Below are 72,089 nucleotides of genomic sequence, written 5' to 3'. Positions count from 1 at the left end.
CTTTAATCCTATTATACTTTCCATTTCTCAGATTTAATAATTTCCATTGTCCTATCTTTAAGTTGCTGATTATTTATTTCACCTGCTCATTTCAGCCTTTGAATCTCTCTAGTGAACTTTTTATGAGTTTCCTATCTCTCTATTGATATTTCCATTGTGTTCATCATTTTCTTCTCCACATTTTCTTTTAGTTCTTTGAGTATCTTTAAGGCACTTGTTTTAAAGTCTTTGCCCAGTAGATCCATCAAAAGGTCTTTTTTAGATATAGTTTCTGTTGATTTTTTTTCCCTTTGGATGGACCATATTTTTTGTCTTATTTATTTATTTATTTTATTTTTTATTTGTTTGCCTTCTGATTTTTTTTGTTGTTGAAAACCATATATATGAATCAAATAATATGGTAACTCTGAAAATCAGATTCTTCCTCCTCCTCAGAGTTTAATGAATGCTTTGCTTTGTTTTTGTTGTAGTCAGTCTCTGTGCTGAGCATCAGCCTGAGGTTTTGAGGTCTTCTCAGATGTTTGCTGAGGCTTTCCCTGGGCATGCGACATGACTGCTAGTTTCCTCTGTATGTTGATGTCCTAGTATTCAATGTCTGGCTGGCTTCCAAAAGAGAAAAATGAAGGGAGAATAGAAAGGATGCCAATCTTTTAAATTGTTGAGAAATTGCTTCAGCCATACAACAATGGAGGCTAGGGGTGAGACAACAGTGTCTGAACTATCTCTGTGTCTGAACCTCTGTGATCAGAAGCAATCACTTACAGCACATATTCCTGATATTTGGAGAACAGATTTCTTTTTTTCCATCCTGGCTCCCACATGTGTGTGCAACCTACTTCACGAACACATGCACGACTGCCTGCCCCGGGGTTGATGAGTGAGGGATGGGTGACTACCGCATTCAGAGCCAAAATTGCCTGAAACTAACCAAAATTTGCTGTCCAAGAATTGTCCTGGATGTTGAAAGCCTTCAGTAGACTCCAGAGTTCCAAAATAGTTGCACTGGACAGATGGTGCCTATGCAGTTGTTGTCTAGGTGGAGAAACAGATTACTGGTGCTTTCTACTCATCCATCTTCCCAGAATTCTGTATCCAAAGTTACCTTTATATGCATTGCAAAATGTTAATTAAGTGCATGTAACATACATTCTTTATATTATAAAACCCACAAAACGACATTATTTTGAAAGAATAGTGTAGGTAGTTAATGCTTGGTAGTAAATGGGTCATTTGTGCATTTTTGTGCAGCTAAATTATTATACAGCATTAGTCTAGCACACTATTGTCATAGACAGTTCCAAATAATATGCTGTGGGTGAGAATGTTTGCATTCCCTAATGCCATTCCATATTATAAACCAGGTGGGTTCTCCCACATTGTTTCAGATAAATAGCTATTGTTAAAAAATAAATTCATGCTTCCATACATCCTAGGACACCTTGTACAAAATTGTAGATTATAATTGCACAAAACTGTGAATAAACACCTGCAGCTATTCAAAACAAGGTGTCCCTTGGGATCTTCCAAGCAAATTTTTGAATGCCATATAGCTCATATTTTAAATTAGCTCATCCCAAACATACCCATTAAATTCGGCAAAAATCTGTTAAACTTTTATTATTTTCCTTTCTTTTTGCACAAAGAAGAAAAACAGAATACTTTCTATTCACACCAGTATAGAAAGTATACCTATTGCAGTGTGGAACTCAGGTGGCTCAGTGCTAAGCATATATGTAACACAGAAACAAAAAAGCATAGTCAAATAAATGATTTATAAGGACATGAAATACAATGAATGACACTAGAAAAAATTAATGTGAAAAAAATACCACAGTACAAACTAAAATACTATATAAACTATCTGAAAACACCACCAACTTCTATTTACTTGATGAGCAGTGGTTATACACAAGATAGTTACTTCTTTTTGGAAAAAGACATTTTCAGTGATTTGTCTAGTTTTACTGCTTATTATTTACAGGAAACTAAATGTTTAGTGCTATGTAGGATAAGATTCTATAGCATTCTACTGTCTTGCAAAATAATCTTGGCAAATATAATTTCATATGTTTATCCAAATAATCTTTTGATATGATTATTATTATTTTACATACAAGGAAACTGATCACTTGCCAATTTGTTGACTTTCTCAAGGTCAGAGCTAGAGAGAAGCAGATCCAAGATTTCCAGCTACATCTATTTGATTCCAAGCCCTGGATACTTGACACCACCAGCCTAAATATATAAACAAAATGTGGTTCTCGTTTTCAATAAAATTACAAATTAGCACTTACGGCATGAAGAAAAAAATACATAATTGTAAAGAACCAATGATACTGTTAACATTTAGTATTGGCTGTGAGATAAAGGGCTAAAGTTAGATGTCAGCATCTTTGGCCACAACTCCGAAATGAATAACCATCACCACCACCAACTTCTTCTTTGGCTGCAAATAATCATGCAGTATGCAAGCATCTTTGATATTCCCAGTTACAATTTCAACTCCCTGTGAATCTGTAAACATACAGGAGTGTAAAGAAAAATGTCTCTCCCTGAAGAATTGGAACTTTTTGCAGATAACCAAGACTGCTGTGGCCAGTGCTTTTAGGCCTTTTCTCCATGGGAAACTCTGTCACTTTACTTCAGTCTCTCATGCTTTTTTTTTTTTTTTTTTTTTAAAGCTAACATATCTCTGTTGCAAGTCAGCATGGTTTGTCCAGCAGCTGTCACTTTGCAGCAATCAATGGCCACATTTTATTGCTTTGGGTTGTATTTCCTTGTAACCATTATCTCTAAATTCAACCTCCAGAAAAATCTTTGAGGTCCCTTGACAGAACAATATGTTGCTGAAATTAACCGAAGAAGAGCAAAATAAAATTTGAACCTTTCTATATTTCCCAGTTATGGGACATTTAAAAGTATGTGGCAAAAGTAAATTAAAAGAATCATAGACTAGGGCCTGGCACGGAGGCTCACGCCTGTAATCCCAGCACTTTGAAAGGCCGAGGTGGGCGGATCACGAGTTCAGGAGATAAAGACCATCCTGACTAACATGGTGAAACCCCGTCTCTACTAAAAATACAAAAAAAACCCAGGTGTGGTGGCGGGCGCCTGTAGTCCCAGCTACTCGGGAGGCTGAGGCAGGAGAATGGCGTGAACCCAGGAGGCGGAGCTTGCCGTGAGCTGAGGTCACGCCACTGCACTCCAACCTGGGCAATAGAGCAAGACTCCGTCTCAAAAAAAAAAAAAAAATCATAGAGTAACATTGACATATAGCAAATATATGCTACCATAATTTATGGGGCTCATTTTATCAATAAATGTATATGGTCATATAAATTATATAATATGTAAGTTATTGCATCATTTTTATTAAAATAATGTGGGGCATTAATTTGGGGAACGTTCATTAAGAGAATATGTAAATGTTCAATTAATCATTTTCAAAAATAACGTAAGATAAATAATATGCCAGTTTTATACTTTTTTTTAATCAAAAAAAGATGAGCCAGCCATTTCTTAGAGGAGTTGTTTCCCCGAGTTGGAACTAACAGGTATCTGTCACTTGCTTATTTCATTTGACAGGGTCCAGAGCCTCAGCAACTGCTTTTCAAGATCAGAAATTCAGCTTCATCTGTGACCTCAGAGTGAATAAATTGCTTAGGCACTGGCTTGCACAAACAAATATCTATACATATATCTATGTCTATGTCTATGTCTATGTCTATGTCTATGTGTGTGTCCTCTCTATCTTGATCTTTATCCATAAATCATAACATCACATTTCGTATTACAAGAGATATATAACTTTTATGGATGCCCACAGATACCCACGCCAACATGTAAGTGAGGCTCCTACCTTGTAGCAAAGAGCCTGAGTGGCCACATCATAATCAGAAGATCATTTAGTGGGTATAAAAGCAGTAATAGGAGTACTATGGATTTGATAAACAATTTAGGCCATGGAGAAGCTTAATAAATCACTCTGTCTGCTGAGTATGAAATTTCCTTCTGTTTTTCAGAATTCTCATATCTCCCCTGTATCATGCTATGTAAACACAATGAAATTTTGGCAACAGGCTCCACTTCTAGACTTTACAAAGACATTCTTCTGTATAAAGGCATTATTTTCTACAGGCATTTTAATATTAATGAATCAGTTATAGATTTTTTTTTACATGAATCGGCTCACATATGCCTCCCTAGGATGTTTATTCTGTTAACTTAAAAATAATTAAAAGGGTCAGAATCTAACTGAAAGAGCGTATTTATTTATTCATTTATTTATTGAGACAGAGTCTCACCCTGTCACCAGGCTGGAGTGCAGTAGGATGACCTTTTATTTATATTTATTTAGTTATTTGGACAGAGTCTGTCTCTGTTGCCCAGGTTGGGGTGCAATGGCTTGATCAAAGCTTACTACAGCCTTGACCTCCTGGGCTCAAGTGATCATCCCACTTCAGACTACCTGAGTATCTGGGGCTACACTTGCAAGCCACCATGCCCAGCTAGATTTTTTTAACAGAGACAAGGTCTCACTGTGTTTCCCAGTCTCGTCTTGAACTCTTGAGCTCAAGTGATCCTCCGGCCTCAGCCTCCTAAAGTGCTTGGGTTATAGGTGTAGGCCACCATACCCAGCCCTTAAAGAGTTTATTTAAGTGTAAAGATTGAGGACAGCCACCCGGGAAGTACAGATTTTAAAGAATGGAAGTCGCCGGGCGCGGTGGCTCAAGCCTGTAATCCCAGCACTTTGGGAGGCCGAGACGGGCGGATCACAAGGTCAGGAGATCAAGACCATCCTGGCTAACATGGTGAAACCCCGTCTCTACTAAAAATACAAAAAAACTAGCCGGGCGAGGTGGCGGGCACCTGTAGTCCCAGCTACTCGGGAGGCTGAGGCAGGAGAATGGCGTAAACCCGGGAGGCGGAGCTTGCAGTGAGCTGAGATCCGGCCACTGCACTCCAGCCTGGGCGACAGAGCGAGACTCCGTCTCAAAAAAAAAAAAAAAAAAAGAATGGAAGTCAGCATTTTCCAAGCATAGATGTTTGAGATTGTTTATATAGACAAAGCTTAGGAAAATTTAATAAATTTTTAATTTTTTACTGTAAGCCTCAATGCATAGTCATAATGGTCTGGTTAGGTGAGGTGGTCTTTTTTGGGGGGGAAATCCATATTTAGTTTTTTATGTTGCAGATGTGATAGTTACGGGGTCTTGGGCATCCTCACATCTGAGCTTGGTAAATGGCAATAAAAAGGAAGTTACTTTACAAGAAAGTTCAGTGATTGGAAATGGCACAGTTCTGATATCTGGTGTCTCCTGGTCATTTATAGAATAAAAACAATGAGGAAGAGAGTTAATCTCTAATTTTAGAAGCAGAAGCTGTAAAAATGTTACATGGCTCAATCTAAAGGGCTTAACTTCTCCCTTGACATAATACACTTAAAGAGTCTTAAACTTTATTCTCCTTTGCAATTTCCCTCCCTTTTCTTGATTTCCTCTGCCACACATTTATACCTACACCATCGTGCTTTGATGCATCCTAGTTCTATATCCCAAGGTCCTTTTCATTTACATTTCCATTTTTTTCTATTGAACAAGTATAAATTATACTAGAGAAATGAGGCCATATTTGGAATTCAGATGGCTTAGGGATATTATGTCTAAGTTTATCATAGTTTTACATGTTACCTCTGGATTGAAAAGAGAGAAATAACATCATATTACATCATGCATGACATTTTTTCAGAGACAGGACTGCAGGAGGCGTTAGCTATTTGATAAAAGGTTTGCAAGAATTAACTGAGATTTTACTTTTTCTCTCTATGCCCTTTCACAGTGTGACTCTGCAGCTGTTTCTGAAATAGGTGTAATCTATTTTCCATACCCTTGGATTTGGTTTGGCCTTGTGGCTTGCTTTGGCAGAAATGACACTGTGGCAGTTCCAAGCCAGACCTCAAAAGGCCTTTCACAGTTTTGCTCTCACTTTAAAAAATTGACTCGGTTGCCATTAGAAAAATTGTGGGTAAACCCGTTGGATGACTGAAGACCTGTGGCCCTCATTTCACCAACTGCCAGCCAGCCAGCTCCCAAAACAGAGCTGTGTTGCTGACTGCCTCCTGAACAGATGAATGAATGAGCTCAGTTGAGGCCAAGAGAACCATACAGCTGAACCTAGCCAAAACTGCTGACTCACAGAATCTCTAGTTAAGTAAATAGTTGTTGTTTTAAGCCCCTAAATTTTGTATGGTTTGCTACTGTCATGAGCTGAATTGTGTCCGCTCCTCATTCGTATGTTGAAATCCTAACTTCTGGTATCTAGAATTACATTAACTGGTGATAAAGTAATTGCACATATAATTAGGTAAGGTTAGATGAGGTCACACTGTACTACGATGGGCTCTTAATTTAATCTGACTTGTGTCCTTATAAAGAAAGAGAATTGGCTGGGCGTGGTGGCTCATGCCTATAATCTCAGCTCTTTGGGAGGTCAAGGAGGGTGGATCACCTGTGGTCAGGAGTTCGAGACCAGCCTGGCCAACATGGCAAAACCTTGTCTCTACTAAAAATATAAAAATTAGCTGGGCGTGGTGACAGGTACCTGTAATCCCAGCTACCAGGGAGGCTGAGGCAGGAGAACCGCTTGAACCCAGGAGGCGGAGGTTGCAGTGAGCGGAGATTGTGCCACTGCACTCCAGCCTGGACAACAAGAGCTAAACTCCATCTCAAAATAAAATAACAATAATATATATAGTTTTTGAAAGTGAGAAATCAGATACACACATGCACACAAGGAGAATACCATGTATAGATTCAGTGCCATGCTTCTATAGGCCAAGGAACACTGTAGGTTGGCAGCAGACCAGCAGAAGCTAGGAGAAAGGCATGAAATCGATTCCCTGTCACAGGAACCAAACCTGACAACACCTTGTTCTTGGGCTTGTAGCCTCTGGAACTGTGAGACCATGATTTTATGTTTTTTAAGCTATCCAGTTTGTGCTTCTCTGTTGTGATGTCCCAGCAAACTAACACAGTTATGTAAGAAAGGCTAATTCAAGCCACATACTCATTTATAAGGAAATACACAACACAGCCTTCACCCTCAAGGCGTTTAAATGTATTTTGAAATACATCTAAATATACATATTTGTATTAGCTCTTTATCACGCTGCTACAAAGAACTGCCCGAGACTGGGTAATGTATAAAGGGAGGAGGTTTAATTGATTCTCGGTTCTGCATTGCTGGGGAGGCCTCAGGAAACTTACAATCATGATGGAAGGCAAAGGAGAAGCAGGACCTTCTTCACAGGGCGGCAGGGCAGAGTGAGTGCGAGAGAGACGACCAAGTATAAAGGGTCACCGGAGAACCTCCCATCTGTCTGCGCACTGGGAGGAACGCGCACTGGGGGGAAGCCTCGGGAAGTTTGCAGTGCTTGCAGCGGGGATAACCTCTCCTGTTCCGGGATGGAACCTGGAATTCAATATGCAAGGTGGGAAGCCTATACCAGCAGGACTCTTGCTCTGCCAAGGGTCCCTGTTTCCCCCTTTTCCCCCCTTTTTGCCCGATAAATTCTATTTCTCTCACCCTTTGAAGTGTCTGCGTGCCTAATATTTCATGGTCGTGTGACAAGGACCCCATTTTCAGCTGAACTAATGAGAAAGTCCTACAACATAAGCAGGGGAAATGCCAGACAGTTATGAAACCCTCAGATCTCCTGAGATTCACTCACTATCACAAGAACAGCATGGGGTAAACCGCCCCCATGATCCAATTACCTCCATCCTTGGTCCCACCCTTGACAAGTGGTAATTATGGAGATGACAATTCAAGATGAGATTTCGGGTGGGGACACAACCAAACCATATCAGTACTATTCAGAAAATTAAAAATATGTGCTATCTTGTAGTGTTGGTAGTGAATAATGAGGGCCATGTATTTTGCTATTATTTAGGGAAGGAAGAATTGACTGTGTAGTTACAAGTCTTCATGTGAGAAATATGCTTGTGTGCCTGTATCTTAAGGAATAAAGAGATAATGAAAAATGGAAGAGAGTAGAAGAGATGGTAGAAACAAAAGTCCAGGAGCTCAAATGAAGACATGTTTATGGAAAAATGCTTGAGCCAAATCAATTATTTGAAAATGGATTATATTGGGGAATTGAAGAAAATAAACATGCAGTTTGTAGGTATTATAGACTAGAAAGGCTCAAGATCTCATAAAGCTTAGTCACACCATTTAAACGTTATTTTATAAGTACTGAAAAAATTATGAATGGAAACTTTACACAAATAAACTTTAATTTGCAGATAAAATGTATGGGAGTGATAAACATTAGTGAAGAAAAACCACTTAGAAACTTCTCACCCCATTCTTGCTGATGAAATTCTGGAGAATGCTGGTAACTTATGGAAAAAATGGCTGGCATTAACAAATATTTGTAGGGCTTGATAAGTTATAACGGACTTTTAGCTTTGGATAGGTGGTTTAATTTTGCCACCATTAGTTTTAAAAAATGGGACAGTTGGAAAGAGTCCTGGTTTTCTGGAAAAAAATTTGAAGTTTAGATTTTAATTACTCTGAAGTTAAAGTGTTTGCAGAACATATAAATGAAAATAATCAGCCTTGGCCAGGCACGGTGGCTCAAGCCTGTAATCCCAGCACTTTGGGAGGCCGAGACGGGTAGATCACGAGGTGAGGAGATCGAGACCATCCTGGCTAACATGGTGAAACCCCGTCTCTACTAAAAAATACAAAAAAACTAGCTGGGAGAGGTGGCGGGCGCCTGTAGTCCCAGCTACTTGGGAGGCTGAGGCAGGAGAATGGCGTGAACCCGAGAGGCAGAGCTTGCAGTGAGCCAAGATCGCGGCACTGCACTCCAGCCTGGGCAACAGAGCGAGACTCCGTCTCAAAAAATAAATAAATAAATAAATAAATAAATAAATAAATAAATAAATAAAATAAAATAAAATAAAATAATCAGCCTTTAGTGAGCCATAGCTAACAGCAGAGGTCATAATTGACTGTGCATAGTTACAAATCTTTTAATTCAACTGCCTCTGTTTCCTCTAGGTCATTAAATTTCAGTTAGGTTAAATAGAAAAGTGCTAGAGAGGAGTCCATACTGAAACCAGCAACGAATTTAGGTAACCTCTGCTCACATGTGCATGTCCAAGCAAGATGGTGCCCAAAGCAGCCAGGCACATTCTCTTGTGTTAGAAACGAGTGGCCCTATTAGCACTGTTCACAGAATTCTAAACACTTCACAATGAACAGGTATATGATTTCATAACCCGAAGAATGATGCATGTAGTTGCCAATCAGGAAAGTAGATTTGTCAAAAATAAGCATTTGCCTCTTAGTGGGGAAAATACTAGAAATAACTATTTATTTTGCATGTCTCTCAAAACTGGCAGTCACACATATTTGCTATTTTACTTCAGTTTTACTCAGGCTGAAGGATGACTTCCTTTCTTTTAAAAATATCTTCCCAAGCTCTGCCATGTTAATTTGAATATAGGATGAGCAGTGGTATCCTAAATGACTCATTCCCATACAGTTAAAAAATTTACCTAACTGTGTTAGTGTCACGTAGTAGCATACATTCCTGGCAGGATCTCACATTTACATCATCTAATACATCTAGAAAACAGTTGGGGTGCCCTGCACTTAGAATCTTGCTGTACACCTTTTTTCAATAGTAATGAATAATGAACAAAAAGACACATAGCACAGCTGGAGAACCCAGTCATCTTGTTCAAATAAACTAGCTTATTAAAAAGAGAAAATTCATGAATACTATACATGATAATGTATAATGTATTTTTATACATTCTAGTCAGGTGTGATGGCTCATGCTTGTAATCCCAGCTACTCAGGAGACTAAGTCAGGGGGATTCCTTGAGCCCAGGAGCTCAAGACCACCCTGGACAACATAGTGAGATCTCATTCAAAAAAAAAAAAATGGCAACAACAACAGCAAAAAGAAAACTATTCTGGGAATTTCAACTGGTGTAATTTTCTCAGAAACAAAATCTGAAGCTCCAAGAGAATTAGAGATTTTTAAGGAAATACAAGAGCAGAAAACAGTATAGAGTGAGTAAAAAAGGTGGAATATTGATGGAGAAGACAGATAAATAGATGTTTTGAGAACAGCATTTGCTTCCAAAGATTATGGTAGGCAGATTCGGAATAATTCCTGTATTATAAACGTTAAGATAAAGAGGTTCATACTATTACGTTTTCTAGGTTCACAATTCTCATACGTTAGAACTTAGAAGTATTCCAAGCACGCGCATCAATGCTCTTTCCAAACTCATTGTGGAGAAATCCATACACATACCATGTATATAACACAATAACATAAAACCACGTTAGTTAGGCATGTAATTGTGCTGGCCTCCTGGAATTCTTTCTATAATTTCAAAGCCCAAAAAGCAAACCATTGAACTGAATCAGAAGTTGAATAAATATCCCATATGTGTTTGTTATACATAATGGATGCTTTCTGTTTTTAACATTTAATGTATAAAGATAAATTTTCAAATGCTCCAGAATATTATCAACCCATGTCATTTGTTATCACTGGTGCTGAATTCTTTATCATGATTCACACACACTGCGTGCTCTCAAGGAAAAGCGTTTCATAGCAGATCATTTATCCTGTACTTTTAGTATATACAAATCTCTAAAGGAAGGCTGAATTTATGGTTAACAAGCTATGCATAAGGATTTTTAATTGTAACCATTACTATTCTGAATAAAGAGGAAATAAAAATTGAACTGTAGAAATCAAAACAACTATAGATTTTGGTTTAAATCAGTTATATTCATCACAGTACCCAAAATAGTATTAAAAATATTCTGATGGATATTCATAAACATGCTTTTAAAACAACTGGTTTTCTCTAGGATTTATAAGAGCTTATGGAAATATAATCATCAACTGTTGCATCTCTCTGTTGAAAAGGCATATTTTCTTACCAGTTTCTTTCACTGGCTTATAATAACAAGAGTTTAGATGTGACCTCTCTCTAGTGATAATATGGACAAGTATTGGAGAACCAATAGGATATGGAAAAAAAAAGAAAAAGTTGATGATCACACAAACTTTGTAATTTTGGCAACAAACATCTAATCATGAGTATCTTTTATCTGTCATATTCCATCTCTGACAAGAGTATTTCTAATTGAGGAAGCAGAGATTACATCTGAATGTTTAAAAATACAACAGTGGCTGGGCATGATGGCTCATGCCTATAATCCCAGAACTTTGGGAAGCTGAGGTGGGAAGTCACTTGGGACTAGGAGTTTGAGACCAGTCTGGGCAACACAGTAAGATATCATGTCTACAAAAACAACAACAAAAATCACAAACAGAAACTGATTTTGTGTGCTATATTTTTATTGATATGAAGGGAAGGAAATGATGGTATTCATACTTTCAAAGAATACCTGTGCCTATCCATATGTTTAAATATTTTATATTTGTGATACCTAAGTTTAAATACCTTATAAGTGTATCTGTATTATTCTTAAGGATTTAAACTTATGAATACATGTATCCATGATATTAAATGTACTCATAAGTTTAACTACCATATGGTAAGTGATATACAGAAGTATTATTGAGTCTATAATAAGTTTGAGAAATAAACAGTTCAATTTCGATTGAGCCAAGCCACTGAAAATCAACCGATTTTTCTTTGTAATGAGTTTAATATTTGTATTCCCCTAGAAACACGTTTTATAAATGTAGATGCAGATCAAGACAGCAAGAACCTGTGGTTTAATATTTATATTATTTTTGCATTATTGTTTTGTATCAACATCTCTTTGCCAAAGTCATGCAGAGCCTGGGGTCATTAAGCTTTCCATTTACAAAATTAAAGAAAAATATGGAAAATATCTTCAGTTTCCATGTGACTTTGGCAAAAGAAAGCTGGATAATGTGTGATGTTTTGTGCCAGTAACATTTTAGAGCTGGACCATTAAACATCTTTCATAAAAAATCACGAAACACTGATCTCTAGCTTTTCTTTCTGTACTGTAGCTTTCAGAGCTTGACTTTCAGAGATGCCAAGTTGGATGTCAAAACATACAGCTGAATGTTCCTCTACTACAAGTCTCCAGCATGTGTAGAAATTTGGCTGAATTAGAAAACTAAATATGCCTACAGTTAGACATCTTGAATCCTTTTGTTCTGAGCTTCTGGCACTTAATTTTGATGGCTCTGACATGTGCCAATTTCTAGTCAGGACTGTAGAAATTTACATTTGTCAACATTCTGCAATGCTATTTCTTACCCATTTTATTCATTAGCTTTTTGTTGTTTCACTCGTTTTTCTAAACCTGCAGGTGCCAGAAGGACATACGGATAGTTCCATGGGATATAATCATTTCTTCTTTTATGACTAAACATATTTGTTTTAGAATCCAAATAACACCTAGCTGCTATTTTTTTTTTAACTTACTGAGAAAGACTATCATTTGTCAAAGTTCAAACTTTGAAGCAAACCTTCTAATTTTTAGTTAGTATTCTTTGGCAAAAAAAAAAAAAAAAAAAAAAAAGAAAGAAAGATTTCAAGATGATAGTAAGAAATAAATTACCATAACATTTAAATTTATAATACAAACATTTATTAAAGGAATTTCAATGTTTCTTTAAATAAAGGAAAGATAATTTAACAATTTAGTTAGCCTTAAATAACATTATTTTATATTTTCTAACTTTTTATATGTATGTATGTTCTCAATTTTCTTGTAAGTTCCTTGAGAACAAGCATTTAAAAAAAATTATTATATAGTACTAGACACAATGTGGCCACATAACACTCAAAACGTATTTGTCACTTAGTTGGTTAGCAGAACTTTAACTAGTCTTTTGAGACACAAACCCATTACATTTCCATGTTACAAAAAGGAAAACGAATTACAAATTATGAATCTATGATTAATCTTGAGGCTGGTCATAGTAGCTATGAAATATATGAGTAAACTTTTATTCTTTCATGCTAATTCATTATCCTAATTGTAAAAAGTTAACTTAATATTCCTGTAAAACCAGATTTAAATATTTGACTTCTTTCTCCACACACAAAAAATAGATTTCAAGAGAAAACAGTTGGCAGTTGAACATGTATTAATATGATGAAAATAAGAAAATTTGTAAGAGACAACCACGAGTCTAAATAATGACTTTGATTCTTACCAGCTTTGCAAACTGTTATGTTACTTAAAAGTCTCTAAGCCTCATCCATGCCCCTTATTGTTTTCTTTTTTAGGTAATTTAGTGATATAATAATAATAGGCAAAATATACTTTGGGACTCAATATGAGTTTTTTTCCCTTCCTTAGGATAATCAGAGGTTTATATGCAATGGTTTTATAAACAATAATTCACTTATTGTGAAAGAAAATGATTGACAAAAATACTACTGTATTTGAGATAGTAGCATACTATTAAATGATTTATTTTATCCAAATAATGTACAGGAAATTATTAATAGCTGAAAATAAGAATAATCAGTACAGGAAAAAATGGCTTCTTATGTAATTTAACTTAAAACAAGGACTAACATTTTATAGAATATAATATACAAATGACTTATATGTTTTTCCCTACAAATAAAACTAAAAATTTTAAAGAACATTTTAAATCTTTTTTAGCAATGATTTGTTTCAACGGAATGGCAACTCAATCAAAAAGTCACTCAACTGATGTTTTACATAATTTAAAGGTAAAATGTATGATAATGTAACATGGCATATTTTAATTCATATTTGACTTTTAGCATGATCATAAAGGTTGCCATTTTTGAAAAATAATATTCAAAGGCTTTATCAATTCTCCCAAGTTTCTAATCTTGGATGTATACATCATTGTCTTCTAATTTTATTACTTTTGAGACAGGGTCTCACTGTGTTACCCAGACTGGAGTGCAGTGGCACAATCCTAGGTCACTGCAGCCTCAAACACCTGAGCTCAAGGGATCCTCCCACCTCAGCATCCAAAGGAGCTAGGACTAGATGGGTGTGCACCACCACTCTTGGCTAATTTTTAAATTTTGTGTAGAACCTGGGGTGTTACTATGTTGTCCAGTCTGGTCTCACACTTCTGGCCTCAAGCAATCCTCCTGCCTCCCAAGTGCTGGGATTACAGGCATAAGCCACCATGCCAACCATGTCATTTGTCTTTTTTAAAAAAAATTATTTATTTTTTACTATAAGTTCTAGGGTACATGTGCACAATGTGCAGGTTTGTTACATATGTATACATGTGCCATGTTGGTGTGCTGCATTCATTAACTAATCATTTACATTAGGTATATCTCCTAATGCTATCCCTCCCCCCTCTCCCCACCCCACGACAGTCTCCAGTGTGTGATGTTCCCTTCCTGTGTCCAAATGTTCTTGTTGTTCCCACCTATGAGTGAGAACATGTGGTGTTTGGTTTTCTATCCTGGCGATAGTTTGCTGAGAATGATGATTTCCACCTCCATTCATGTCCCTACAAAGGACATGAACTCATCCTTTTTTATGGCTGCATAGTATTCCATGGTGTATATGTGCCACATTTTCTTTTTTTTTTTTTTTTTTTTTTTTTTGAGACGGAGTCTCGCTCTGTCGCCCAGGCTGGAGTGCAGTGGCCAGATCTCAGCTCACTGCAAGCTCCGCCTCCCGGGTTCACGCCATTCTCCTGCCTCAGCCTCCCAAGTAGCTGGGACTACAGGCGCCCGCCACCTCGCCCGGCTAGTTTTTTGTACTTTTTAGTAGAGACGGGGTTTCACCGTGTTAGCCAGGATGGTCTCGATCTCCTGACCTTGTGATCCGCCCGTCTGGGCCTCCCAAAGTGCTGGGATTACAGGCTTGAGCCACCGCGCCCGGCATGTGCCACATTTTCTTAATCCAGTCTGTCATTGATGGACATTTGGGTTGGTTCCAAGTCTTTGCTATTGTGAATAGTGCCGCAATAAACAAACGTGTACATGTGTCTTTATAGCAGCATGATTTATACTCCTTTGGGCATATACCCAATAATGCGATTGCTGGGTCAAATGATATTTCTCGTTCTAGAACCCTGAGGAAATGCCACACTGTCTTCCACAATGGTTGAACTAGTTTACAGTCCCACCAACAGTGTAAGAGTGTTCCTATTTCTCCACATCCTCTCCAGCACCTATTTGTCATTTTCTTTTAAGGCTTCATCATCTTCTTTTTTTCTTCAATTGTCAGTTGGTGTCACCTTGGAAGATACTGACTGTCAATAGCTTTAAATGTAATTCTCTCTCTTTTTTTTTAACATTTTATTTTTCTTCACAGGCCGAGATAAAAACATTGAAATTCAAAATTCGTATTTTCAATGTACTAATTGCAATTCCCATTGCCGTGACAGCATAGCAAAGATGTTAGTGTTGAGTGGTGTGTGAGGTTTCATTAGTGACTAATTTTATTAATTTATTAGTGGAAATGATCTGGTTAAGACAATTTTTCTTCCCTACATAAACTTAATAATTGTGGGAATTCGAATATTATAAAACAAGGAACAATTATTACATTGTAGAATAGTAAATTTAATTTACTATTAAATTGTAATGAAAAATCAAGTTATAACTACAAACCTGGAAGCACTGGGGATTTACTTCAACTTTGATTTAAACTGTCTTGGGGATGCAGAAGAATTGGAATTTCATAAGATAACAATCGAAGTTTGATCTTTTACCAACATATGCCCAATTTTCACAGTAGGATGCAAATATTTCTACTGAAATCTTAAACCTTGGCATATTTTGAATATGACAACATGTTTTATTTTTTAAATATCTTTCTGCTTGTGTTCAACTTTAGTTTTACTTAATGAAAATAAAGCAAAGTCAGCCAGTCAATGACTATTTATTGAAGATGTACCCTGAGCCAGGCACGCTAATCTCTCCACCACATATGTTTTCACAAAACAGGGACAGACATTGCTTTCATGGGATATGCAGAATCAAGGATAAAGAACTTCCGAGCCAGTGCTGGTTTTCATCTCACTTATTGCTTCTGCTCAGTTTCTCTTTCAGCTTCCCATCTGCCCAGCGAGACATGCCCCATCCCTATCAAACATCGTTTTGCTGTCTAACCTCACGTCCTATGAGTTCCTTGCTGTTTGATGGCCTTCAGTGTATGGAGATTTCCTGCTGTCCCTAAATACACTGGTGTGCTTCTCTTGCAGTTCTAGCTGCTTCCTCTGCCTAAAATACTCTTCCAACATATATGTAAGTGTCTCACTCACTCATCTCCTTCAATTTCTACTCAAATGACACCCCCTTGTTAAGTTCTTACCTGCCCACCTTATTTAATGCTGCAACACCTGCCTCTTATCTCCATCTCTGCTGTATCTCTGTAGCGCATGTTAAGTTTTCGCACACGTGTTTACCTCTCATTTCCTCAAGAGCTGTTTTTCCCACCTGTATTATGAGCTCTATGAGGAGCACAATTTCATCTCTTTCTTCACTCATTTATACCAGTAATTTCATAAGTGCTCAGTGAAGAAATGTGGAGAGACAGACGGAATGAGTCAAACATCTCTTCTCAGAGCCACTTTAATTGTGTTTTAGATGTTTGAATTAATAATAATCATCAAGAACTTATAAAAGTGAGATAAAGTGTAAACCATTTTTCTTATATGTTTGAAATATTAAAAAAAAAGGAAAGGCGAAATTTAGTCTTAAATGAAGAAAAAGGTTGTCATTTCGCTCTATCAGGAAATGAGCATAACAGATTTGCTAGCGGCTGCCTGAAGGGCCCCTCACATCAGAGAGTGTGGGTAGGCACAGAGACTGGGTTTGAGCAGGGAGCGCTGCTTTCACCCTCAGGCTCGTCATCCATTGCCTCGGGATTGCTATTTTCACACCTGAGCTCCCTCTTACAAATCAACCTAGGAAGTAGTGTTTATATGCTCTACACATGTGCAGAGATTTGTGCAGACCAAATTAGTAATTATTTGATTTAGAGGATGATTTGCCTCGGTACAGTGGTAGAGTCAGTCAGTTGTGATGTCTAGCTCAAAGGGAAGCAGACAGGCCATCAGTAGAGACTGAGGAAGCAGCATAGATCTGTTGCTTCCTGAAAAAGACAAGGTTGATGTAGACTTCTGACGCCGGCCCTAGGTATTTCCCTTTTAAGAAAATGTTTAGTACATTTAGTAACAGATATGGGTTGAGTATATACACACACCTACGCACACGTACACATGCACCAATGGACACATGTATACATATCAATATATATACACATATATTTCAATGTATGTACGTATATAAAACGAGATAAACATCAAATATGCAAATAAATTAAAGCTAAAATGTAAAATTATATATGCTATAGAAGTGTTGCCAAGAATCAATTCATTTGCCTGTACACTTAAACCTAATTATTGCATATTAGAAGAGACAAATGCCGTTTATAATTAAGTAAATTAAAAAGTAATTTGCAACCGACGGAACCTAAACAAGATATTTGCATAATTCTTTAAGGCTGATTGTACAAAGTGGTCAGTAGAAATACTGGAGGCACACATTGAAGCTTAATTGAAAGCATGCAATTATAGTATAATTATCGGGGAAGCAGCGAAGAGACAGCTTGTTTGAAGGATCTGAAATGGGCACACAAGGAAGGCTCCCTCTGGTCCCAGAGACTCAGGTTCTCTCCCTAACTGTGGTGCTCATTAGCTGTGTTCTTCCTTGAATAGAGAATTTTAGTTTTACCTTTGTTTGTATGATAGCACAATCTATAAAATAAGAATAATCAAATTCATTTTGTCTCTATTAGAATTAAAACAGCTCAAAGGTGGTTTCTATATCCCTGACTTGGATATCCTGGGTTTCTGTCCTTGTTCTATCACTTATAAAATGTGTGACCTTAAAGCTGATGGGACTCTATTTTCTGAAAATGTTATGAATTGACACCAAATAAGATTTAGTAAGGACTGTGACAGATAAAATCTTACTTAGACACCCATATATTTATACAGTACCTGGTACATTCTATGTATTCAACTACATTAAATATTTTTGTTACTTATATTGTGAATATTTCTTATTTATATTCTAAATGCTTATATTTTATAGTTTCACTTATTTTAATTATACATACATATATATTTGTAATTTATATTAATTAGTATATAAGAATGTTTCACTACTACTAACATAAATGGTAAAGATATTGCTAGAATATTGGAGTAACTACAGTTGATATGATACTGTGCTAGTTATCCTTCATCTGATCATCCAGATCTCATTTCCACCTTTCCCTTCCTTTCTGTGCCCTCATTGGGCTTCTGGGTAAAAGGAGATATACTCAGACAATCAAAGAAGAGAATTTTGGAAATGGAATTTTGCATTTATTTTATACTTAACTGTGTACATCCAAGAAAACAGACAACTGTAGGCAAAACCAACTCAGATGTTCATGTCTCACTGGGTTCTGACAAAACTATTTCCTTCCTTACCTCTTTATTCTTGGAGGCGCTAACAGATTCACACAGGTGACAGTCCATTAGAACTACGTTTTACCAACTCTGATCTGATTTCATCCCTAACTTCTTCCCACAATTCTGTATGTAGTCTCTCTATATTCTGTGTGACTATGATTGCCAGTATTCTGTTCTAGAAGTGGCCTTCTATTCTTCAATATAGGATTTTGGACTGGATTGGGAAATATATGCTCCACACTGATATCCAAAGCAGGCAGTATTATCATAATTATTCAAATTGTTCTTATCAAAAGGAGCTAGCCAGCTTGCTTTAAGCAGACAGTAAGGGAAGGGTCCCCAGAGAACCTGCTACCTGTTCCACAAGTGCTTACGCCAGATGTTTTGTGCAGATAAGGGAAGTTGCAGGGTGGGGGGAGGGGGCTCACCTGAACATGCCTGAAATGGAAAATTCCATTTCTTAACACATGCGCAGTAAGTGAAATAAATCAATATGGAGTGGCTCAGACAAAGGCCGCATGTGCACCCTGGAAGGGCAGGTGGAGCCACCAGGAATTCACACCTTATACAAATAAGGAACCCAGCCCCTTCAGCTTGAATATGTAAAAGCTCTTGTATTCAACTGTGAAGGGGGCAACCAGCGACCTGCTTTCAGGATCCTTCCTTTAGCTGAGAGCTTTTCTTTCCACTTCATAGATTCTACTGCATTCAATATTTGAGTGTCTATGTGCCTCGTTCTTCCTGGCCATGAGACAAGAACCCAGACCTAGCTGAGCTAAGGAGCAAAGAATCCTGCTTCATCATGAGGTGGAAGGGAGTTTTTGGAGATTAAGCACCCATTGTACCTGATGGCAACTGAGATTATAAATGCTGTGAGTTATAGCATTTATATAAACAAGTTGCCTCTGAATACACCGGAGAGTTTACAAAGCAAAAACAGAACAACAAAGTGGGCCTTGAATTCCTAGCACCAAACTGCTAAGTGGAGATTCCTAGAAGAAAACTTCTATGGTGATCTTTAAAATAACCTTTATTGTTTTTTTGTATTTGTAGGGCTTTTGTGATTGAAGATCAGGTCTGAAATATAATACCACCAAACCAACTAAATACAGGACTTCACAAGTTTAATGTTAGTTAAAGCACTGATTGGGAAAGAATGGAACCTTGAGGCTTGGAATAAGCATATTTGAACAGACAGATAAAACAGAGGATTCTGAACAACCTACTATCCCTGAAGCTTCGTTGCCAGAGATAGCTACCTATTCTCTCTTATCTGATGATTGCATACAGATGTTTAATGACTTCACCTGGGACAGATGTCCCCTCCCTTCAAAGTGTCCATGTACAGGCTTTCTCAGCCAGGGTCCAGCAAGAGAATTAAACATTGTGGAAAATTATATGAGTGACTATTTTCTCAAATTCCCTAAGAATTGTATATAACTAGTCCCATTATAGATGGATAGGAAGTAAGTTACTTCATCACATACAATGAATTCCTTAGGGCTTTGGAGCTTAATTTTCTCTTGGAACCCCAAAGTGTGAAGGCGTGGTTTTTGATCCAGTGAGAGTCTTCCAGAAGGGAAGTCCTCCAGAAGGGAACATCAAAGTATTTTCCAGGAGAAACAGATGTCAAAGGAATTGGAAGCACACGCTAATTTGTATCAGAACAAGCCAGGGGAGCATCTGTAGGAATGGATTCCAAGGCTAATAAACCGAAAAAGTTACTATTTGAGGTTGGATTGGTTCAAATTTTTTGATAGAGTTGTATTAATGTTGGATTTTGAATTTAATTTTTCAGCTCAAATGGGAGGCCTCTAACAGTTTGTTTTGAGATCTCCTTGAAGGTTAGAGCTTATAGTCTATTTTTAATACAATTTCCATACTAGAATTCCCTTAGAATAATACAAAGCAAGGAATAAGTTTAAAGAAATTGTCATGTTAGGATAAATTGTATAAGCACAACTCGCTCACCCATTCTACAAACCTAAATGTTCAAGAGTACAATGGAATGTTCAGTATGTTTCATCAATAGACTCTGATTTCAAAGGCTTAATTATCAGAGATAAGATGGGTGCAATTACTGCCACAGAGAACATGGATAATGTAGCAGTGAGAATATTTTGACCCACATGGAGCTTTGAAGGTGGCAACTTGAGCATGGGTTCTCAGAAAATGAAAGGGGTAAGCAGCCTATCATGGTACTCTTTTTTCTGTATGATTCTTTTGGGTAGAATCCCAATTCAGGTTGGTATAGAGGAAATTTGTAGCAGCATATCCATCTTACAAACTTTAGCCAGTTCTTAGACCTGAGTCTCATTAATGAGGCCATGCTGGGTCACTTGGATAAAGATTCTGCAATGTGAATATACAAGTATAGTGTAAACATTTCTCAAAGTCTTCGTCTGAGGAGCCTGTGAGCATTTTCTTCAGTGACTGTGCACTGTGGAAGGGGTAATACTGACATATGTTAGGGACTGTTAGATATTGCTACCATGTTCCACTGCCCAAAATGGGGGTTCTTTGGAGAAGCAATGATAAAAGAAATGCTAACCTGAAATTCCCAGGGACTCTAATAGGCTTTAATACACAACTTATATCTTGTTCCTAGTTTCCGAATGTGTAGTTGCTACAGATATATTATATAGATATAAGATATATATAGATATATACCTATATACATATATAGATATAGATTTACAGGTATAAGATTAACTTATAGAATATACACAGTGGATTCTTGTGTGAGTACTACTATAGTAGCAAATGCTGAGTGAAATCCTATGGGACTGGCCCTCCAACACACACACACACACACACACACACACGTACGCATGCGCAAATAGTGAACCATATTGGTATTGCATCTCTGGAGGGTTTGCAAAGATTGATGCCATCATAAAATCTTGAAAGATGAATGAATAATGATTCCAGTTGCTTATCTGTCCTACCTGGTAGTTTGTCCTGTGTAAAAGCCAAATGGTCTTTGGAGAAATACATTGAATCAGGTGGGGAAACCAAAGTGGCTGCCATTTCAGATGTAACAGTATGGGAAGAAAGCAACACAGTCCATAGTATCTGGTATGCAACTATTACTGAGGCAAATATATCCTCAAATCAAATTTCTGAAAACATAAAGAAGCAGTTTACCTTAGCTTGGCAGGAAAATCAGCAGAGCTGCATTGCTTTGATTTGGACTATGTCAACTCTCCTCACCCTAGTAATGTGGTCTCGACAGGTCTGGCTCACCTTGACATTCCACAGAATATCCCCTAGGATCAATGTCGATGGCCTCATGCTGAACAAATCTAATGAGCAAGAAATACTAAGTTTCTGAATATCAAGTTCCTTAGACACATGAGAGAGTGGGTGATAGACCCACAGTAATTCATAGCCTGCCACGTAGTTTCTGTCATGCAAGGGCTGGGGTTCTGCATCACGATGTACAATCTTGTCTAAAATTAAAGACGAACTGCTGCACCTCAATGAGCAGACCTTTCTGACAGGTCCTTTCCATGTGCTGAACTAACCACTATCCCATCTACAAGTTACTTGTATGACTCAAAGTATTGAGTAGAACCCCGAGTAAAAGAGAGCTCTGCAGCAGGCCTAGCCCCTATGCTTTGTAGTCTTGCCCTAACTATTCAGTCGTAACGGAGGCTGGATCATTGCTTCCCCACTTCACTGTCAGGGATCTTGCAATGGCTGTGCCTCTCCAAGACCACAGCTCCAGATTACATGATCCCATAGGGCAGTCCCTACTTGTGGTGGCTCATTTTATGTGTCAACTTAGTTGGACCACAGTGCCCAGATATTTGAGGCTAACCACTATTTCGGATGTTTCTGTAAGATTGTCCTTGGATGAAATTTACATTTAAATTGGATGACTTTGAGTAAAGCAGATTGCCCTCCATAATGTGGATGGGCCTCCTCCAATCAGCTGAAGGCCTGTATAGATGAAAAGACAGCCCTCCGCAAGCACAGGGGAATTCTACTAGCAGAATACCTTCAAACCTCATCTGCAATGTTGGATCATCCTGGTTTGCCAACAGATTGCCTTTGGACTTGAATTACATCTCTTTCTTGAGTCTCCAGCCAGCCAGACTACCCCATCTGATATTAGACTCACCGATTCTGTACAATCACATAGACCAGTTATTTAAATAAATCTCTTTATACATACATCCACACACAAACATCCACATCCTATTGCTCCTGTTTCTCTGAAGAACACTGGATAATACGGTCTCTGAAGAATCCTGGCTAATATATACTTGTGTGTGTGTGTCTATATATATATACACACACACATATGTATACATATATATGTGTATGTATATTTCCCCAGTGAGGTTTAATAACACTATTTTCTTCTCTAGTTCCTTCCACCCAAGGAATCAATACTGCTTTCTGCTTTGTGTAGCGTGGGTGTCTCACTTTTCCCTGTTCAACCTTGTCCGGAAGTCTACAAGTATTCTCTTCATTCGAGTTTCTTTTAAACTTTCCAGGGTAAGTTCATGTGTATGTGGACCCCTGGCTGAGAGTTGCCTTATTATCTTTCTATTACTTTGTTGTTTAAAGTTTCAACATGTTATGTGTAGGGTCCCTAACACACTCACACTTTGGGAGTCATATCTTTAAATGGATTTCTCTGCAGAGATACAAAACTTTCTTTGTGGACTAATTAAAATTCCTCTAGGTACCATGTGCTAACCACTATATTCATTATCATAAAACGTATGCATTAAGAACTGAATTAAGTTAATTTGTTAATTTTCCATTTGCAATTTGAACAATTGATTGGGCAGTTTCAGACAAATGAGTAATAAATTCAGCAGTTAACATTTAAAATAAAGCTATAAATAATTTGAATGTTAAGTAAACTGAGCATACTTAGGAAATGAAATATGTGAACATATTTTATGTCAAACCTATATTTGCCTTATTGGATAATAATAATATTTGGAAAAATAAAAAACATATAATTTCAAATGGCGAATGCCTCTTGAATCTGTATGATGACAAGAATACATAAAAATACACTGAAGAGGCATAACTTTTTATTGCCGTTATGTTTTAAAATAATTACAAGAACATAAAATACATTTGGGGACTTGTCTTAATTAGAAATCTTGCTCCTCAGGGGAAAATGATAATTTAGAAAGCAGGAGTTTCTTATAAACTAAAAAGGTTCACATGATCCATTAATGTCCATTATTTCAGGAGTAAAGAAAATAGATCTTTAGGATCTCTAATTGAATGGAACTGATAGATTTCTAGGGCCAACACAATGATACTTTTAAAGAATTATGACTATGATTGGGTTTTAGTGATAACGTTGGATGATTAACTCACTAACGCAACCAAGAGTATGTCGACATCTGAACTACTTCAGACTTCTAAATCAGGTCATATTTTTAAATACCAAAAGCAAATAACATAGTCTGTCTTCTTTCCATTTATGTATGTATATGTTTCTTCTTTACTATGTCTTTATGGCAGGAGGGCCTCCTACAGGAACTCATCTGCTCTTATAGCATAATCTAGGAACAGACAACCTGAGGGTTTATCCATCAGCATAAGACAGCAGTCGAGGAGTGCAAAATGGCCCTGTACTTTTTGTACTTTTACAGACTAACAATCTCTCTCCTTCCAGAGATCAAAAGTATAGGACTCTATGAAATCACTGCTAATGCCAACATTAAATACTCCCACCACCATCTTACAGTCCAGCAATATCAATATATGCAAAAAACATTATTTTATAAACAACGTTGAGGACTCATGTGTACATGTAATTCCTCATCTCAATAACCACAATTAGGCTTTGGATATGAATGGTCCTAAATGATTTTCCTCAAGTAAAGATTCTGGAGATTTCATGATTCACTCCCTCACCTTCCATATGCAAATGCACCCAAGTCTGATTCATGCTCTTCCTTTTCTTCTGTTTCATCTCATCTTTGTTCCATTGTCTTTACCTGAGCTTACTCACCATTATTCCTTTTTTGAACCATTTCAATAGCTTCATAACTTATACCTCCTATTCACTAAAAGTTCCGTGTAATCTACTTTCTACTCTAGTAGAATATATATTCAAAAACTGTGAATAACTCCCACTTCAGAAACTCTAAATTTCCTTCCCAGTATCTATGATTAAGAGTGAAATCTTACTAAGTCTAAGGCATCGTTTCCATTTAGTCTACTTTAACCTTTCCAGCAAGAGTCCACTTCGCTCGTCACCCTGAAGCCATACTGGACTTGTTTCTCACTACAGGGTCTTTACAGAAATAATTCCCTTAGTCTGGAGAACTCAAACTTATTTTTCAAGTCTTAGCATAAATGTCATTTCCTCCAGCAAATTTTCCTGCCCTTCAGTCTAGGATAAAATTTCTTGATATATTCTCTGATAGCATCTTGAAAATGTTAAGCTTACCTTTCTGGGTGCTTTCTCAGGGCCTGTCTTCCTTCCTGAATGAATGCCAGAGCATTATGCACACCTCTTGCTCTCAGCTCAATGCATTATGTATAGTAGGTATTAAATTTCTTTTTTAATCAACAAAGTTTGTATCAATTTCTCTCAGAGCCGTATCACAGAACTATAATATAATGAACACTCAGCTTTTGATGAAAATTGATGTAGGAAGTAGCCTTTTGAAGAATGCCTTTTTGTTACTTTGAAAGTCTGATTTTGAATAACATACCCAATGAGCTTTTCTGTCTTTCATATAAAGAGGTTTACATTTTTAAATATTACATTAATTATTTGGATAGCTAGTCTATTTTGCTCTCATTGCCAGTAAGCTTAGATATACTTGCTGTTCAGCATTTTTTCTGAATGATTCTTGCTCTTAGTCAAGATTTTCTAGCACAATTACACTTTCTCTTTTTCCTCCCATTTACCCCTTCAATTACTACTCAATTGTTTTAATGGGTCTTTTAAATCGGTATTCTTTATTGTACTCAACCTCTGATCCTTTTTGGAATTAAGCACAATATAAATGATAAATTAAGAACAGTTGAAAACCGATTTCAGTGTTAAACAATTCTTCCAGCATCATTCCTCATATAACTTACTCTTATAATGAAGTCTCTCCAATAATTTACAATCTTCTTTGGAAGTTATCCTTTAACCTAAAAATTGAAACAAAAGGCATAAGAGAATTTCTCAAGCTTTTCAATAGTCACAATTTACAAAAATAGTAAATGCAGCTATTTCTGCTCACCCAATATCATATTTCTGTAAAACAATACACACTACAAAGTTATATACTAATAATTGCAAGGCTTAATGAAAAAAAATAAGGCTGAAAGTAGATCACTCAAGACCTGTGCAACAGAGAACAAACAGAAATAGCAGTTCTAATGCTAGTGACATTTAAATGACATCATAAAGTTCTGAAAAATAAAGGAATTCAAAAATCAATATATGAGTTAAGTTTAGAAATAATGAGAAAGTAACTTGATGGAAGAGGTGAAACTGCCTTTGCAAAATTATGGTAGTAATAGAGATCTGACATGGCTGGTTCCATCTTGCTTCCAACCTCACAGGCTGGATGTCTTTGCTTATTCCTGTGCAGGGGCCAAACTAACTGGAGGCAATTTAATGTATTGCTTAGATGATAATAGCCCTTCCCCAAAACTAAGCTGCCATTGTAAAACTAATGAAAGACAACCAATTTGAGAGGAGAAGAGGGGTCTGAATTCTACTAAGATATAGGCGTAAATAATTACCAGCCATTATTCTGGAGGTCATGAAATTTGTAGCTTCCCCAATTACTCCTACAGATAACATCACAATTGTAGAATCTAAGGTTGGCCTTTTGCGATGTCTTTTCAGGCTTTTGCCTCTCTGTCAACCTGATGACTTCTCCTGGACTCATCAACTGTCTCGTGACTTTTGCCCAGGAACCAACTCAATGCAAGAGGACAACTTTAACTCCCTGTAATTTCATCTCTAACTCAACTGATCAGCACTCTCCACTACCTAGCCCACTACCCACCAAACTAACTTTGAAAAACTCCTAACTTGGTAGCCTTCAGTGAGAGTGACTTGAGTAATAACTTTCTCTCCTACATGGCGTGGCCAGCCTCGTGTCAATTAAACTTTCTTTACTGCAATGCCATGTTGTCAGTAGATTGATTTTGTCTGTGTAGTGGACAGGAAGAACTCATTGGGCAGTTAGAGAGGCAATAAGGAGGGGCTAAGGATGCTGATTATGAAGACAAAACATGAAATTTACAAAATTCAGGGAGAACTTCCCAGTAAATTTTTTCAAGAGAAATCACTGGGCTGCACTGAGACAAAGCAAAAAATCCGGAGTGAAATGGTATCGTACAGTAAGTACTACGTCCCCAGGCAACTTGCTGAGTTTAGCTCTGTTAGGGTACATGTTGCCAATCTGCTGTAACTACCTGCTGTTACTACTTGATAGTTTGATAGTTACCTGTGATAACCATCTGACACATAATGTTAACTTGCTGGGAAAAATTGTGTGTTACTTAATGCAGCTTTCAAGTTTAATAGATATCATCCCCCTATTTACCAAGCTTTCCTGTCCTAAATTTCATTACCAAATTATGTTTTGAGACAGACCGGACGGACTATATCTAATCTTTGCTCTAGAGGAACGAATGAATATAAAAGTAGTGATGCTTTTCAAATTTTAATATTCATACAAATCACCTGGAGATCTCGTTAAAAAGCAAATTCAGAGTCAGATTCAGTCTGTTTGGGAGGTGCCTGAGGTTTTGCATTTCTAATAAGCTCCTAGGTGATGCATACACTCTTGGTCCAAGAGCATACTTTGAGTAGCAAAAGTTTAAAGCACCAGTCTCCGGTAAGAATATAATGTGAAGCACATATGCCATTTTCAGCAGTGCCATTAAAAAATAAAAATCAGTAGGTAAATTTAATATTGACAATATATTTTCTTTAACTTAATATCCAAAATATTATTATTTCAACATGGAATCAATATAAACATTTTACTGAAAAATTTTATATTATTTTTCGTATACATCTATTTGAATGCTGCATCTTCATCAGAAGCAGCTGATCTATGTAGGTTTCATGAAATTTACGGTTGAAAAGTGGATTCACATCTCCAGCTGTTCTAAACATATTTAAGAGTTTCTAGGCCGGGTGCGGTGGCTCATGCCTGTAATCCCAGAACTTTGGGAGGCCGAGACGGGCAGATCGCGAGGTCAGGAGATCGAGACCATCCTGGCTAACACGGTGAAACCCCGTCTCTACTAAAAAAAAATACAAAAAATTAACCGGGCGTGGTGGCGGCGCCTGTAGTCCCAGCTACTCGGGAGGCTGAGGCAGGAGAATGGCGGGAACCCGGGAGGCGGAGCTTGCAGTGAGCTGAGTTCCAGCCACTGCACTCCAGCCTGGGCGACAGAGCGAGACTTTGTCTCAAAAAAAAAAAAAAAAAAAAAAAGAGTTTCTAATAACTGATTTCAGTATCAGTTTTTATAATTAAATTTAAACTTATTAAATTTGGTACCTAAGTTACCACATTTGAAATGCTCAGTTGTCATATGTGGCTAGTGCCTGCTCTGTTAGATGGCACAGAGATATAGAATATTGGAACAGGATAGTTTATGGTCAGTTTCAGAAAACAAGATCCAATTCTCTTTCAGTGAATACTATTTGAATCGTGAATACGTGCCAGATATTTTGCTGAGTGCCTCAGTTAGATAAATGAAATGAAGAGAAACTTAATTTTAAGGCTGTAAACATAACTTATGAAATCCAAGAGCAGGAATTCAGCGGGGTCTCAGTGGTTGGATTTTACAAAATGTAAAACCAATAGGAAATGTATTTTCATTTTTTTCAGGCTCCACTTCGAAAGAACAGATTTCTTCCTCTTACTCCCTGCAGGAAAACATCTGTCTCCTCTCTTCATCCACATGGAGTGTGAAGGACACTTGTCCCCAAACTCCTCAGGTTCCTGATTATTGACATTTTGTCCTTCAGAGCTAAGCCCAGCCTTTTTCTCTTCTCTATGATGCTAACGCTGGGGTCTGCAAATTGTGTTATCAGACTTACTTCCTAGGTGGCACCAGGTTTTTGCCCAGACTGAGGAGGAAGAGATAAAGGCAGGAAGATAGAAGTGATTTTTATTTTCGTTCCCTCTCAATTTCACTTTGGCAACAGAAAATGACTATAGCTCTATTTTCTGTACTGTTTTAGCACCCTTATTAGCATGTGTGCCCCTAGTAGGTGTTATTTCCAGCTAGATCCCATCCTTCTTTTATCAGAAGAAGCCACATGGCATCGTCTGAAGATGTATGAGGTCATCTGAGCTCCTAAATTCTAGTAACACCATCTCTTCACTTCCGTCTATGGGTGTTAGCTTCAGGGTGAACTCAAGTCTTACGGGTGGTAGGTCCCTCTTAGTTACTAATACAAGAGTTAGCTCAGCTCTGTAGGTGGTATCTGGTTTGTGAAGTTGATAATATGGGTTTTGTTTTTTGTTCTTTCAGTCCTCCAATATTTGAATATTCAATCTATTGTATTAAATCCCTTCTTTTGAAAATGCATCAAACGGTTTCTATATTCCCAACTCAACCTGACTGTTACACTTGGTGTAGAGAAAAACTCACTGCAAACCCTCAATTCAAATTCCAAATAACAGAAAAGAGACTGTCACTACCGTATATTGTGTTAGGCGTCCATTCTGATATAATCATCTGCGGCAAAGGCAACTTTTTATGTATTTTAAGAAATGGTTGCCAGAACCCACCTGTATAATGTTGTAATTGGAAAATGTTCCTAGAAAGGGAAATAATTAGTCACGAAGATATCTCAAAATATTTGTGCCTAAATAATAATTGTGTATTTAAAGTTCTATATACATGGTTAGATCAATTAGAAAGCCTGTTTCATTTAGTCATCCCAGTCAGTTAAACAAATTATAGCAACTTTCACCTACAGAAATCATTCCATTTTTACTTATAGAGTATCACAATTAAAAAAAAATCTTTTACCAGATGTTTTCTGATATTTTTAAATCATGCTAATTTTTATGTAAATAAAATACAATTTAATTCCCCCTTTAGTTAATATTTCTTTTTAATACTTGTAGAAATATTCCTCAAAAGAATTTCCTGTGTGAAATTCTTGTTTCTAATGCCTTTCCTTACATCTGCCATCGAACTCACTGATTTCAGGAATTCGTCTCCAGATTGATACAGAAATTGCTGTGTCAAGTCAACCATGACCTCTGTCATTTAGCCCAGTCTTGAACCATCATCATCACGCATACCCTTGATCAAACCTTCCTACTGAACCTCTTTCTTCATGTGTCGTGTAAGCCATGGCGTTCCTCCTACTTTCTCTTTTCCTGCATGTGCCATCTTTGTCTCCTCATCATCTAAATTCTAGAACGCCCCAGAATTTAGTCCTTGGACTGCTCCTTCTGTACTCACTCTGTAACCTCATCAATTCATTTAGTTTTAAGTAGGTTGACAAATCCCAAATCTATACCTTCAGCCCAGAATTTTTCTCTGAATTCCAGACTCATATATCTACCCAATCTTTGAAACCACTTGAATGTTTAACAGGCTTGTCAAATTTACAAAGTTACTCAAAACATGTTGCAAAAAATAAATGTTTAAATAAAATGTTTAAAAAACCTTTTCTTCATTCAAACCCAAACCTGTCCCTTCTGCTCATTGCCTTCTCCACTTTAATAAATGTCAACTCATAATTCCAATTACATAGCCTAAAGCCTGAGCTATAACCTCACTCTTCTTTATCTTTCATACTCACTTCTAAACTGAACAAATCCTGCTGGGTCTACCATCAAAATATGTGCCAAAACTGGCCACTTTTTTCCACCACTCACAGTTCCACCATTCTAATGCAAGCCAACAATAGTTCTTAAGAAGATTATTTTATAGCTTCCTGATTGCTGTCTCTGCTTTACCTTGACCCTTGGAGCCCTTTTCAAACACAGCTGATATACTGTCTTTATATTTTAACACATACTTATATACTCCTTAACATGTGCTTTGTATATATCAGCACATTTAATGTTTATCATATTTCCATGAAATAGATACAAGTATGGTCTCTTGGTTACCCATGAGATGGGTGAGCCACAGTAAGCTCAGTTAGTCCACTAGGATTCTATAGTTAAATAATGTCAGAGGTGGAATTCAAGCCTGGGTTCTCTGGTACCGGAGTCCATTCTCTTAACCGCTATACTAAACTGCAACACATATTCCAACAAATATCAGATCGTGTCAGTCATTGGATCTAAACCCTCAAAAGAGTTGCCTGAGCATAGTTTAAAAGGCCTTGTATCAGCTGGTCTTTGGTCAACTTTGGTCTCACACCCAATTCACACTCAACTCCAGAGGTTGCTCCCTCCGTGTGGAATTCTTTTTCCCAAATGTCTACACAGTCTGTTCATTCACTTCTGTCAGGTCTATGTTTGAGTATAGTCATCTCAGGGGGATTGGTTCCAGGACCCCGTGCATACCAAAATTTAAGGATGCTCAAATCCCTGATATAAAATGTGTAGTATTTGCATATAACCTGCACACATATTTCCATATACTCTAAGTCATTTCTAGAGTACTTATCTAATACAACATTGTTTTTATTTGTATTTTGTATTTCCCCAGTTGGTTAATTCTGTAGCTGTAAAACTTGCAGATAAAGAGGGTTGATTTTATCCCCTTCTCAGTGAAGCTTTCTTTTATCCATTTGCCTAACACCTCCTACTCTCAACTCTCTGTCCTGCTTCACTTATATATTTTTTTCTGGGCATTTTCTAACACATAATGTGTTCTGAATATTTCTCTTATTTTTTGTCTCTCCCACCATCAGGATGCAGTTTTCATGAAGGAGGATTTTTTTTTCTTAACTGCTATATCCTCAGTTCTGGGCAAATAATTGGTGTTTGATTTCTGCAATGAATACTTATAAATGAAAAAAGATACTGGGATTTATCTGACAACTGTCATCTGAAAATATCAAATCCTATTTTGCATACATGTATGAATTCTATATTTACAATGTTTCATACTTTGTCTTCTTAAGTATTCATTAAAGAGAGGGGTGTTAATCATAAAGACTTTCACTACTCAGGCACAAAGTACCATCAAAAGAATTTGGGACCTTGAAAGAAAATATTTGGAAGGGAAAGAATTGGATGACTAGAAAGTAATAAACATATGCACTACTCTGGTTCTCCCAAGACATTGACTTAAAAGGTAAAAGCAGCACCTGGTTCATGGATGGGTCAGTTACTGCTCCTGATATTTTAAAATGTATTTTTCTTCAATAATGAGATTCTGTTAGGGAGGCTGTGTGTAGCCAGCAAATATTTTAAAGCAAATACATCATGTTTTAATGATCCATATCTGATTACTACTGTTTTCTACCACGTAAATAATGGGTGATATCAATACATTTTAAATTCAGGAACAAACTAAAAGAAGAAAAAATAGAAGTAACAGAGAGAAGAAAGAAGGAAAAGAGAGTGAGAGAAAAAGCATAAAAAAAGACCTTAGATCTACAGTCATGGAATATTGGAAAGAAACATTTTAGAAATTCAAGGAAGTTTACATAAACAAACTAAAAAAAAAATACATCTTTTAATTTTACCATTGAGCTAAGGAGTTTTAGAGGTAAAAAAAAAAAAAATTGCAGTGGAGATTGACCATTTTCAAAATTCCCTATGTTTTCCTCCAGTTCTTTGAATGTACGAGCCATTCATCTAATAGAAGTGCCCTTGAGTTTAGCTCTCAGGCTTGTCCTGGGTTTACTGGACCAAGTTTTTTTTTTTCTTCTTCTTCATGATTCTGTGTATGTTTCCACCTTAAAAGAAAGAGGGATTTTAACTCATTTAGTCATTAGTGTAAGCCTCTATGTTTGCTTCCACCACTGAAAGAAAGAGGAATTTTAACTCATTTAGTCATTAGTGCAAACCTGGAATACAAGTTTTTATTTTGTTTAAGCTACAAAATTAAAAATAGACACATTTAGAAAAACAAAATTAAACCAATAATACATAGTAGTAATGCCCTGATACTCCATTACCATATGGTAGAAGGTAGTTAATAAGACTGTTTTCTAAATTTTGGTTGCTGCCCACATGTGGATGAAAATAAATCAGACTTCATAGTACTAAAAAAAAGTTACTTTGCTCCTCTGTCATTTCTTATTTAATAAGCCAATATAATTAAACTAGCTGGGATAAGTAAGCTTGTTTAATGCTTTGGGAAGTTTATAGCAACAATTTAAGGGCCAGAATCAGTACGTTTCTAGTTTCCCTTCCAGCTAACAGATGTGCAATCATGCTGGAGTTGTATATTTTTTCTTTAAATAGTAGTAAATCTAGTTCTTTCTCTTCCTTAAAGTACAAAACAAGATAAAGTCCCTTACCAAATTTTCTTGCAGTTTCAAGAGTGATGTGCTGTGGTTCCCGTCAATGTGTGTTTTCTGTCACTATTGAGTAATTCAGAATAAAACAAAGGTGTGTGAATAGCCAGACAGATGTATATGTGACACTTCTGAAAGCAAACAGGATTTGTTTGGCATGCAGTCTCCTATTTTCTCTAGGGATTTGAGAACAGTAGAGGAATTTAATTTTGTAGGCCAGTGTAAAAGTTTCTAAAATATATTTTATACTATATATATATAAGACAGTCATTGATTCACTGAAATAAGAAAAAGGGATTCACAACTGAATTATCTATGATGCAGTTGTCCATTTTCAGGCAGACCCTTATGGCAACAAAGAATGTAAAAATACAACAATTGTCTATAAACTAACCAAGGACATTCTTCATTCTGTTGAGATGACATGTTTGACAGTTGCTGGTGCTGCAAGATCTATGGAAGTATTGTCCATAAGTTTCAGAGCATAAAAATTTGTGCAGCAAGAAACTGCAAGAGCAAAATGCAATTCTTAACATTGTGTAAAATAAAAAGACATTTTCCTTTGAACTGTGCCTTTTTTACCTGAATCTTTAGTGAAAAATATGTTAGTTTAAAAGTAGTAAAAAAAAAAGTTATGGCCTGTCAGGAGATTCACCATTTGTAAGTTTTACTTGAAAGTTCAGATATTAAATAAGGTAAATAATATTTTGGTAGATTTCTTTGGTAATATTTTTCTTAATTATATAGAAACATTATCTAACATTGCTAATAAATTCTGTTCTCTCAGACATATTGCTTATGCTATTTTCAGAAACCTTAAGTGAAATAATTTTAGAATTTTAGATAAGACTATTTTCAAGGATCAGATCAAGACTATTTGCAAGGATCAGATAAGATTATTTTCAAACTTTAAAATTTTAGTTTTAAAACAGTACAGTATATAAAACTTTAAAGAAGACTGTCACATCTATCAAATAGAGTTGAAAGACATTTGAACTCGGGTTCAATAATTCTGAAGTTGGGTCATAATAATCTATGCTTTGCGTTAGCAGTTGATTTTCTTTCCACTCTCTACCCCCATTCATGAAAGAGAGAGAGAAGAGTAAGGGGGGGGGGGAGAGAGAGAGAGAGAGAGAGAGAGAGAGAGAGAGAGAGAGAGGCTTTTGGAATAAATAACATTTGGGCTTCTGAACAGTGCTGACAATTGAAAAGATGAATTAATTTTTTGTAGATGAAGAGTCTGTGAAACTTCAAGCTTATTTCTATAATTCACTACAAGTACCTGCATCATCCCGCAAAATGCTTTTATTTTTGGTAGCTGATTATGGGTATAATGAGAGTTTCATTATATTTCAGCATAGTAATTACACCCATGTATATAATGTTGAAGAGTAATATTCACTTTAAATTTTTGCATTTAGCAATTAAACACTTTTTGGAGGCATGGTTATGATAAGAACTAAGTGTCTCAGTTCCAAGCATCTAAGGAATTTAACTAAAATGTCATGGTAAAATATATAGGGAACATTTTTGATTCACAAGCAGGAAAATAAACTCAAAAAGTAAAAACAAAATTAAGTTTAAGGAGGCAGACGTTAAAAACTTTAGGAAAGATAGTAATATTGCCCTAATTTTATTTATCTTCTACACTACATAAATCATTTTTGTAAACAAAAGAAAAATTTCTTAAGAATCAAACATATTCTAGAATAATGCTTTACATAATGCATACAATATTTTATGTTTTAAAAACAAACAAAAAACACTTAGTACTTCTATTTTTCTATATCTCTATCATATATGGTTACCAAAGATGAACATCATTTGGTTGAAGACACTGTATATTATTTTTGTATTCACGTGTGTTCTGTAGACTGCATACATCAATAATAATGAAATGAGGCCAAGAGGACTTTACTTTCTTTTTTTAAAAGGTGAAACCATTGACCTCACGTACACAAACACACAGAGAGAAATCCGTATATCCATTTCTTTCCCTACCCTATCTACCTCTTTTCAAGGATAGAAATGTTTAGAGAAATCGATTTTGGTCTACTAAAGAGTAAGCACATATAAACCCAAATAGTTATGCATTTTAATGAAAAAAATGTGGCTTCAGCAAAGACAAGTACTATTATTTTTTCTTTTTAATAGATTTGACCCTAGTCCACAGTTTCCAAAGAATTCTGTATTAGTAATAAGAAAAGTTACTTCAACCATTATGCATTTCATTTCAAGGTTAATATAATTTCATAATTGAGAGTCAAACAATTTGATGACTTGAGCATATTTTTATTTGCAACATTTGATCATTAACCAAGTGATATTTTGAAGGCATTTTTGATGTGATTAAAAAAATGTTCTCAGTACACTGACATTAGTAAAACTATTATCAAACTAGAATCAGCAGAGGTTATTTCCTTTAAAATTAGAGTCCAGAGATTCACTCATTCAGCTTAAGGTTATTGCATATAGAATTTTGGCTGATAAGAAATGCCTTCACTGTTTTATAAAAAAATAGTATAAAGAATAGATAAATATATGCCATTTTCTCAAGTCATCGTTTTATGTAAAAATGTCTTCTGTACTTAGAGTTCAATATAAACCGTGTGAGTTAACATGTGTGAATTATGCAAAATAAGTAAATTGTTTTACTTCCTGGATTTTTTTATTGACAAAGAATGTTGTTTATTTGAAACAGTTATTTTGTTTAAATCATAAGGCATTATTGGTGCTCATCTAGACATAATTTCTTGAGTGAATATAATTGTGTTCGTTTATAAAAATTGTATTGATAAATAAAAGTGAACTTTCAAAGAATCATAAAAGGTGTGATTTGACAACATATATCCCTCAAAAATTAAATTTATGCAATGTATCTATATAAGTGCACAGCTACATATCTATATACTATGTTTTTACCATTTTGCCTATATCTATATGACATATTTATAAGAATGTATATATATCCTCAATATCAAGATGTAATTGAAGAACTTAATACATTCTCTGACATGGTGTGCTATGTAAAGCATACATTCAGATTATTATTAAACTGAAATATTAAGTTTAATATTTCAATAGAAAAATACTGAAATTTTTCTATTTTTGCTAAATGTCTGATATTCTTCAGACATAGCTTTATTGTTATTTCATCCTTTTATATGGAATTCACAGAATTCTTATTATACCAGTTATTCAACCAGAGGAAAATATCCAGAGTCATATAGGAATTCAGTAGTTTCCGGAGACATCTTTCCTGCCTGCCTTTTTAAGATTCTGATAAGTTTCTTTTAGAAATTTATTGTCTAATAAGTTTCACCCTCCCCTCATGGGCAGGTGCAGTTCAGAAACTTATCCCTGCAACTGACTTTGGCACCACCACACGTAAAAAAAGACTTACAATAAATGTCATAACATCTTAGGTGTGTAAGAACATTTTGAGATAATCTTACATGAGATAAAAACCTAAGTAGTTGTAGTTTGTTGCAATCAGGGAATAAAGGAAATTAGCTCACTACAGATGGAACGGTTTAGGGGTAAGAACTTTGTACTGGGAGTCAGAACACCTGAATTCAAGATCTAATAGCAGTTAACTTTGTGAGTTTTCTAATCTGCAAAAATGTTTCTAAATCTTCTTAACCCACATATGATGGTTTACTATGAGTTTGTGAAAAGTGTTAGTACTATTCCATGCTCATATATAGATGTCGGTATGTATTTCTTTACCTTATTTTTTCTTTTCATCTATGTAAATTGATGTGGAATAATAGCATATATGGAGGGTCAAGGAAAAAATTATATACACGAGAATGCCTTTCTTCTGCTACTTAGACCTAAGACCAATAATTAATTTATATTCAAGGAAAAGATAACTTTAACAAATTATAAACTTTTTAGATATTCAATACATCAAAAATAAATTAATACCTAAACAACCTGTTTCTAATTTCTTGAGAACAAATATTTAATATGTCTCTAGAAACTAAATATTAACTCTCACGGGTAACTGTATATTGTCTTTACAGATTTTTCAAAATCCATAGAAAAAGAGAACAGAAAAATGTATTGGTCAAATATATTGGTCAATTCTTTCATCCTGTAATTGTTAAGACATACATGAAAATTAGCCTGTCATCATGACCCTATCTGCCTAAGAGAAAAACCATATATACTACTCTAGGGGAACAGAGAATGACCTCTGAGTGCTCAGAAGAAGAAATGCTACCGTATGAGTAGAGTAATCATGGACAGCTTTATTCCAGATATACATTTGAACAGAACCTTACTGGATGTATGGCAGATGTGTGTGGAGACGTGTTTTGAAGCACAGAAATTTGGAAGTAAAAAGCAAAAACATAGATAAAGGTAGATACTAAATTCAAAACAGCAATTTGAAACAGCAAGTAGTTCTGATGATTGGCATTAAATATAGAGTGAGAGGCATTGGACACTAATGGTGGAAACACTGGCTAAGTCGAAAAGAAGACTTTAATGCTAATCTAAGACATTGTAGAAAAATGGTGACGTTTTGAGCCTTTGAACATATGATTAGTGTTACTCTTTAAAATATCAATATATCATTATTGTGCATGATGGTTTAAAGGAGAAAGGATTAGGGCAGGAAAACCAGTTGTAAGAGTATTTTTCTTATTTAGACCATCACAGCTGGGAAAGTTACCACAGTGACTTTGAGTAAGAACAATTTGGAAAAGGTAATGCTTTTGAAGGTGATTTAATAAAAGTAGAAATCTAGACTTTCAAGGAAATTGTATGGAAAAACACACAAAGAGCTCTCTGAGACTTCAGCTTGTGTGGGTGAACTGCTGTTACTGGGCAGAGGGATTTCCAAGAAAAGAAAGCCTATTTGGATACACGATAAGAAGACAAATTCTAGCTATATTCATTTTGAGAAAACAGAAGCAGTAATTTTTGTGATTTGATGTCCTTGTGACTGCTAAAAATGCATGGTAGGTAATTTCTATCTCATGAGAAAGAGAGACAGAGAAAGAGAGCTTAAGATAGAAAACCAGGGATTAATCTTCTGGGAGTAAATTTAGGAAGTGGGTCAGGCATGGAAGGCTCAGAGCAGCAGGAAAGTAGCTGAAGCACAGAAGTTAAAGAAACAATTCTATTTAAGGAACCAGAAGATAAAGGGAATCCAGTGAAACAATCTGTTCAGAAAGTGTAAAAACGTAAGAAGATGTCCAGAAAGAGCCATGTTTAGGAGAAAAGGGGTCGAGAAAGATAGAGGGCTACAGTGCTCTATCTCGGGTAGGACAAATTGAAAGAAGGCATAGAAAAGCCACTGAGTTCACACACAGTTTAGGAATAGAGCAGTGCAAGGTTGGCAGTTTCAATATTTCGGGAAGGATGGAGGCAAGCCTGAAAAAGGGCAAGGTGGTATTAGAAACTGAAAAAGATACAGACAATACTGAATATTTCTATTCTGCTTGTGATTTTGTAACTTTGTTAATTTTTTTAAAGTGAAAAGTGTTCATTTATTGAGTTATGCCTCAATGCAATAATTAAGATTTCCTAGTTATGTTATAAAGATGTATATTTTGCAAAACAGAAAAAGCAAAAGAAAAATTTTAACAGAATTCCTTCTGTCCTTGCCTACTGCATCTTCTGCAGTTGTTCTGAAAGCCTTTCTACTGAAGCAAATCATCCTTAATCAGCTTCGTGCTACCCTGTCACGTGATTAATTCCAGGTGGCTTTCTTTTGATTAGAACAAATTGACGGAAACTCTTACCATCTGATACTTTGAACTGTAAATTCTGGATTGTGGTTTCTGATGGCAGATTCTTACAGACATCCCAGAAACAAGCACATCTGCAGGAATTAAAAGACGCCTTTTTGTTTCTTCAGATAGGAAGAAATTAACTCTCAAATAAAATCTATGATATTCGGGGTTGAGAAAAATGGCATCGGTGAAGTATCAAGCAGTTAGGCTCCCGCACTGTGGTTTTGTAAATGGAGGAATCAAATCACCTATGCTTGGATGCTTTGTCGGGCACTATATTTAGAGCAACAGATTTAGCAATGTTTCTCAGAACAGTAGTTGTATCTAACCTCCTATTTCCAGAGATTGTTATTTATTTACTGCTTTGTTTCTCTGATATCTCTGCGGTGGGACCATACAGTATCTCAAGATCTGACCTTGATTATCTCTGACACCTTTCCTCTCTTGCAGTTTACACTCTATCAGATTACGTATTCTGTTTGTTTAGAAAGCTCCTTCTAGCCCAGTCTGACATATTTCTATTAGTCCTTTACAACTCAGACCCAATATTATAGTTTTCATTAGGGTTGACTTCTGCACCTGTCTCAGAGAATCAATCATTTCTCCATGATGACTTTCTCTCGTGTGCATATACTTATTGTTTAGGGCTGTATATATCTCTGATATCTGTCTTCTCCAATAGACTGTGAACACCTTGAGGAAAAGGTCCATGGCTTGTCATTTGTCAGTTTCCAGTCCTAGTCTGGTAACTGAAACAGAATAAGAGTCAAAGTATTTTATTTTCTATTGATTTTAACTGAGTCAAACGTATGGCTTTAAAATAATAAGAAAGGAAGTTTAAAATCCTATTAATAACATATCATGTTTTCTGGGCATAAAATCTTCCTATTTCTTCTTAATTTCTAATATTGCATTAAAAATTAGAGCTCTATCCTGGGCTGACAGTTGCACACATTTATGGTAAGTGTATCAGAATAGCATTTAACATGCTGAAATCATTTCAATGCCTCTCTGACTTTTAAGGTCATCAAGGAAAGAAGATAATCTGCCTGAGTGGGTCAACATTTTATAATCTAATGATCTTGAAGTCAGGAAGTTTCTTTTTTATGTTGAATAAATGTCTGTCTATTGTAATGTATATAGGTGATGGGAAACATTTTTAAAGCAATCAATAATAAATATTGAATAGCTACTTTACGGAATTATTCAAATTAAACTCATTGAAAAACTTTCTTGGCTAAGCAGTTGACTTAAAATAGAAATAATTTTAAAAAGTGAAAACACTAATTTATAAACGTATCTTTAAAGACTATTAACTGAAAATAAGAACCTTCATAACAAGGTAGAGTTACTTATTGAAATTGCATTGTGTTAAGACATGTGAAAGCGGAAGGAAGAGAGTGTGTGAAAGCGGAAGGAAGAGAGTGAAAGGGCTGATGGGGAAGAAACAGGATCCAGCGCCATTAAATGACTAGATCCACAAAGAGCTACTAAAGTAAACATAGCAGGCATGTAGTCAAAGGCAGGGATTCTCACAGCAGCAAGATTCCTGGAAATAATTTTCATTCAAATTGGAACAAGTACAAATCATAAAGCCATGAGTTCTAGAAGCTGGGAGAAATATGTGATATTTTACAGCCAAGAAGAGGTAGCAACATTGTGCCATTTCCTCTTTCCCACTTATACAACTATTTTGATAAAAATTACTATTTATTGCGTATTTAGCACGTGACAAAGTATGCCAGCACTTTCCATACCCAATCATATTTATTATGTTTAGACAGTATGGCGTGGCTGTAATGCCCATACTCTAGATAGGCAATCTGAATCTTAGGTAGATAATTTGTCTAAGAATACAGAGCTAGAAAGTGACAGAGGCAAGGTTTATAATCAGACAGCCTGATTGCTGAAACCAGAGACTTCAGCCAATGTTTACATTACATTTCAATTTCATTACATTACAATTCTTTTATTCAGGAAGCTTTCATTAAATGCCTATATGTAGAAGGTACTAGGAAAAAACAAAAAAGAAACTGCTTTGTGAATAACTCAGAAGTATTAGTCATTTAAATGACATAACACCTACAAATGCCAGTAGCTAAAGCAAGATTGAACATCAGAACTGTCAGGGAATTTCTGGGAGACTGACTCATGATGCAGGAAAATAGAAAAAAAAATTCTGGGACTATCAAGGGATGTATGAAAAAAATCAATGTGCAAGTACAATATTTAGATAGCAGTTTTTGGCCTGGTTCAGTAGAGCATGACTGTGTTCCCAGCTACTAACGGGGCTGAGGTAGGAGGATTCCTGGAGCCCAGAAGTTTGAGTTCAGCCTGGGCAACATGCTTCCCAAACTCAACTGGAAAATAACAGGTTAGTGAGTGTCAGGTATTTATTACAGGAAATACATTAATATCACAATGACCCGTCATTGTGAAATCCCATCTCCAATTTTTTTTAAATATAGCTTTTTTTGGGGTAATATAAGGTATAGTCATTATAAGTTTCTTAATCTTGCTCAAACCAAACTTTTTACATAAATAGTGCTTCTCAGTTTTCCAAGTTTTTTCAGATGCGCTAATTATTGAATCCTCCTACCCACCTCTAAAGCTTGCAGTAGGAATCCCATTTGACAGAAGGGGAACCTGAAGTTTTGAGAGTTTAGGTGATATAGCTAGTAAGTATCAATGCTAGAATTGGTTCTCAGTTCTGCCAGCACTAAGTTTATCATTCTTTCAACTAAACCACTGCTTCTCAAACTTTTCCTCTGAAGTGCTTCTTAAAGCAGAGGACAATGTGTGTATGTGTGCATCCCTGGGATCTGGGCAGAGAGCCTGAAGCAGCCCTGAAAACACAAAGATCCTTTGAAATTTTCTGTTTTATATAAAACATAAAATGAATAATTCTGCTGTTTTTATATGCACATGCAAGTGGAAAACCTTTTAAAGGTGTGCACATTGAAAACTTTTTCACCTTTAGTTAAGTTCGATTCTTGAGGAAGCAGTGCTATATTCCTCCTTGACATTTAATACATTTTGATGGCCATCAATATGCAGTACTCATAAATTGGATTGAAAAACTGCAGAATTATACTATGATAAAAAATGTTTCAAGTGTACTCTTTAGGTCAATTTTGCTGTTTACTACAATATTACTGCTTTGCCTTCTATAGACGTTATTTGGGATTTTGCTTCTTTTGTTTTTCATTTCCTTGAAAAATTAGGGCTGGTGTTGGGGTTGGGCTTCATATTGAAGTCCTATGTCAGTCTATTTTCTTAAAAATAGAAAGAAGAGCACATTATTAGTCACTCTTAAATCTAAATCATAGATTGAGAGCATTTCCAGTGACAGGTCCTTGTGATGTTAATGTATTTCCTGTAATAAATGCCAGACACCCACTAACAGTGTCTTTTTCCACCTAAGTTTGGGATATGCTGAGCCTTGAGTCAAATAACACTTAAATAATAAGAGGAATGGGAAGTGAATAGGAGCATGGATAGATACAAGGGTTGGAAAAAATGTTCATATGGAGGCCACAAATAATTGATTATAACAATATTGGAACCATCAACAGTATCCAAGAAAGAATTCCCATGCCAAACGGAGCCTTATTTGAGGGTAACTAGGCAAACGTCAAGGAGGGTGATCCTCTGAATGTGAGAGAGACAAGGTGGGAAGGAGAAGGAACATGACTCATTCTGGAAACACACCTGACTGGAAGATGCTCAGGAAGCAGTCACAACCCGCGATTCTCCTGACCTCCTAAGTCCAGCTTGTGAGGGCTGCTTCTGCTGTGTGACTCCAGTGGTCAGTGTTTCACTGTGGGACATTTGAAGACTAGGTTCTAATCCTGTTTGTCACACTGTGATTCTATGTTTTATGGGATAAATTATTTGACTTTTCAATGCCTCTGTTCTATCATGCGTTACATGAACTTGTATGTCCCTCCCAGTTCCATGACTGTGGTTTATTTCCCATCCTAACCATTTTCAATCGGGTTCAGATAATTTTCTCTTTCTCTGGAACCAAGAAAGGGTAGCAAAACATAACCCTGAAATTTATTTTGCCCTATTCTCCAGGAAGACTGGAAAATAGTCTTATTAGTGATATTGAATACATTTACCCACACTGATGAACATTTGCATTTTTGATAGTGAATTATTTGGTTATACCATTGACACCTTTATTATTTTACAAGAACTCTTTAAATATTGTGGCATAAACTCTCCTATATGTGTTACACTCATTTTCCTACTTTTTAAAATTTGTTACCTTTTGCTTTGCTTTCAAAGTGAACTTCAAAAAAAGTCTTTCATTTTTAAATATAGTGTTACTTCATTTTAAAGTTATATTAATTAGTTTTTAGACATCAGGTTCATAAGATTACAATAATCATATGCCTAATTATGGTGCACCATTAGCAATGGTTCCTTAGACATGCCTCCTTTGACTGATTGATAGATGGATTTCCTTTTATCTCCACTCTCCAATCTTCTTCTTCCCCAGGTTCATGATGCAGCTACTCTGCTATATTTGATATCTATCTCTCTATCTCTTCTCACATCATTTTAATTTGCATGCATTCCATAGGTTGTGAATCTCAATCTGTTTCTTCTATTTTTCTCTTAGCACTTTTAAGTTCAGCCTTTGCCCTTAACTTGTGAGATCTGATGCTAATTTCAAATAGATAATGTCAGCATTGAATTGAATTGTAGGTCACCCAGGCAGTGTCAGAGAATTGGAAACGTGGTGTTGGATAAGAGACCATGTATTTGATGTCAGACTGCTGTGAGTAAAACTAGTTCATTAACGTTGTTCCAGTTTTGAAAATAGAAAAAAATTGATGCATGCATACAGCTGGTATTGTTGGTCAAATTCTGCTTATGTATTTTGATTATCTGGTCTGTAAATACATTATGAGGGTCTTGCTATTCATTGTCAGTGTACAATTATACTTAAATTTTCAATTACACTTTTAAATTTGGAACGCATCTCTTGTAAAACACATTGTTATTTTTACAAAACTTCTGTGTTTTCTTCTTCTATACTTTTCTTGGTAACCAGTAAATTAGGTAGCTTCTTTCTTTTTTTCTTCTTAAGTCTGTGTTTCTGACTTCACCATTGCAGCCAGTACATAACTCATTCCATGATTTCTTCTTTGGGCTGGTCTGTCTTGTCTGATTTGCGATAAGTTATACCACCACTAAGAAAACGAATCAGAAAACCTTGGGTTTCTAGATCTAAGAAAATATTGAATTGTGATTCAGTGGTTTCCATAAGGAGGTAATGGAATTTCAAGGCTTGCATTTCTCTTCTGTTTCATTCACTGGCTTTTTGCAGACAACCAGCTAAGAGTTTTCCTGCTGAGAAATGGAGTTCTGAGAGAGATTTATTATGATTTTGGTATTTCACATGAAAACAACTTTGATTTACTGAACATTGAAAACAGAAATGTCAAAAGTGACATATTTTAGAAAGACAACTTTCTTTATTAAAGTGATATTTTAGTTCTTAACCAAACGCCACAAACAAATGAACAAAAAGGCAAATGAGTTGCTTAAGGAATAATATGTCATCATTCAGAATGGTTAAGTGTATAAAGTGTTTTCCCTGTAAAGTATTTCTATTGATTTATTAAATACACAGAAGGATCTTAAATCAATTAAAAAGAACTGGGATGTCAGTGCTAAGTAATAGTAAGACAAGTATGAATAATACAAATAAATGCTGTTTAAGGGAGAACTATGCTCCTGTGGCCTGATTGACACCAGTACCCTTAAGTGATACTGCAACTATTTCACGCTGCTTTTATAAAAATAGGCAAAACCAGCTTCACTCACTTGTATTTTCTCCTTATCTACTTCACCATCCACAATGGAAAAATTTAATACTACCAATCCTAAAAACAATATTCTTTATATTTTTTGGCATAAGCAGGATTTTTTTACAAGATGAGTAAAATTAGGCCTTTACTTGAAGCAAAGAAATCTTGTTTATTTGTGTTCAACTGGCATTTACATAGTAAATCACATTATTTAATAAATATAATTAACCAAAATCAAATATCAGCATGATAGAAAAGACCAAAATGATTAGCCCATAATTCTTATTTTTTTAATACCTACTCACAAATGATGAGCATGTGTTAAAAGAGGCAAAATACTTTCTGTAGTGATTTCAAGGCCAGTGTATATATATGAGAATGTTATATGAGGTGAGAGCTCAAACAAGACTTTTGTTCTTAAAATATAAGATATATTTTATATTCTTTTGGCTTTTGTTAGTCATTGTTTTAACAATCTAAACAATTCACTAAAAATGTGTGCTTGCTAAACTGAATATGACTTGTGACTCTAAAGACATAAGGTGCTTTACAGGACTGGTTGGTGAAGTTCTCCTTTTATTTACGCCGCATTCTTCTCCAACAGTACCTGAAAACAACACCCTGATTTCCTGGTTTTCCTTTCCTTTTCTTTCTTTGTAGAGATGAAGGTTTCACCACATTGACCAGGCTAGTCTTGAACTCCTGGCCTCAAGAGATCCTCCCACCTCATCCTCCCAAAGTGCTGAGATTACAGACATGAGCCACTGCACCCGGCCAACATCCCGATGTTTCTACCTATTCTCAGCTCATGCTAATTTTATCTCTGGTTCACAGGCGTGAGAGTCAGTCTTGTCCGTGGTTGGACGCTTGCTGCAAACTACAGTGATTGGTAGAAAAAAGATTACACGATCCAATCAGAGCTTCTCCCAATATTTTTCTTAAAACCTAGAGTTAAAGGACTGCAATCTAATACCTGGTAGGGCCCCCATGAAAGGAGAGCCTTCCTGTAAAAGATGAAAGATGAAAGCAGAACTGAGAGATCAAGGGAGAGTAGTTTGATTCTGATGTTGTTTGAGCTTCTGGATCCAACTATGCCGGGAATTAATGACATTCTCTGGACTTTCCAGCTACTCAAGCCAATATATTTTCTCTTTTTTTACAGTTTGTGACAAAAAAGAATTGTAACTAATGCCATTTACTCACATAATAGCCATGGATAAATCTGAGAAATCTAGTTCATTAACCTCTAAATGGTTTTCCCTGCTGAAAGCATTTGCTAATGCTAGGCAACTACGCAACCAGCTTACCGCAGAGATCATGACTTTCAAGGAGTTGAGTACATTCTGCTTTAAAAAAAAAATGAATCAAATAGTTACAGCACCATATAAGCTGGAATGTATTTACTTTATGTATGCCATAAAGTAAATACATACATATAGTTATGCTTTCTTAATATTTGAATATTACCCGTGATTAGAACAGCTTGAGTTTCTTCTAAGAGACTCAGTTTCCTTTTGCCTTCTGACATACTGAAGGCATACTGCTCACTGAAAATGGAAAAAAAAAATGGTTGCGCTTAGAAAACAATTGAGAGTCTTTTCTTTTTCTTCTATATACTAACATTTAGTACAGAGTAATAGTCCCTAAGGAGGTGGCAACCTGTGTGAGGTTGTACATCCATACATCTGTGTGTGTTTCTTGCTGTTTCTTTAATTATACCGATTTTTTGTGTGATTTAACTATGCTTGCGTCCATTCCATGTAAGCTCTTCTCCAAATCTGATTAATCCAAGAGGATGAAGTTTATCATCTTGTTTATTTTTTTTAAGTGGAAAAGATATCTTATTTTTCGAAATTGCAGTCATCTAATTAAATATATCCTTTGGCCATTTAAATTGAGCTGATTTGCCCAAGCAACAAAAAGCTAGAAGCATACACAAGCCCTGTAATGGGGAAATAGCTGTCTTCTGTCTGCGTATTTCTAATATTTATTCTGTTTCAGAACTTGATCTTTCATTTTTAACCGGCTATTTTTGACTTTTTATTTTCTTTTATTTTCTCTTCTTTTCTTTACTTTCCTCCCTTCCTTCTTTTTTCATGATTTATTTGTACATTTTTCTGGGGGTGGGGTGTGGGAGAGGGTTATTGCTCCTTGCTGATCTCCAACTCTCTCACACCAATCCTCTGGATACGTGGGGCCTGAAATAATTTTTCCCAATGATCAGAGGAAAAAGAGTCCACGAGTTAGTGCCGAACCGTATACATTTTCCATTGTTCCCATTTAGCATTCTGGGAAACTTGGAGTGACATGCCTTGTTCGAGCTGTCGCCACATGGGACACACACAGTTTGCCCCAATAATCTACTGTTAACCTCCTATCATGAAATAGATAGACATCCTTAACCTCCTTTTTCAGCAAGGAGAGTGAAAGCTGGGATTGGATAGGGAGATTGGTCCCATTGCTATCAATGGTGTCCTACCGGACTCTGTTGTTTCAAGAGGTACTAAGCAAGGTAAAAATTGTCCTCCTCTTTCTAAAGATATATTTATTTGGCTGGCAATCAGAATGAGGCTTTTTCTTACTTTTTTGTCTTCTTTTGCTGAGAGCTCAGACTTTAAACTATTACACAGCTGCCAAGGAATGAACATGTACCAGATTTCTACATGAGAATGTGAAAAGAAAAGCCTATCATTTAAAAAACACGTGTGTGAGGGCATTGCAAGATGTTAAGTATGATACTGAAGAATATTATTGTTTATTCCTAGCTTGGAAAAGTAGGTTCACTTTAGACAATAGTACATACACAGTAAGTAGAGCTCATCATTTTCTTTGCAGAACCATGGCCCAGGGCTCACTGATCATCCATGTCTCTACAGTGATGATCTTTAAACATTAAATGAAGACAAATCCTTCTCATTTCTTATTTAGCTCTATCCTGGTAGTATCAGAATCTGAGTCTTAGGTAAAATATTTCATTCTACTATTTGCTCTACCAAAATAGCCTCCTTAAAAATAATGTTCTATATACATATGCATTTTGAGTTACAATTTTCACCTTCCTTAGAGTTCTCTGCATCTGAATGATTTATTGATTAATAGTTCAAATCTCTCTATACTAAGTATATAATTTCCCCATAAATATTCAGTTGTTCAGATAATCCCGTTTCCTGTCAAAAGTGCTTCCGATGTTTTATAAAGACACAGGACTTTTTTTTTCATTTTCTATTTGTATAATATAAAATGCAATGTTTATTGAAAAATTGGCTCATGCAAATTTCCCTGATATAGTTGATAAGGTCAAATAGTAATGAAAAATATACTTACCTGAATATTTTATCAATAAGATTCACATGTTATTTTCACAAATGGTTGCAAAGAACTGCTATATTCTATAATTCATCTTCACTTTTGACCAAACTGTCTGACTGAAGTATATTTATTATTTAATATTCATATTTGGAGTCTGTTATTTTCATGCAATATCTCTCTTCTCATTTCAATAAGGCTTTCTTCTTCTAAATTAATGCATAAAGAGTGGTGAAGGTAGAGATTTAACATCGCCAGTAATATATTAAAAAATGTTTTATCAGGTTAGCAATAGCTCATGGAAGGTAGGTATCCACAACGAATAATGTGAATACTGCAATGGTGAAATTTGTTAATTTTTAAGATTTTTCTAGGCCGGGCGCGGTGGCTCAAGCCTGTAATCCCAGCACTTTGGGAGGCCGAGACGGGTGGATCACGAGGTCAGGAAATCGAGACCGTCCTGGCTAACACGGTGAAACCCCGTCTCTACTAAAAAATACAAAAAACTAGCCGGGCGCGGTGGCGGCGCCTGTAGTCCCAGCTACCCGGGAGGCTGAGGCAGGAGAATGGCGGGAACCCGGGAGGCGGAGCTTGCAGTGAGCTGAGATCCGGCCACTGCACTCCAGCCCGGGCGACAGAGCGAGACTCTGTCTCAAAAAAAAAAAAAAAAAAAAAAAAGATTTTTCTAATTTCTTTTATCCCTATGTATTTGGAAAGCATAAAGTAACTTTAATATTAGAATCAGAAAAAATATATATACATCACTGACTGAAGAAATATTTCAACTCAGTCTGCCTGTGTTTGAATCTTGGTGTTCTCATTTCTTCCCGGCCTGAACTTGAGCCATTTATTCATCCTTTCTAAAGCAGTAGTTAAATCAACGATAAAATGTGGAAAGTCATTCCTATATCAGAAATTTGTTTTCATGAGTAAATGATAAAATGAGTTAAAAAACCTGCTTCGAATATTATCAACTATGCTTTCTAAGCATTTAATACATTTCAACTAATAGTTTCAACAATTTTAATAATCTAGTAAGTAAGATTACAGATCTGCCCAAGTGCTATATCAGCACAAGGGATGGCAGAGAAGTTGAGCAGAGGAAAAGAGAAGTTTTTTTCCGTAAGGTGTGATGCTGAACGGAGCACTCAACGATTGGCTTTCCTTGTAGAAAAACAAATTGCAGGCGGGTCGCGGTGGTTCACGCCTGTAACCCCAGCACTTTGGGAGGCCCAGGCAGGCGGATCACGAGATCAGGAGATAGAGACCATCCTGGCTAACATGGTGAAACCCTGTCTCTACTAAAAATACAAAAAATTAGCTGGGTGTGGTGGCAGCGCCTGTAATCCCAGCTACTCAGGAGGCTAAGGCAGGTGAATAGCTTGAACCCGGAGGCAGAGGTTGTAGTGAACTGAGATCGTGCCACTGCACTCCAGCCTGAGCTACAAAGCGAGACTCTGTCTCAAAAAGGAAAAAGAAAAAAAAAAAGAAAGAAAGAAAAACGAATTGCAGGTCAGGTGTGGTGGCTCACACCTGTAATCCCAGCACTTTGGGAGGCCGAGACTGGAGGATCACTTGAGGTTAGTAGTTCGTGGCCAGCCTGGTCAACATGGTGAAACCACGTCTCTATATAAAAAAATACAAAAATTAACTGGGCATGGTGGTGCACGCCTGTAATCCCAGCTACTCGAAAAGCTAAGGCATGAGAATTGCTTTGACTTGGGAGGCAGAGGTTGCAGTGAGCTGGGATCACGCCATTGCACTCCAGCCTGAGTGAAAGATTGAGACTCTGTCTCAAAAAAAAAAAAAAAAGAGAAAAAGAAAGAAAAAACAAATTCGATGTTTTTTAATACTTCCTTAGGACTTATTTGTAGAATTGTGAATTGAAGGTTCTCAATCATATTTGAGGCTGTTCCTCTGTATTGCTAAACTCCTGTCTTGAGAGATTTTATCAATGTATTCTCACATGTAGTAAATGAGATACAATGAAAAAAATTTAATAGGTAAAATGAATGTTGTCATAGGTTGATAGAATTGTAATTTGGAAAAAAAAATGTTTTTATACTTTTCATCCAAAGACTTAATAGCTTTATACTTTTGTGTGTTGGTTATTCTGCTTATAAGAATGTGTCCTAGAATCAGAAAAATTAAAGTTAAAAAAGATATTGTGAAGAAAGTTATTTAATTCAGAAGAATTTTTATTAGAAGTTATAAAAATGCAGCCATACTATGTAATAATAGGAAAAAAGAATTTTTTTTTGTTTTAATAATATATTTTTGTTTTGTTTGAAACAGTATCTTGCTTTGTCACCCACATTTCAATGCAGTAGTGTGGTCATGGCTCACTGTAACCTCAAACTCCTAGGCTCAAAAAACCTCTCGTCTCAGCCTCCCATGTATTTGAGACTATAGGAATTAACTATGCCTGGCTAATGTTTTATTTTTTATTACTTTTGTAGACAGGATCTCATTATGTAGACCAGGCTGGTTTTGAACTCCTAACCTCAAGTGATCCTCCCAGCTCGGGCTTTCAAAATGTGGAGATTACAGGTGTGAGCCACCGCACCAGTCTAAAATACATATTTTGAATGGACTGTTAAAGACAATGGCAAACATATTGATGAAGCATTTCATTCATATCAGAAATGTCTATATTATATAAGCAAAAGAAGCAAGTAACACTATAAAACTGTATGAAAAACAGAAATTAATAATGTTTATCTTAAAATATTAAGATTATGGGTTGTTTATATTCTGATACATAGTTTGTATTTTCTATGAATTCTACCATAAGCATATCATATTCTTATATGTATAAAAATGTTTATATAAGAAAAATCATTTTAGTTAATTTGTTAAACTCTCAGCATATTGTTTTATGAAAAATTTTAAAGGTCAATATTTTCCTCAGAAATTAATGTTGTGGAAATTCATATATAAAAATGTTAATGTTATCATTATGATTTGATGCTTTCTTTGTTCTTCCATCATTTGAGATAAATACAAATTTTATGAACCATCTGATACCCTGGTGTTATTTTCAACAAACAGTAGATATTAAAGTAATGGTGTTGCCTGAGATCCTCTAGAGAGAAGATTGACAGAGGAGAGCGGGTCCTAGAACAGAGTCCTGGCTCACTGATTTCATTAGTGGTAAAAACAAACAAAAGGTTAGTAATGGATACTGAGAATAAAAACTGAGTAAGAGACAAACCAGAAGAGAAATAAATCTGATTCTTTTCGAAGAAAATAAAAGTGTTTTGAGAAGGAGAGAGTATTAATTATGTCAAAGCATGATCAAGTAGGGTGAGACGAGATGACTGATTAGTGTGGCTGGCAGTATGAAGGTAATTGGAAACTTCAGTGCTAGACAATCTAATGGGATGGTGGGAACAAAAGCAGGAATAGAGTGACGTGAGGAAAAGAGTGGGAATTTTACAAAGCAGAACCAATGAGTGTGGACAATTCTGGGGGTTATTTTGAGGAGAGATGAATAATGGAATTTGGAGGGAGATATAGAGTGATGAGAGGGAATTATTTCCTTTTGTATTGTACTCAATTGAATTTAAAAATGTGAACTATTGTGACATGCTTGAATGCTAAGGGCAATGATCTACGAGCAAGAGACAGCCTGATGTTAAAAGACTATGTGGGATAAATGTACGGTGAAGGTTGCCTGATGAGTAAAAACAGACAAAACCTAAGCCACAAATGGTGGGGAAGACTTAGATAGGAGCAAAGATACCTCTTCTATTGTGTTGTTGTGAAACAAGGCAGATTATGTGGCAAGAGATGCAGACAGGCTGGTTGCTTTGGTGACTGAAATTTCTCTTCCTTCTTAACCTAATGTTATCATAAAGGCTTGAGGGAAAAGTATCAGGTGAGACTAGGGATAGGGTCTTGAGATGGGAAGAGAGGTAGAGTTGTACATTATTTGTTTTATTTGGGGCAAAAATGTAAAGAAGGGTTTTACTGAGAGTGTATAGACTCCACTTGAGATATACAGTCATTTGTTCAGTATGAAGAGATTGGTCAAACAGGTCATGCCATTTTCTTTAGCAAAATTGAATTATTTGGGTATCACAATGGAATAGGTTGATATTTAGTTTTAGTAGAATTGCAGTTTTGTCTAGCCAAATGCAACAAGATAAACGGGGATAAGAAAGTCTAGAGAGGATAAATATATATATATATATATATAAAAAATATATTTTTAATATATGTGATTATAATATATGAATGTGAAATGGAGGCTGAGTCAGGGAGAAGGAAGTGGAAGGTGACAGAAAGTGAGGAGGAAGTAGTATATCTGGCTGGGAAGTTACTGTGAGGTTGGAGAAACGGAGTAAGAATATGGAAGTTTAGTATTCCATGGTGTATATGTGCCACATTTTCTTAATCCAATCTGTCACTGATGGACATTTGGGTTGATTCCAAGTCTTTGCTATTGTGAATAGTGCCGCAATAAACATACGTGTGCATGTGTCTTTATAGCAGCATAATTTATAATCCTTTGGGTATATACCCAGTAATGGGATGGCTGGGTCATATGGTACATCTAGTTCTAGATCCTTGAGGAATCGCCATACTGTTTTCCATAATGGTTGAACTAGTTTACAATCCCACCAACAGTGTAAAAGTGTTCCTATTTCTCCACATCCTCTCCAGCACCTGTTGTTTCCTGACTTTTGAATGATCGCCATTCTAACTGGTGTGAGATGGTATCTCATTGTGGTTTTGATTTGCATTTCTCTGATGGCCAGTGATGATGAGCATTTTTTCATGTGTCTGTTGGCTGTATGAATGTCTTCTTTTGAGAAATGTCTGTTCATATCCTTTGCCCACTTTTTGATGGGGTTGTTTGTTTGCCATCAAAAAGGATGAGTTTGTGTCCTTTGTAGGGACATGGATGCAGCTGGAAACCATCATTCTTAGCAAACTATCACAAGAACAGAAAACCAAACACCGCATGTTCTCACTCATAGGTGGGAACTGAACAATGAGATCACTCGGACTCAGGAAGGGGAACATCACACACCGGGGCCTATCATGGGGAGGGGGGAGGGGGGAGGGATTGCATTGGGAGTTATACCTGATGTAAATGACGAGTTGATGGGTGCAGCACACCAACAAGGCACAAGTATACATATGTAACAAACCTGCACGTTATGCACATGTACCCTACAACTTAAAGTATAATAATAATAAATAAATTAAAAAAAAAAAAAAAAAGAATATGGAAGTTGAATCTGTGAGAATGAAAAGTGGTGGTGACATCAGGTTTCATAACGTTTGCTGTCAATGGGGAGAGTGAAGTATAGAACACAAGTCTTTATTTACTTTCTACTATTTGTCTGGCACTATTCTCATCACTGGATACATTGGTAAACAAAAGAGAAAAAAACCATTGCCCTAATAGAGCTTTCACTATGAAGGTAGGAAATACAGCTCTCATAATAAATATAGTACTAACATAAATTAGTAAATAGTATGTTATGTTAAAAGGAATATGTTATGTCAAAAGCTGAGAAAATAAATCATTTACAACCACTTATAACCAAGATGTAGCGATAGGGACTAGATATATCTGCTCAACTTCAGCAGCCAAAATACAGTAAATGAAAACAATGTTGAACCTCAAAAAGTAGCAGAAAGTAACCCCTAAGTTAGGATAAATAAAAGTGAGTCCCATAACTACACCAGTTTTTTGTATTGAGAGAGATCCCTGGTCACAGTGTACGGTGTAAGAGCAGACACCAGCAGCCTCCCTGAGTTGACACAGAACTGAGAGTTTGGGGAGAACGAAATAACTCTAGTGTACAAGACAGCACAGCAGAGAGAAACGATCTGCAGAGTGAGGACTCCCAGATCTGCAAAGGATCTCCCGCAGGGTTTCGCTGGGTACTAATCAGAGTGTGTGTCAGGAAACAAAAGAGACTCAAGAAGGAAAGGCTCTGAAAGTTAGCAATATCGGGTTCTCTAAAAATGCCAGGGCTAGTGTCTATTCCCAGAAGCCATATTGGAAAACCTTAAGATTCATGGAGCCTTGGGAAAGTACACAAAAATTTAGACATACTCTTCTGTGACTTGTTTCCTGGGAGAATATATCAAAGAATGTTTGTTGACTTTATTTCAATTGCACTTCAAGATCTGTTGAAAATAACATATGATGTTTCCCCTTGTGTTTGTTAATGTAATGTCATAGGACAGATCCCTTAGGATATAGATTTTGAGATAAAGATTTGCATGTGGAGTACTAGTAAGAGAATTTCTCAGCATCAAGACCTGTGGAGAAGTAAAGATAATAGGATTGGGCAGTGGGAGAATTTGAGCATGCCATAATATGGTCAAAACAAAGGTTTTAGACATCTCTTGGGAAGCTGCAGAGCTGTAGTGGCCTTGCAGCATTTTCCTGAATTCAGGCAAAAGTGACATAGGATTTAGAATGCTTCCCAAAGGAAACACAGGTAGAATAGCTCTCTAGCCAGTTATAATTGCCTGCCATAATTTAAGATCTGTCATCCATGAACACTCCCAGCAACTGACTAAATGAATGCTTCAGTTCCGGGCATGGATAAATTTAGGCAACTCACCACAGTATACACCCCATTAAAACAAATAGTTATACTGATTAATTTACGGATATTTAACAGATCTTTCATAATGTGATAAAAATTCTACATGATCATGATATATTACCAATTTAATATATTGCTAAAATTAATTTTCTACTATTTGGGGTGATATGTTGCCTTTATGTTTATGAAAGTAATTAGTGTATAATTTTTTCTTATTCTTTTCAAGTTTTCATGTCACACATAATCTTCCCTCATAAAAAATGTTGGAAAGTAGTCATTCATATCTGCTCTCCAAAAGTGTTGATATAGGATTGATTTTATTTCTTCCTTAAAGATTCAGAAGAATATACTGTTGAGGCTATCTGGGTCAGGAATTTTATTTAAGTGGGATTATTTTTTAATTTTAAATAATTTCAATAAAAGTTAACTAGCTTAAATTAAAACAACAAATTTACTCACTTCTACATCTGTGTGAACACTGGCATACTAATTCCTGGAGACCCAAAACATCATGATTGTCCATCGATCACAGCACAGACTTCTGTGGATCTGTTGTTCAATGGAGTTTTAGCTCAGATCAGTGTCACAATGGGTCCAGGTGGCTTCCAAACTCATCCCGTGATTATTTCTCAGGTTTCAGAATGAATGATTGAAGTATACAAATAAGCAGTTGGCAGAGTCTCCATACTGTTTCCGTGACCTATGGCTTAAGAGCTTACTGTGGTAAGGAGGTCAAAGGGAAGCCAATGAAACTCTTTCACCTGAAAAAATAGTAAATTAAAAACAATGCCATATTCCTGGAAGGACTGAAAAGATTAGTGCCACCATCAGGCAATTGAAGGATTCAGGAGTAGTGATTTTCAACACATCCTCATTCAACTTGTCTAATTGGTCTGTACAGAAAAACAGATAAATGCTGGAGAATAACAGCAGACTATTATAAACTTAATCAGGTGGTGTCTCCAATTGCAGCTCAAGTTCCAGATGTGCTTTTGTTTCCTGAGCAGATTAATACATCCCCTGGTAACCAGCATGCAACTATTGATTTGGAAAATGCTTTTTTGTTTTTTTTTTTCCGCTCTAGACCTTTTACTAAAGATCACAAGAAGTAGTTTTGTTTTCAGATAACAAGGCCAGCTGAAATCTTTTGCTAACCTGGTTCAGGGTTAAATTAGCTCTCCAGACCTTTGTCACCGTTTAGTCCATGGGGTCTTGATTTATCTTCACTTCCACAAGATGCCATGCTGGTCAATTACATTGATGATATCATGCTGATTGGACCTAGTTTGCAGCAGATAGCAATTATTCTAGATGTGTCAGAGAAAATAAATAAAACTCAAAAAGTTCAGGCACCCTTTGTCTCTGTGAAATTTCTAGGGGTCCAGTGATATGAGGCATGTTGATATCCTTTCTAAGGTTAAATTAATCGTTGCATCTACTCTGTCTTACTACCAAAAAGAAGCACAGCACCTTTGGATTATGGAGGCAACACGTTTTTCATTTTTGTACACTACTCTGGTTCAGTGAGCTAGTGACCCCCAAAGCCGATAGCCCCAGAACAACAGAGGATTTTGAAACAAGTCAGGGCTGTTGCGCAGGATTCCCGCTACTTGGGTCATGTGATCTAGTAGATCCCACGGTGGTTGAAGTGTCAATGATACATATGCTGTTTGCATCCTTTGGAGGCCTATCAGTGAATGGTAGTGCAGACTGTAAGGACTTTGCAGCAAAATCCTGCCTTGTTCTCTGGATAACAACTCTGCTTTTGAGATATGAGATGTTACCGGCTGTGGCCTCCTCCACCAAGCCATAACACTGGGCATGCACAGCAGCACTCTATTGTCAGAGGAGGCAGTAGACAGGAGACTGGTCTTGAGCCAGACCCTTAAGGCAAGTTGTGCTACATCACCTCCTCACTCCCAGCCTGGATCTGTGGTCTCATCAGGAGTTCTCTGTAACCAGTTGACAGAAGAAGCAGAGACATGGACCTGGTTTAGAGATGGTTCTGGGGTAATTTCTCCAGAAAATTCTCCAAGATGCTCTAAATTAGCATCAAATATATACTACTATTTCTTCCATAGCCAGGATTCACAGGTCCAGGAAATAAGGAGTAAAAATGGAAGTGGATTGGTTCCACAAACAGTTACCCCTAGTGATTCACTAACAAGATTTTTCCTTCCCATCCCAATGACTGTAGGCTCTGTTAGTCTAGATGTCTTAATTCCAAAGGGAGAAATGCCTCCATCAGGAAGTGTGACAATTATTGCATTGAACTGGATGCTGAGGCCAACCACCCAGCATCTTTGGATTCCTCGTGTCTCTGAATGGACAGGCAAAGTGCAGGATTACCGTACTGACTGGAGTCATTGATCCTGATGACCAAGTGGGAAATTGAGCTGCTATTGCAGATTGGAGGTGAAGAACAATATGTGTGGAATACAAGTACCTTAGGCCGTCTCTTAGCACTGTAATAGCCGGTGATTATAGTCAATAGAAAATTACAAAAATCAATTTAGACAGGACTTTTAATGGTGCAGTTCATTCAGAAATGAGAATTTGAGTCACCCATCAGGTGAAGGACCATCACTAGCTGAGATGCTTGCTGAGGACAAAGAGGATCTAGAATTGATAGTGTAAGAAAGGGGTTTAAATACCATCTATGACCACATACCCACTTACATAAATAAAGACCAAAATAGGTAGAATTGTTTATTTCTTACTTTTTTAATAAATATGCTTATGTATATATTGGCCAGATATTTTTATTCTTTTTTTTTTTTTTTTTTTTTTTGAGACAGAGTCTCGCTCTGTCGCCCAGGCTGGAGTGCAGTGGCCGCATCTCAGCTCACTGCAAGCTCCGCCTCCCGGGTCTACGCCATTCTCCTGCCTCAGCCTCCCGAGTAGCTGGGACTACAGGCGCCCGCCACCTCACCCGGCTAGTTTTTTGTATTTTTTTAGTAGAGACGGGGTTTCACCGTATTAGCCAGGCTGGTCTCGATCTCCTGACCTTGTGATCCGCCCGTCTTGGCCTCCCAAAGTGCTGGGATTACAGGCTTGAGCCACCGCGCCCGGCCCAGATATTTTTATTCTATTCTTTTATACCGTTATCATCTAACACAAGATACATTGATAATGATTAACTTTATATCACTGTATTTACATTATAGGATACCAAAAGAGAAGAGAGAACATTATATAAGGAAATTACATCCTCCTCTCAGGAGAAGGTTAGCATATTTTCCGTTGTAAATAAAATAGTTGTCATGCAAGGCAAAAGTATTGGAACATACTTTGGTACGTTCAATATCTTGGGTATTGTTCTTATTCTACTTACCTGATTGAACCTTGATTGATACATTATATAATCCTATAAATTCATTGAGACATATATTTCCAGGAGTACAGAGTAAAGTGGGAATTATGCATTGAGTATTCAATGTTGTATAAGTGACCTTGAATAAAAACGGTCTTGAGGAGTTTGGGAAACAAAACTAGAATGGATTAAATAAACAACAAGAAGGAGGAGGAGGAGGAAGAGGAGGAGGAGGAGGAGGAAGAGGAGGAGGAGGAGGAGACTCAAACTCTTTAAGAAAAAAATAACAATACAATAACCACAATAGGAAGTAGAATCAAGAGACAGCTTATATTTTGACAGCAACAAAAAGTTAAAAATAGACCTATCGTACTTGTATGGTAATAAATAGCAGCTTGGGAAAACTTATGCTGCTGGAAAGAAAGGGCTTGGAAATTCCTAGATCATGAGCCTGGAAACAATGAAATGAATGGATTGGGAAACATTACACAAATTATTGTACTCATTTCAGATGCAAGAATAGCTCATCTGTATTATCAGGATGAAATGAAGAGCATATCGATGGACCAAGAGCTGGTTGCTGGGTGATACAGAGGTTGGGGAGTTATGGGTATCTTCCTCCTAATTCTCTTAATTGTCCAATTGTTTTCAGTATAGTAGGATGCAAGATCATCTGTTAAGAGTGGGCACGGGAGAAGATGTGGAGAAAGTTTGGAGAGAAGGAAGTATATGAAATTATAATCTCCAAAATTAAAAGGATGCATGAAGTAGGTAAATATTATAATATCATTGTTATTAATCACAACATCATAGTAACAATACTATTAATTGCCCATATCAGGTCTGTTTTGATTAAACATTTAAACAGAATATTCGGTATGTTCGGCATGGTTGTGTTTTTTTTTTTTAAACAATATATTCAGCTACAATGGTGTAGAAATGGAGTAGTTGAGAAGCAAATAGTTAACTGGGATGTGGGTTTGCCAAATATATATGATGATATAAGAGAGAGGGGCAGGTTAAGGAATGAGGGTGGTGAAGTGAGAGAGAGGGCCAGAATCAGAAAGTGAGAGGGGAAGAGAAAATGAGGAGCAAAGTCAATGTTAAGATTGTGGTTGGCAGAGCTGTGGTTGATAAAAGTATGTTTCTGTTAGGAGTAAGAATGTCAGTGAAATGTGAATTAGGATATTGAATATCAAATTCAATAATAGCTATGGAAATCACATCATGGAGAGAGTGAATCAGTGGTCAAAGCCATGCATAAAAGAAGGGTGGTGACCAGGAGGTCTAATCACCAGGAGATTCTTGATAGTCACAGGCATAAGTTGCCATTGGGACAGGCTGATGGCCTGTGTCTCAATGTAGCTGGGTGTTTGAAGGAGGAAGATAAAGATATGTTTGGAATTGGCTTTAAAGATCAAAACCAGGGAAGACACTGATGACATTCAGACCTTGAGATATATGCGGTATGAAAGTAAAAGAGCTTCTGCTAAAAAAGATCACAGCATGGTGAGAAAACTTTTCATAATTTCTTGGGGATTTGAAAGCCTCAGGTAGATACTCTCTATTATTGGCATGGGCATTTTGAATAAAGTATATGTGTATCTACAAAACTTATGATCTGTATATGGACTTATTGTAGATGTTAAAGGTATCTGTGTGATTTTCCAGTTTCCGTTCTTGTGTGAAGTTCAAATATATTGCCTTTCTCCTTATTTCTTAATATATCACTCAAATTCTTTATTTTCTTGTGGCACAGTACTCTGCAAATCTCATTGCAGGATAAAAGTAATCTCTTTACCCAGTGAGAAATGGGAAGGTTTTTTACTCTTCCAGTGCCCTTAGTTTAAGCGTTGTCTTTATTAAACTAAAATTTTTATAATAAACTGTGATTTTCTTTTCTGATTTTACAGCTTTTTATATATGTATTCCAAATTATCACATTACAAATTATCACTTAAAGTGGAGATAAATCTCCACTTAATGTGATAATTTGGAATTTCATGGCAATTCAAGTGCCATGACAATTTCTAACATGGTTATATTTTAAAATAGCTGACATGCATGTCAAATTTATTTTGTCAATCAGTGTTGCTACTAAAGAGTTTGGGAGCAGACCACTTTATCAGTGCTGCACAAAAGTTCATCTTCTGAATCCAAGTTGAAGAAAATAGAGAAATAAAATGAAAAGTAAAAGCATCGCCATCCACACCTCTGACCCTGTGCATGGATCCCACTGCAGATTGCAGCAATGCTCACTGCTACCAGAGACGATTCTCCAACAACTCTACATTTTTTGTGTGTGGGGAGGACATTTCTGCTACTTTGAAAGAGAGGAAAACTATGCTATTTTCTTTTAAGAAAAACCCTCTTAATTTTATTCCAAGAGCTAATGGTGCAAGTGGTTTTCGGTTACATGGATTAACTGCAGAGTGGTGAAGTCTGGGCTTTTAGTGCACCTGTCATCCGAATAATGGACAGTGTACCCAATAGGGACCTTTTTTATTCCTAGCCCCTCTGCCACCTTGCCTTTTTCTGAGTCTCCAATGTTTATTATAGCACTCTGTATACCGTTGTGTACACATAGCTTAGCTCCCACTTGTGAGAACATGCAGTATTTGGCTTTCCACTTCTGAATGACTTCCCTTAGAATAATGGCCTCCAGTTCCATCCAAGTTGCTGCAAAATACATATTTCATTCTTTTTTATGGCCAACTAGTACTTAATGGTGTATAGATAGAGATAGAGATATATAGATATATAGATATACCACACATCTTCTTTATTCATCCATGAATTGGTGGACACTTAAGTTGATTACATATATTTGCAATTGTCAATTGTGCTGTGATAAAGATATGTGTGCAGGTGCCTTTTTGATATAATTACTTTTTTTCCTTTGGGTGGATGCACAGTAGTTGGATTTTTGTATCAAATGATAGATCTGCTTGCAGGTTTTTGATAAATCTCCATATTGTTTTCCATAGAGGTTGACTAATTTACTTTTTATATGTTTTCATCATTCAATGCTTATTGATATATTTGTGGCAAGGACTGGTGGCCATGGGGTAATAAATGTATACTCCTTCCCTTCTTACCTGTGGGTATGAGTTCAAGTTTTTAGTTGTAAGTGACAGAGACTATTGTGGTTAGCTTAAACACAAAGGAATTCATCAAAATTATGTTAAATTACTAATTTTCTTGAGGCTTGGGTACTGCTCAGCCAGAAACAAAATCCAAAATTATGCCAGAGATCTATCACCTGCAGTAGAACTGCATTTTCACATTTCCACACCTCTGGCCCTGTGCGTGAATCTCACTGCATATTGCAGCAATGCTCCCTGCTGCCAGAGATGATTCTCCATCAACTCTACAGTTTTTGTGTGTGTGACTTTTACCTATTGATATGGTTTGGCTCTGTCCCCACACAAATCTCATCTGAAATTGTAGTTCCCATAATTTCCGTGTGTTGTGGGAGGGACCTGATGGGAGATAATTGAATCATGGGGGCGATTTGCCCCATACTGTTCTCTTGGTATTGAATAAGTCCTATGAGATCGGGTGGTTTTATGAGGGGAAACCCCTTTCTCTTGGCTATCGTTTTCTCTCTTGCCTGCTGCCATGTAAGATGTGCCTCTTGCCTTCCACCATGATTGTGAGGCCTCACCAGTCACGTTGAACTGTGAGTCTGTTAAACCTCTTTTTCCTTATAAATTACCCAGTCTCAAGTATGTCTTTATTAGGAGCATGAAAATGGACTAATACACATACCATGAGTATATCTCATTGGCAAAGCCTGCATCCAAGCTGCAAGGGAGTCTGAGAATGTAAGTGCAGGAAATTCTTAGCATCTTTAGTGGAGAGGGAGAGTTACCTTCCTCCCAATAAACTCAAACATGTCGTAAGAAATCAATCCAAATATTTAATAGCCAAAAGAAATGCCAGATATGTGTAATAAAGAGTATTCTTTCTTTGGATTATTTTTCTCTTCTATTTATGTTCACAGAATATTAGATTATTTTTTCATCATTACCTTTTTTCCTCTAAAAGAAATAGTATTAATGGCTGATATTTAATTCATTTTCACAGTAGAGAACATGCCATCTTATCAGTTTTGCTACATTCAATCACCACTTACATGTAATTTAATATTTTATTTTAAGGTAATATGAAAATTAATACCATATTTTAAAAAGAGAACTGTAAATTACTACCATAAATAGAAAAACAATATATTATGTTATAAATTATATTACTTGTGGAAACAAATGTTATCACATTTAATTTCAGATGCTGGTGCCCATGAAATGTTCTTAGTTAGATGTTGTCTTTCTCCTTTTTCGTAGCCCTTACTAGAGTATTTATGGTTTCCTTGTTCATTTTTGCCCCTTCCCAAAATATGCTAAAAGGCTTCATTTTTCTTCAAGATGCAGACTCAGAACCTATACTAATGCCCAGCAGTCAGCAGATCCTCAATTTGTTGATTAAAGTAATTTATAAACTGAAAATAATGTAATTGGGAGGAACTTTTTCTTTGTGTACTTCATTGTGTTTTAGTCCCACATACCACCTTTTGTACACATTGTGAGGAGAACATATTTAAATTTGAGGAAACATTGATCTATGGTATTTGATACAGGAGGTACTTAGCTCCTCATGCCAAGTAAAATATGAATTGCCAGAGAAATCATGATATGTAGGTTTAATTTATTTTTCTTGGACATTACAAGAATATAAAACCTGATCATCTATTTCTTAACTTCCTGTATGATTATGAAATATATATTTAATTTTGGATTATTTATATATGGCAATATTATACCTCAATATGAACATTTTAAAACTTCCAGTTATTATTCCTTCACTTCTTTCTATGAAAAGAGTGAAACTTAGTGGGGATTAAAGCCAAAAACCAGATAAATACAAATGCAAAGAAATACTTGGATAAGTGCCAGAGTACGTAGCTTTGCCCGTGGTAAGCACTAAATAGATGTTTGCAAGATAATAATAATAACACATTTTCTAAAAGTAACTACTTTGAAAGGCAATGCCCACTGAATGTTTAGGTTGGTATGTTGTTTCAAAGTTGCTAATCTTAGCACCTTAAAGCATCACTTTATACATTTTAATAAATGTATTATGTGAGTTTAATACTTCTAAATGCTTGTAAATACTGCTTATACTTACTACATTAAGACAACCATGTTTGTTAGAATGTCAGGAATAATGAGGACACTGAGTGTAAATTGTGCCTGTAAAAGTCATTATATTTTTTAGTTATAGAATGTTTATAAGGGGACTTAACTGAGCTGAAACGTTCCATGTAGGTAACTGCAAGGATGGCACTTTTTCAGAGTTTATAGTAAGTTGACTTTTGATTACATAATTTCATGATAATTTTTCAGAATACCTTAAGAAAGAAAAAGACTACATTTTGTGAATTTGTCTCTGTGAATTGTTCTGCCAATCTACTTAAATCCCAGCATATCTGAGACAACATAATAACTTCCACACAAAGAGTTGTTTGTATAACTTGCTTGTGATGTGGCAGTTCCAAATTAAAACACTGAAGGACACCAGAGAGCATTGTTTCTCCATGATAAATGTCATAATTTCATCAAAGGCATGCATTGGTGGCAAAACACCTTTACATATTAGTGTATTATAGTCCTTTAGAAAGACTGACAGCTCATTAAGAAGACCTTGCCTACCTTTGACAAATCTCCCAAGTCAGTTGTCTCTTTATCCTCATGCCAAGCAAAATAGGAATTGCCAGAGAAATCTTGCAATATTATTTTCTCATTTCCCTTTTATCCATTCACATAAAACTAAAAGAATTGTTAAAGGAGGCAGCATACTGCAATGGAAGTTGTGGCAACTTGAAATTTATCTGTTGCTTATGAAATCATTTAGTCTCACTTAAATTAGTATCCTAATAAGATGCTAAGGTGAAATTCAAGCTTATGAAATTATTTCATTTCTCAAAGCCTTAGCTTCCTCACATGTAAAATAGAAATAAAAGAATTTATGATAGATTTGTTCTTAGAATTAAGTGAGATACAGTCTGACAAACATCTCGTATGTGCTTGGCACATTAGGACTGGCAGATAAACAGGGGCTCCCTGACCATTGTTCCTTAACACACAAGGCAAGGGAGAGGACCTGTGCGAAACTAACCAACTAGCCACATATCCATCCAGGATAAGTATAACTGGTATAGTCATTTACAGCCTTGCATATGCATACAAATTATTTAAAGAATTTTCAAAAAAATCAGGGATTTAGATGTTACCTCAGACACCCGAAAATGCTCTTGAGAAAATAGTGATCAAATAAACAACAACAAAACCCACAATTTGGTTTAATAGAGAGTTTAAAACACCAAGTTTTTAATTATTAATATTCGCTGTGTGCCAAACACTTAAACTATCTCAATTTATCTCTGTAACTATAGCTGTTGCTGCAACTATAGCTGTTTCTCAGACAAGGAAACAGCCTCTCAGAGAAGTTAAATATCCTCCTGACATTCACACAGTGAATAAATAGTTAAGGCAAGCCAGGTTCCAGAGTCTGTGAATATAATGAGTATGCTACACTGTACGTACGGACGGTAATATGAAAAATTAGCTAAAAATATATAGTCAAAGGAACAGAATTGCCTAACTGAATGTTCAGTTCATATTTATCCTCAGTGGAAACTGTGTTAGCTAAGAGCACTGTTTTATTCCATTCATTTCCAAAGACACACACACACACACACACACACACACACACACACACACACACCCCTTATGAACTGCAACAACTTTGCTTACACCAGAGAATAAAATGCTTCCTTTTCTTCCTTCTATCTATATTTTGAATTGTTGTACTCCTACTGTATTTTAGACTTCCATTGTTGGTTTGCATATCTCATTTTTCCCTACTTGCATATTTTAGCCCCTTCAAATGGTCAATAACTTTGGGAAATCTGACCAAATTTGTTGTATCCATAATTATCTCACTCTTAGATCACCTCATTGCCTCCACACTTTATGATTCAAAAAATGTGTATCCTTGGGTCGAAGTTATTGGCAAAAGTCATTACCTCAAAATTGTTAAACCCAGTGATTATTTTAAGTCTTTGGCTTAGTTGATATTTTTGTAGCAGTACTTGATCTCATTTTCTTTAAACATTATCCTGCATAGACTTCTTAAATACCTCTTGATGTCTCATAAGTCAGTATCTGTGGTTTCCAGATGTCTGCAACCTATGGCATCCTGAGCATCCCATCCTAGATGGCCTTAGAATTTATGCCACGTCCAGTCTCATCATAATTCATCTATACTCTCTATACTGTTAGACACATTGCTTGCCCATGGAGATGCTCAACCTAAAAATCTTTAAGTCCTATTTATCTCCCACATTCAATAACTGCTTCTAACCCAAAGATCTGTTCATCATACTTTTAACACCACTTGTTTTGGTACTCTTATTTTCAGCTTCAGTTCACTAGAGTTAGTGACTAACTCTAACACAAGATAGTTGATTAATATATATTTATTAGAAAATAAATAATTAAATGAATAAGTAATACATGATTAAGTAATATTTCTTTGAATTTATGTGAAACAATGGTGTTATTGTTGCAAAGCAATGTTTGAATCTTTCACCTAATGATTTGCAGCAAAGTCAAGTAAGGACACTAGGATATCGCCTTAAACTCTCAATACTGCTAGTACACTAATTTGGAGCAGGCAGGTGGAAGAAACTCATCATCTATTTTATTGCAGACAGATACATTTTTAAGAACATGCTACTGAACGTATTAGTAAACATACCATTTCCAGTTATGTTTGAGAGAAAAGAAATTAAAACAGATCTTACATGTAAATGCAAAACAATTAAATTTTCTTCTGGAAGGAAAAGGAAGAAATTACTGACTTGAATATAGAAAAATGAAAGTTTATTTACCCTTAGTTTATCATTTTTACCTTCAATTGATTGGGAATGGCATGGAGATTGGTTAAAATCAGTCACCAGACATTTTTGCCAAAATATTTACTGTCTTTGCCTATATATCTGTTGAGCATCTTGTGCGACTATGTGATTTATTTGTTTAATGATTTCTGCCACTTTTCCTTTAACATATATTGAGTCAGATACTTCTCAGTGTCTACAATCCGCTGATAATATGATAGGTCGTTAGGATGAATTTTTACTTATTCAAGGTATCATTTGTTTGAATTCTACACAAATGTACTCAGGGAGTGATCTCTTCCTTCTCTTTCTCACTCCCAGCCCTTTCCTTTCTCACTCTTTCCTGAAAAAATCCATCCATGCATCATATGAAAAAAAGGAGAACTTATTAAAATCCTTGATATTTGCTGGGAAATTCCTCTCACAAATTCATTAAGCTTATATTTTTTATTTCTTATTCTAATACATGCTTCTCGACAGGCATAGTGACTCATGCCTGTCATCCCAGCACTTTGGGAGCCTGAGGTGGGAGATCACTTGAGGCCAAGAGTTCAAAACCAGCTTGTACAATATAGCAAGATTCTGTCTCTACAAAAAAAAAAAAAAGGCTGGCATGGTTGTGCACACCTCTAGGTCTAGCTACTCAGAAGACTGAGGCGGGAGGATCATGTGAGCTCAGAAATTTAAGGCTACAGCGAGCTGTGATCCCATCACTGCACTCTAGCCTGGGCAACAGAGCAAGATCCTGTTTCTTAAAATACATAAATAGATAAAAATAGTGCATGCTTCTAAATTCTTGATCATATAGATGATTTTAGGAGTCATTGAACATTACCTTTCTTCTTTTATCAAATGATGAAATCAGTAGTTTATTCCTTTTTTAAAGCCTCCAAAGTCTTTTTCATTTGAGAGAGCTGAGACATGGATGCCTCTGAACAACTGGGGTAAAAGTCAACTTAACATCGTTCTTTAAGCCATTAGAAAACCTTATAAAAATCTTCCAGTCAACTTAGATCCTTAAACTTCTTGTCTAAATATAGGAAACTACATAAGTAATTTTAGGAAAATATTTCATGCTTTCTTCTTTTAACCAATACTTTTCATTTAATATTATTTGCAAATTATTTCTTTTGAGCACGTCACTGAGTTGCTGGGGCATTGTGTGCATGTGGAAAACAAGCAATGCAGCTCCAACTTACGTGGTGCTCATTGTCTAATACGGGAAGGGAGGTATTTATTAAAGAATCATATAAATAGCTACAATTAAAATTAAAATTAAGATCAATATGACAAAGGAGAGGTGTGTAGTTGATGATAACTCACACAGAGCATGCTTATCACCTGTCTCCCATGTGTCAGGCACCTCTATACTCTGCAGCTGCAGAAGTGAACCAAAAATTAACTCTCCCCTGTAGTGAGGACAATAGTCTAGTCAGATAGATCATAAAAGGTTCTCCTTGAATGAGCTGAGATCTGAAAGAAGTGTTGGATATAACCAGATAAAATGAGTGGGGTTGGGAAAGAAAGTGTCGTAGAAATAGATATATTACATAAAAAGGAAAGAAAAATGCCTGGAGTATAGAGAGAAAGTATAGAGTGGTCAAAGTTGCAGATGGAAAGATAGATGCACAGACTATGCAAAGCCTTATGTAGTACCTTAGGAGATTTGTCTCCTTAAGCAATGGAAGGCAAGCCTTTTTAAACATGACTCAGGTTGCTTTCTTTTAAACTTGTTACTGCTTGAAATGTAGCAAGAAGATTGGAAAAGGCTAAAAATGGTTGTAGAAAAACCCTCCAGCAAAATACTGTACTCGGTAAAGTGCGAGATGATGATGACTGGGTTAAGAACGTTGGTATTAGAGTTGAGAGAACCACAAGATTTGTAATAAACCTAAAAAAAATGACAGGTTTTGGAATATATTGAATGTAGATATAAGACAGATGGTGTCAAGATGATTCTTCAGTTTCAGATTTGTACTGCTAGACAAATGGGACTGACATTCCCTGAAAGATGAAATATCAGAAAAAGGATTTAATTCTGTGGGCCGAAGAAGAAAATAGAATATTATTTCTTGAACAAGTTCTGTTTGAGGAGCCTTTCACATGTGTAATTTGACTTGCTACATAAATGTTTGGCTCTCCAGGCTTGGAATTTGGAGCAGTTGTGAGGCTGCAGATACAGTGACCATCCATATACAGGTGATATTTGAAACCACAGGAGTAAACGAATGCACCTGATTATTAAATAAGAAAAGATCGATGAGACCCAATTGCAAAAAATCCCACATGTAGTTGTTGAATGGAAGAAGACAAGACGGCAAAACAGATATAGAAGTAGTAGTGAAAAATGTGGAAATTAAATAAAAACAGTGTTAAGACATTATAGGCAAGGTACTAAAAGTTTGGAAGGAAATGGGACTGTTTAACAATGGTGAATGCTACCGGAAGTTCGAATCACTTAACGAGTACAATGTCTGTCATTCAGGTTATGACCACCCTGAAAGCCCTGACTTCACCACTACGCAATCTGCACATGTAAAAAAATTGCACTTGTAACCCATAAATTAACACAAATAATACGATAAACAAACAAACAAAAAAGAAACACAAAAAGAAACAAAGGCTGGAAAGTTTGATGGATTGGACAACATGAATGGCTACAGTCACCTTAGTAAGAGCTAATTTTATGGAAATGATGTCTGCTAATCATTTTCCAAAAAAGCTGTAAGAAAATTAAAACTGTGTTCTGATTATTTCCTAATTAGTTTTTTGGCATATAGTGGTACAATCTGGAGAGGAAAGCTGGACATGCATTTTTAAAAAATTGCTTTCTGTACTAATTAACAATTTATAGTGAGAGGTGAAGCCAGCTGGACTTCTGGGTTGGGTGGAGACTTGGAGAACTTTTCTGTCTAGCTAGAGGATTGTAAATGCACCAATCAGCACTCTGTAAAAACGCAGTACTCTGTAAAAATGCACCAATCAGCACTCTGTGTCTAGCTAAAGGATTGTAAATGCACCAACCAGCACTCTGTAAAATGGACCAATCAACAGGATGTGGGTGGGGCCAAATAAAGGAATAAAAGCTGGCCACCCAACTCAGCAGCCGCAAGGGCACTTGGGTCCACTTCCATGCTGTGGTAGCTTTGTTCTTTCGCTCTTCACAATAAATCTTGCTGCTGCTCATTCTTTGGGTCTGCACTACCTTTATGAGCTGTAACACCCACCATGAGGGGCTGTGGCTTCATTCCTGAAGTCAGTGAGACCACCAACCCACCAGAAGGAAGAAACTCCAGACACGTCTGAACATCTGAAGGAACAAACTCTGGACACACTATCTTTAGGAACTGTAACACTCATTGCGAGGGTCCATGGCCTCACTGAAGTCAGCAAGACCAAGAACCCAACAGAAGGAATAAATTCCAGACACAATAGCTCTTCTAAATATTTAGTATTTAAAAGGATCAGGCACCAGAAAATGGAATTCTTTTAGAAAAGTGTAAGAAAAAAGTTAACAAAAGAATAGAAGAACATTACTTAATGTATATGAATTAAATGATTTGGACAACATAAGAGAAAGAGAAGCAATAAGCTCTATTCAGTATTGAAAAATGTGGCTACATTTATGTCTTCATCACACTAAACTGCGATTTCTTTATTATGTACAAATAATTGTAAATATGCCTTTTATAACCATTTCATTTTAATTTTTACAAACTTATCTATTTATGGTGAAGAAAAATACCTTTATCATCCAAGGCTTATATCTATGGTGTAATTGTCATATAGACTATGACAGTAACTTTTCTGTTTTGCAATATGCCATATCATTTCCTTCTGAAAGAGAAAGAATTGCTCAGTAAAATAATATACAAATTGATATTTTTAAAGATATAAAGAATGTAAGAGAACTATTATGGTGGAAACATTGTGAAACATAATGGAAACAGTTGTAGACAAAACAATCCTATTGTAGGAAGAAAGAGAACCATATTAATTTTCAAAATTAATGAACTAAGTAACCTAAATAAAGATTATTTTGAAAAGAGTATTGTTCCTGGAAGAGATTGCTTATCTAGGTTTTAGTGATAAACTTTTGGTTTTTCTTTTTCATGCCCATGTCAAAACAACAACAAAAATAACAATGTACATCAATAGATCACATCATGACAATCACCTACTTTAGAAGTAGTTGAAATGTTACTTCTGTGAGAAAGTTTGAGATTAAAAACATTGCTCACTGAACTAAACAGTCTCTTCACAGACATTGTTGATTGTGATTTAACTTCTAGCAGAATCTCTGTATCCTTTTATACACCTGGTAATGAACATTGCAAAGAATGAAAGATGCTGAGTAGTACCAAACTACAAAATTTTAAGAGTCAAAGATCAACATCTCCTTATTCACTCCACATTATCCCATAGACAGGAGGAATATGTTTTTGAAAGGGTGATGATAGTTAATAATAATGTATTGTACATTTCAAAATTTCTCAGAAAGTTTCAAATGTCTTACCACAAAAATTTAGGTGACAGATTTGTTAATTAGCTTGATTTAATAATTTCACATTGTATACATCATCAAAACATCATATAGTACCCCATAAAAAAAATAAAATTATAGCCTGTCTAATTAAAATAATATTGATAAATGTAAAGAAAACTATACAAGAAACAAACAAACAAAAAAAACCATAGCTATCTGGGTCCTACCCCAACTTAAAAAAATTTTTCAAGAGAGATAATTTTTAACATATTTTAAAATTTATATATGATTGATATGATTATATATTATTATAATGTTTTAATAGAAACATATTTTTTAATTCTCTAATTCTAATATTCAAATGGGCTTGGGAAGTACTGATTTAAATAATTTTACTTTACTCAACTATAAAAATAAAATAAAAATTTTAGGAAAATCTGAATATTCAGCTTATCATTATCTTATATGTTTATACATCTGCTGCATTAAGAGTAACTGGTGTTAAATCAATAATTACTACATTTTCCTGATATTTTCAGGTTATTTTCATAAATGAGGAGACTAAATATGATTTCTGTTTCCATGCATTCATTTATTTATTATTTTTTTTAAACTCTTATCTGAATGTCATCTATTAGGAAACCAGTGCTGCTCAAAAACAGAGTGTTGACTAACTTTCAAGAGTGGCAAATTCAGCAATACCTTTTTTTTTAATTTAATTTTATTTATTTTTATTTTTTATTATTATACTTTAAGTTCTAGGGTACATGTGCATAACGTGCAGGTTTGTTACATATGTATACTTGTGCCATGTTGCTGTGCTGCACCCATCAACTCGTCAGCACGCATCAACTCGTCATTTACATCAGGTATAACTCCCAATGCATTCATTTAAAATAAATGTTATTGAGGATCTATTATCCAATTAATAGTGGCTCTTATGTTTCGTCTGAACATAGAGAGATAAAACACAAACATTTACATTGCTGGTACTATTTAAGAGTTGGTACTGTTTAGATTAAGTGTTAAATTCTGAAAACATAAAGAGTAAGAAATGACATGTAGACTTTAAGAGTTTATAATCTAGCTAAGGAAAAAAAACTGTTGCAAATAAAAATAAAATATAACAAAGTTTGTCCATTTTCAAAGGTTTGAATAAAATACTGTGTTAGAACAGAAGAATTAATTCTCACAGTTGGATGTGACCAAGCTAATCTCTGCTAAAAGGTAGAAATTGAGCTATGTCCTGAATAATGAAGAGAAATTTTCAAGATGGGAGAAGGGAGCAAACATTTTACAGACAGAAGAAATATTATGTAATAAAGCACAAGAACCCAAATTTCGTGGTGGGCTTGTGAGCTGTTTGTGTTTTTATATCACTGGAGCTCAGAATTATTATAGGTAATAAATGACTTTGGAAAATGAAGGGGATGAGGTGAGGAAGTGGCAGATTATGAAAACATCTAAAGACACGCTTAAATATTTATATGGGCATGTTTATATATATTGATGTATACACTGCCTTGATCTAAACATAAAGTCATCCTACACGGATGAATTACATGAAAAGTGATAGGTACTATTAAAATACTATTAAAATTTGGAGAAATCCAGAATCATATCAAAAAATAAGAGCATGAAAATGCAATGGAGTGGTGGTATTTCAACCATAAGAAAGAAAACAATGCATGCTAGGACAACATAACTGCTTTCCATTTAGCAAATAAAACATTCGTTTCAGGTGTTCTCTCACTTTGTGTAAAAATGTACACTGATCTATTTAAAATAAGTTAATAGCATTTATAAGCTATAAAGAAATCTAGACTTTTTAATTGTAGTTCCCATGCTATAATCCAAGTGATGTGTGTGGTAGTGTTACCCAGTCATTATCTTTGATTTTTCTTTGTCTTTCACATCTCATGTCACATCCATACAGTGAATTCTGTCATATCTATCTCCAAAATATATCATTTTAAAATATGCTTCTCTTCCTATTTTTGC

This window comes from Macaca fascicularis, chromosome 5, assembly GCF_037993035.2.
Source record: "Macaca fascicularis isolate 582-1 chromosome 5, T2T-MFA8v1.1".
NCBI lineage: Eukaryota > Metazoa > Chordata > Mammalia > Primates > Cercopithecidae > Macaca > Macaca fascicularis.
This window is presented reverse-complemented; position numbering follows the sequence as displayed.